The 60,948-nt window shown below is 40.8% G+C and overlaps 1 protein-coding gene across 1 annotated transcript; it reads right to left on the bottom strand.

The window, feature by feature from the left end:
* Window positions 1-40,911: 40,911 nt before the first annotated feature.
* Window positions 40,912-58,788, bottom strand: VPS18 (VPS18 core subunit of CORVET and HOPS complexes). Its single transcript, XM_032229495.1, is given in 6 exon segments — window positions 40,912-42,849; window positions 46,209-48,079; window positions 48,424-48,441; window positions 48,444-48,513; window positions 53,370-53,515; window positions 58,544-58,788. Coding segments are annotated over 6 exon segments (2,916 nt in total). The 5' UTR covers window positions 58,623-58,788; the 3' UTR covers window positions 40,912-42,117.
* Between the last annotated feature and the right edge of the window lie 2,160 nt (window positions 58,789-60,948).

Raw genomic sequence — 60,948 nt, forward strand, 5'->3', positions numbered from 1 at the left:
CAAGCATCTGAATTTTGACCATGTGACTATGGGCATGCTACAGCATGAAAAACGGCCCTAAGTCACTTTTTCCAGTTTTGTGGTAACTTTGAATGGTTACTAAACAAATAGTTTTAAATCAAAGACTACCATATAGGGCAGTGGTCCTCGATCTTTTGGGTACCTGTTCCATGAAAAACAATTTTTCCACAAACTGGGGGTGGTGTTTTTGTCCTCTACTTAGATTCCATGGATGCACAGATGAAGCTTCACTCAGTTTTGCAACCCGATTCCTAAATATCCACGAACCGGTCCCGGTCCATGGACCGGGAGTTGGGGACCCCTGATATAGGGAATCCTGTGGCATGGGTTGGAATTGATGACCTCTTAGGTTACCTCTAGCTCTGTAATTGTATAAAACCCCTCGATTAATTGATTATAAAGGTAAAGAAATGAATTCCAAAACACAAAGCCAGATTTTCAAATCCACATTACTGAGTTCAGTCCTCAATGCATACAATTTTTCTCAGTGCATTTATAAAGAACAAGATGGAAGGCTTATAAATGTAATAAATAAATAAATAAATAAATAAATAAATAAATAAATAAATAAATAAATAAATAAATAAATAAATAAAAAGGTTTGTCTTAGTTTGTCTTCAATGCTTTTAGGATACATGGAAGCAGTTGGAATATAATACACTAGAACTAAAATTGTATCAAGTCTGTACTATTTCTAAACGTTTAAAAGCTGGATAAATTCTCCCCCCTCAAAATTATGTCGCAATCATTTTGCAGTTAATAACTAAAGTATGTTGAAGCGTCATAGGCCAATTTGTTTTCCAGAAACAGCTGCCATCAGATTCCCAGATTTTCTGCCACTTCCAGAAAATTTGCTTCGAGAAACAGCTAACCAAATGTTTCTCTGCTTGCCTTCCCCAGTCTGGCACTCTTCCGATATGTTGACGCTCATTTTGGAAGAATGATTGATTTTCTTTCAAGATGAAAAGATTGCCATGATATTGCCGACTCTAAACTCTGAAACGACTCATGTAGGGTTTCTAGAAAAACACAGTTCCTTTCTGTTTTGCAGTAAGCTATCATGATTTGTAGCGATGGATAAAATGTTTCTGCAAGCAAGTCCTTCTGTGTTTGGAGTTCCATTTCTATTCAAACATCTCCTTAGTTGCCCTTTAAATTAGCGTATCATTAATGTGGTGCAGTAGAACTGCTACAGCAGGGATGTCAAACTCAAGGGTGCTTAAATCTGGCCCATAGGGCCAGCCTGGAAATATCAAAGAACCAGTCTGTGGTGCCTCCGTGCGGCCTGTTTTCAGCCAGGAGAGTGCTGCAGGAGGCCTGGGAGGCCAAAAATGGGCCTTATGGGGGACTTACGGGGCCTCTGTGTGGCCCATTTTTGGCTGAGAAAGTGCTGCAGGAGGCGTCCGTCCTGTCTCCTCCCCCACTCCCTCCCAGCCTGTGGAGGAGAACTACGATGCTGATCCATCGTAGAAAAAAACCAAGTTTGACACCCCTGTGCTACATTATCTGGCAAAACTGCTCTTCAACATTTGCAGGTAAGTATACCGGTATTCTGTACTGGCTCTAGAACTGATGACTCTTTGGGAGCTACAGATAGTCCTCACTTAACAACTGGTCATACAGAAACAGTTCAAAGATCCCACAGACCTCCTGAAAGCTACTTGTACCCTGATTTCAAAGTTCTGATGGCTGCAAATTGTCCCCTGCAATCACGTGATCATATTTTGGTCAATTGGCAAGCGTTTTGCTTTTATGGCTGTTTGCATAGTCCTGTGGTCATGTGACTCTGATTTTCAGCAATTTTTTTTTACTCATTTCCAGTATTTACTTCTGGTTCCAATAAAAATACCCATTGGGGAAAATAGATGGTTTAACAATTGCTGCATTCGGTTAACATCCACTGCAAAAAAAGTTAGGGGAGGTCCTGTGATGACCCACTTAGCAATTACCACTATTTACAACCATAATTCCAGGCTGTCATAAGTTGAGAACTATATGTAACAGTATTTCCTCACCAGCCCATTTGTCACTATTTGCTTGAATGATATCACTGCAGCAGCATGTTGCCAAGGTGGAGGACGGGGACAGATGGACAGACAGATCTCTAGATCATGCTCTTCAAAGAAAACCCCCTTATGTTAAGCTGCCTTGCCTATTTTTGTCTCCTGACAAAGTAGCTAATGAGGACTACATACAAGGCTCCAGAAATCTTTGAATGTTGCATTCTGAAGGCATCCTATTTTCCAAACATGGGACATATTTTAAAAATAAAATTAATTGTAAAGTGTGCAGCTCAGCCGCTGTGGGAGAATGAAACCCTTCATTCTCTGAACTCATGTGCCTAAATAGAAACACAATCAACTAAGTGAGTTGCTCATCTTCATTCTAGAATAGTGTTCCCTAGGGAAATGGCAGGGAATCCCAAACAGTATTTCCGATGGCAGGGTTTAAATATGAAAAGGATTTTGACAGCTAAGTGCTCCCAAGTTTCTACCATTTCCTCAGGAAATGAAGAGTAATGGTATCACAAAGTGCGCTCTGTCCCTCACTTCCTCACCTCCAGGAGGGTCTTTTCCCCGCTTTTTTGCTTTGTCTGAAGCAAAAACAAATGTGAAATCTCAGGATGAATCATGCTGGTGCCCCATAAATATTATTATCTTGGTTGAGATAATCGTTTCAACTGACTTGATAGAAGTTTTGAATCTTTTATGAAATGTATAATAGACATGTTCACTAAGCTATCCAAGTCTTTGCCTTTTCACAAAAACGTTGAACCAAGCAATTTAGTTGCAAGTAAGAGGTTGACTTCTATTTTTGAGTTTAAAAGTTGTAAAAAACAATGTTGGGCTATGCTACAGTTCCATTTCCGAATCCCAGTTAAAACAATGAGGGTTCAAAGGTGGGCTTAAAACTCTACAAAATAGCTGTGAAGTTAGTTTGCATTTTCAAGTTGTAAGGCCAGAAAGTTTGCATGTGTGTGTATGTGCATGAAATACACTTCCTTTGTATTTTGGTACTTTAGGGTTAGTGATAGAGTTAGTACGACAGGAAAAGCTCTATAGGTAATAGCATACTAATATAAATATGCATTCAAAATATATAGCAGATACAATTGTAAAGATGCTTTTATGAAGCTCTGGATGGAGAAAGTTATGAGAAAAAAGCACATTTCCCCTTTAAGGATCATTACTTCCGCTTTTGCCAGTGTATGCTTTTAACAATGGATTGTTCTAACAATTTTAACAACTCATAGGTTGAAGCTCAAACCGGGATAATATTATAATGTTGCTTATTCAGCTTGTGCACTTGCTATGCATGTCATAGCTACCACAGGGGAGTAAAATCCATTAATGGTAGCAGATTTTCTTCCGACATCTCCTCTCCTAATAGAAGCTATGTACAGTATTTGCATGATTAGTGACATTCCTTATAGCTGTGGAAATGCAGTTTGCCACAGAACTACTTGTTGGACAGCTGCTGAGAGGGAAACCTTGCACATCATCAAAACTGCTTTTGTTATCATGATTAATTCTTTATAGATTTATAGCTAGCCATCACTTTTATGATATGCTCTATTAGACGGGATGCATAAAGAGTTCTGATCAGTGGTGGGATTCAATTTTTTTTACTACCAGTTGTATGGGCGTGGCTTGGTGGGAGTGGTGTGGCTTGGTGGGCGTGGCTGGGGACGATACTGCAAAATCCCCAATTCCTTCCCCACTGCTGGGGGGAAGGATACTGTAAAATCCCCATTCCCTCCCCATCCCACTCACCTTCTTTCCAACTCCGTTTCGTGCAGGGCAACAAAAGAAGACCCAGCCGATCAGCTGGGACTCCGATTAGCTGGGACCCAGGAGGTAGTGAATAGGTGGGAGCGGGGCCAATCAGAGGTGGTATTTGCCAGTTCTCCAAACTATTCAAAATTTCAGCTACTGGTTCATCAGAACCGGCTGAAATAGAACTACCTCTTGTTCTGATCAGAGTTTCCAGTTCTGGAATTCCACCCAGATCCCATAACCTTTCTCCTACCTGGCTCAAAACCTTCCACTGTAGTCTCCCCGTGAAGTGACATTGCTGATCCCATATGAAGCATGTGGGTGAGTGGTGATCTGAATGGTTGCAACAGTTCAAGCTGGTTGTGAAATTCAGCCACACATATCCTGGAGGCTGCAACTTGCACAGGCATTAGAATTCCAGAATTCAGTTAGCATGTTTCAGAGAACATTGTAGGCGGGAAACTGTATTAATCTACAGTGGCAAAAAAAAACCATGAGCCTAGAAGCACCTTTTTCAACTCCTAAATGTGATGTAAGTGTTTGTGAGCTCCAATTCACTTTATTAAATGCATTGAGTGGTTAAAATGGTGAAAGGTTTAAGGGTGCAAGAAAAAGGGGGAATTGCTTCAAATCTTTTGATGTATGTGAGTTCATTAATTTCCTTCTCAATGTTGCTGTTACAAAGTTGCTTTTCTAAAGCAATCATTTTTTAGAATGGCATTTTAATGTATTATAATTGTTCTTTATTAGGTTTTTGACTTGTACATTTTAACTCTTTTTAACTTGTACATCCATGACCCACCTGAAACTGTTTATCTGAATGCCAATGATATCAATCAATATTACCAGAGAGGAACGGTCCCATAAACATTTTGTATATAATTATGTAGATTGTGTGTGTATGTTTACTTCTCTTCTGCCATGTTCTCATCATAGGCTAAATAAAATAAATAATCATCCATAAGATATTTATAAGATCTCACAGATAACCTACATTGGCATCATCTTCTGCTCCCTTTCTCCATCCAACGTCCCCACATTTCCCTCCCATTACACCATTGCCAATTTAAATCATACATCAATCTAATGAAGTTAGCTGCAGCTCACAAAAATGTATGCCTTTTAATACAACTGAGGAAAACATGCAGAACATTTTCTCATATGGATCTTATGGAAGTTGTAGGCTCTCTTGCATTACAGGTAGACCTAGAGGTGCTTTTTCAAGAGGCAACTGGACTTTTCTGGTAAAAGAAAGTCCAGTTGTCTCTTGAAAAAGCACCTTTGGGACAACCACGACCTCTATGACTGAGAATCTCCATAGACATTACAAGTAGATTTTTACTTAAGTTATACTTTCAGCAAAGCAACTGATTTTCCCTTTACTACAAAGTTGGCAACCTAGAATTGACTTTACTCTTCCCAGTATATAGTTACAGTAGTTGTTGATTTACAATTGGTTGCTTAGAGACCATTCAAAGTTACGACTGACTTGAAAAAGGGGACTTATGACCCCGATTCAAAGTTATGACGGTCAGATCAGACATGGGTTCCTACCAGTTCGGACTGGTTCAGTGATATGCTGGCCTGGGTTGTTGGAACTGGCAGCAACCCACCCCTGGGTCAGATCCTGTCTATAATCACTTTACCAAACTCTGGTTATTTGACTGCACTGATGGTATTTGGAGCATCCTGCATTTTAAGATAGTTTCGCCAAAAACTAGCACTCGCTTCTGGTTTTCAGCAAAACCATGCCCATGGTTTGCTTACTGACAGTGGTGTTTGTTTAATGACTGCCACGTTTGTGTTACAACCATACGCTAATATAACTGTATTAGCTTAATGACTATGCAAAAATGGTCATAAGATAATTTTACAACCATTACAATATACAACCGGTCCTACGTCAAGAACTACCTGTACAAGAGAAGGTAATAAATATAATCTCAGCCACTCCTGGGACATCATACTGCTATAGTCCCTGGCCAGGCCCAGAAGGAAGTGTGGCTTCCAGAACAGAAAAGGGGGCCACCTCTGCTCTACTACCACATTTGGCTGCCCTTATGTCCACCCAAGTCAGTTTGCAACAATTGGCCAAATGATTTGCACATGTCAGCAAAAAAAAAATGCCACAAGTAGCAATAGCAATAGCTCTTAGACTTATAGAATGCTTTGTAGTGCTTTTACAGCCCTCTCTAAGTGGTTTACAGAGTCAGCAAATTTCCCCCAACAATCCGGGTCCTCATTTTACCGATCTCAGAAGAATGGAAGGCTGAGTCAACCTTGAACCAGTGAGGATTGAACTCCTGGCAGCAGGCACAGTCATCTTGCAATACTGCATTCTAACCACTGCGCCACCATCATGGCTCCTTTCCTCCTCAAAAGTCAAAATACGTGCCACATCAGGAATTAACTGTTCTTTCATGACAGTGCCAAATTTTATTCCCGAGGTGGCCACTGTAGGCCGGGACAGATGAACTGCTTGGGTTAAGGTGAAGAAAACACCTTGCTGTTGTCTCAGTTCCTGAAAATCTGGGCAGAGGATCAATCTCATTTTCACTTCTCCCCTGTGACCAGTTACCCAAACAGTAGGGGATGAAACTGCCTCATTGCAGCTCCTGTGCCAGTTATAACAGGAAAAGTGGGCTGTCCTCCCCATTTGTTCATTGTTAATATGAGAGAAGAGAGATTTGCAATGTCAATATTGCTTCCAGGCATTACAGCCTGCCCAAAGCAAAAATTTCTGGTTTCAGGCTGCAATATACTCAGCTACCAGGGAATAAGGGTCAGAGAAGAGAGCTTCTGCTGCAGAGCACATGTAAATGCCATCCAAAAACCGCATGTGTGCTTTGTGGTTGGAGACATCAAGAACATTTGCACAAAAAAGTTAATTAAATTATTTAAATATTTAAGTATTTAGTATTGAAGGCAGCCTGGAGAATTTTTGCATGCTATGTAAAATCCTCCTCACCATCATAATAATCCCGGAGCATTCAGAGCAAAGGGTGCAGTTCAGTGCTATTCTTGTCACCCCTAGGAAATCCCAAAACAGAGGTAGAGAATTATTGCGTTACAAACATAATGGAACTTCACTCAAAGAGTTGTGATCTTTCATTGTGGGTGACCCCAAGCTTTGGGCAAAAGGGGCATCCTGGGGCAGTGCTTTAACCATTTAATTCTACTGTACTTTTAGGAAACCAGGAGTTAGACCACTAGAACCACCTAGTGGTTAAAGATCTGTCACTGCAGTTGTTGGTTTATACTTGAAGGCAAGCAACAACAGGGTGTGTGGTATGGAAGGGATTCAGTTTTTGCTTCTTTTGCATAAGAGAAAACCCATTGTTTTTCTTACCTTTTCCCTGTTCCGTTTTTCTACTACTCCCATGGATTTCTCTGCTGAATTTCTGTGGAATTTGGGATTCAAAGAAACTGATATAACTTTATTTTTTTGTTAAAGGTTTAACATTGTTTTTTTTTTAAAGAATGTTTCGTTCTGCTTGTACGGTGAAAGGGACTTTTTCCAAGTCCCAGTCAGACTTTGATTCCAGTATATTAACAACATTGGACAAAAGACTATTGCAATGTTTTAAAAAAAGGTTTAGAGATGTTTATAACTTGGCCAAGTAAAGAGTGTGGGAGTCAAATCCAAGATAAGTGGAGGGCACCAGAATGGGAAAAGCAGATTGTGACAGTATCAAGCATGAAGAAAAATACATTTGGCTCAGTTCAGGAATGCAGCTGATCCTTTCCCTTCTTCTGAAAGTACTGCAATTTTCTCAATAGTGCATGTGTGATACTTTCCAGATTTACTGTGACAGCTAGAGAACATTCTTAATTAAATTCATCTTAAGGGTTACGAGATATCTAGTGTTGATCAGAATATGTTCTAAATTATCCCATTTTCCAAGGTTAAGTAAATTCAGACTTACTCAAAGCCATTCCGTTGAAATCAGGATGACCTGGCCCTTTCTAGCTTAAATCCCATTTATTTCTCTGGTCTTATTTACAAAGGACTCTGATTTGTTCATTGACTTAATCGACATTTTGGTATACAATGGGACTTTGCAAAACTCTCCTTATCAATGATTTGGCTATGTTTGCTTTTCATGAGACTTCTCGGTTCCAGGGAACAAAATTCCTTCCAACAGAGCACCAGTACAGTGCTCAGTGTGACTTGAAAAGGAAAACGTAATGAAGTTGGATTTAATTTATAATGCAGAAATGCTCCTTTTGATTACCAGGCCTCAGCAGAGGTGGGATCCTACCGGTTAAACATCAGGTTCGGTGATTGTGCACTTTGCGTGCATAGTTTTGAGAAAAAGTACTTTCCGCATTACCGCTGGAGAGGAAAACAGCTGAGGTGCAGCAATCCGCTCTGCCGCGTAACTCAGCTGAGAAGATATAGGTGAGTTAAGCGCAGGGGTAGGTGGGCGGGGCCACTTCATTGTCAGAGAGAACCGGTTTGCTCCCAGCTGATGGTTCACTCGAACTGGTCCAAACTGGTAGAATGCCACCCCTGGGCCTCAGCCCAGACCATCCACAACCAATCTGGATATAGACTTGAGTGTCGTTTGCCTCCAAAGTCACAGAGCCAGCTCAGTTTTCTGAAGGAGTTGCTCCCACCAACCCCCAGTTTTGTACATTGTTAAGAGTTGCTTTGAGTATTATAGTGGAGGGTAGATTGGGGAATGACTAAAACAAATTGGCCATTGAAAACTATTTACATTTTTAAAGTACACACACATTATATGCAGTGAGTGTTAGCATTTTGTCTAGATTTGGACACAGATTTCCCAACTTGCAAGCATTTTTATTTTTGGAACAAATAGGTAGCAGCAACCTACTTTGGCTGATTTCAAGACCTGAGCAGGATGATAGCAATAGCGCTTAGAGTTATATATTGCTTCACTTGATACTTGGATATGAGAACACCAGGATATATCAAATAGCAGTAAGGCATAAGCATGCCCACCCACCCACCCACCCACCCACCCCATAACTTTAACCTTAAACTGTCTACTATTGACCTCACCCCATTCCTAAGAGGTCTACATAGCAGTCAAAGAAACTGAGCTCCACTTGAAGGCTGTTACATTTTATAATACACATCTGAAAATCATTCTGCCATCTGAGTCAGAAAATAAGTATTCGTCTATCCTTTTCCTGGATATTTAAAAGTTGAAATAATCCTTTCTTCTTGGAGGCAAAGTTCTAATTAGCATGAACTCCCATTAATGTTTTCCCCAATAATTCCTGCAATAATGATTCACCCTTATTAAAATAAATAGGCATGAATAAAGATTCAGTAGAAATGGAACTCCTATGACAAATCCCGTATACCAAGAAACAGTTCTGCTTGTTGATAATTGAAAAAGTAAGTTCCTCCCCCCCCCCCACATACACACACACAAACACACCTTTCCTGCTATAAAGGTGCACAGAATAGAGTGGCTGAATTATTCACCAAAATTTTCAGAGGAATGGAACGAAGTTTTCTAATGTTACAAAATTGAAATATTTTTTAATATCTCATTTGTTCTTCCTTGTGAAAAGAGAAATGATGGAAGAAACAATGAGAAAATGAATGAAGAAAGGTTACAAATAGAAGATGTCAACTTTTGGACTTCCTTTCTATCAAATTACGGTACATTAGATGGAACAATGACACAACAGCATGCTTTCCTGGTAGAATGCCAAACCATGTAATCTAGCTCAACTGCCATTTTAATTCTGATCTCCTTGTTATCCTCTAAATCATGGTAAACTCTCAGGATGAAAATAATCATTTTTTATTAAATAGATGGATGAAGAATTCCCATCCATAAGTGGGAGGTTGTACAGTGAGGAGTGACATAAATTAATTAATAATATAATTATTTATTGCCATCAATTCATTACCACCATACATCAACTAATGCAAAAGACTAAATATATCCCTTTGCAGACTTTATTTTAGATTTCCTTTGCTTGCTAAAAGTCCAGGTAAAAAGCAATTCTCAACAATCATTCGTATGTAAACTTTGCTCATTCAACTGATTCCTTCAACATCCTACTTTTTATGAAGTCTATCCTCATAGGAGAGTTTAGAGGACAGTTTATTGGGTTTTAATACTAATTTTACATTAAAACCATCATACAAAATATTTATCATCAAATGCCTAGCATGTTCTAGAATGTTTATAGCCTCATTTGGACATCACTGAAATTATGTAAAGCCTGACTGTTATATTGGCCCAAGGATTGTATAATTCTACAAAACACTAGAAATCACTAGCATGGGAATGACTAAAGCAAAAAGCAGTGCTGACAAGACTCAAATCATGCGTTTAGGATTCTCTGAAAACCAACGAAGAATTGTTTTCCTGAAAACACACTTCTAAAAGGAGGAGTCCTCTACAGAAAAGGAGGATGTTGATATTTAGCAATAGTTGAGCCTATACATGTTATAAGGAGTCATGGTCTGCTTCTTAGTATATATTAACTATCTCTTAATTCCAGTCAGAACTGAGTTCACTAAACATTGTCAAGCCTTTTCTGTATCACTGCCTTCTCCTGAATGAACAACACAACTAGCTTATGTTAACTTTTGTCAACTATTACTAAATCTGTGCTACATAAATCCAGACAATGACTAGCTATTAGCTAGAGTAGAGAGAAGCTGTTTCTTTGCTGATGCCAAGTAATTAGTTGATTGTTGTAACCCAGCTCTACCCTTGATCATGCCAAAAGGCAGAAAATAAAACTTTGGCCAGTTAATAGAAGGAATGTAGGAACCCTCAGGTATGGTGGTCCCCAGGCTAATGCAACTACAAGTTCTGTCTCTCTGTCTGGGCTACCTGGTGTTTAATTTATCACTTGTGGCCCCAACTAAAGAAATAACTCTAAATTTGATTTGAAAGACTAAGAATAAACACTGTTTATGATTATATGGAAAATTGTCAAATTCCAAATTTACAAGCTAGGATTAAAGTGAGGATATTACTCTGGAATGTTCACCAGCTATGTAACTTCCACGTTGTGTTTTTATGGATCCAAGAAAAATCCCATTGAGATGAATTTAGTATTAATAAATAGAACAAAATGAAGGCCAAAATATATATGTAGTGCAAAGTCCATCTATTCTCAAACAATGTGGCAATATTAGGGCTACAACAGGAAAAGTCAAAATGCAATGGAATGTGTAAACTCATCCTTTCTCAGATGCATTTTTCGTCAGCCTTTCTAAGTGCTTTCTGTACTAAATTTGGGAAACCCACTGTTCCTCAAATCCTGTTGCATCATTAGTCTGTGTAATCAGTACACATAAACAAAGGGAAACGGGACTGGTTCTAATTCTGCTTTTCAAAATTTGCATTCTTTTTTAAAAGAGTTTTAATTTTAAAAGGTTTCTTTTTGGCCAGTTTGGGTATTGCTTCCCAACCAGCTCTTCACCCCACTCCCCTGAAATGTTTTCATTTGATCACTAATTGATTACTGACCAATCTATATTGTCAACTTTTATTCTATTTTATTTGGCACTGGAATAAATCCTTGTGATTTCATAATTGTTTAACTAATGGGGAAGCATTCCAACATTTTTTTGTACCCGATTTCCATTCATCCCTCTGTACCCCAAAGTTATGCTTCCACATTTATTTCCCAGCATTCCCATAATTAATATCAGGGCATTTAATGATGTCTACCTTGCTTTCTAAGATACTTTTCTGTGCACATGCTGTCCCCCCTCCCCGCACCCCAGGATCTCCTTTTGCTCTGCCAGGTGACTCTCAAGTGTAGGAAGTTAAAACCCACCCCTCTCCTAGAAAAATAAAATATCCTGGGAAATATTGAAAAAGGCGGAATATTATATTTCCCTGGATAAGAAATGGAGAAACATGTTTTTACGCAGGAAACAGACTCACTCTTAATAGAACCCCAATTTGTCAATGGGCCATTAAAATGCCTGAGCCAGTCTATTCTATATAACAAAGATCCCCCCTTCAGCTCCAGGTTGATGGGATTAAGGCATGATAGTATTAGCCCTTTACCCATCTCACCACATGACATCTGGGAATTCAACCAAGCTTGGTACTCAAAAGGCACACAACCTACAAATTAGCTAAGATCCTCCACCCCTGAGAGTCTGACAACCAATCAGAATACATTTCTTACACAGGAACAGGAAACAATAGGTGGGGCTGAACAGAGATTATAAGAAACCCAGGAACTCTCAGCAAGCCTCCTTTCCCTCTTCTTCACCCATCATGTGGAAGCATATGATCACCTTTTCTGTTCAGGAGCTCAAGCCATGTGATCCTGTCCACCATTAAACCATCTTTCCAAGCAGCCTCCATGTTTCCAATGTCTTTTTCTCCACTTGGAACTGAACCCAGAAGGACATTTCTTCCAACAGAAGAAAGCAGATTGGGGTCATCAGTTGATCGAAAACGGTTGGTTCTTTTCGGTCCATGCATTCTTGAGCTCACATTGTATTGTTTCTCATCATCTTCACTGAATTTATTAGCAAGCTTCCAATTGCTTTTCAGTCTGTTCATGCTAGACGAATGCATAGCTTGTGGGAGGAAGCAAGTGGTTTTATTTTTGTCCTGTGGAGAGGGTGGAGAAATAATCATCAGATCAGGACCCATGTACATGCAGACACTATGAAGGGACAAACAAATGCTAAGGCCAATCACTGATTGATCAAAATGAATGCAACCATGACAAACACAAACAATGCATTTAGCAAGCATTCCAACATTCCTTTTCTACGCATATGTACTAGGAGACAACACTGGGTTTTTCATATCCCCATAAAGCAGTGGTGGGTTTCAAATTTTTTAAAAACCTATTCTGTAGGTGTGGCCTGTTTTGTGGGAATGGCTTGGCAGTCATGTGACTGGGTGGGAGTGGCCAACTTGATGTCATTCACCAGGAGATGTCATGGATTGGGTAAAATGTGGTGAAACTCATTTAACAACGCTCGTGCTTAGCAACCAAAATTTTGGACTCAATTGTAGTCATAAGTCAACAACTATCTCTACCTTCCATTGCATGGCAGCCTTGTCCTAGTAAACTATTTCTCCTTTCTGGCAATTTTCCTCTCTGTTAGAGGCACCAAAATAAGCCATACAATGTAAAATTTCCTGCTGGAGCAGGGGGTTGGACTGGATGACCTCCTAGTATCCTTTTAGCCATAAATTGCTGTGCTATTTTTCTTTCTTTCTGCTAACAAAGAAACCTGCCTGAGGCTCATTCCACATGCCAGCCAGATAGAGATAATGAGATAATGACCCTAGAGAAAGTTTGGCTCCATTCACAAGCAGGGAATCATCCAAACCCTTTTAGAAACACAATGCTCATATTGCACTTCAAAAACATAAAACCATATAACATATAACCATATAACCAATGTGTTCTTTCCTGCACCTTTTCAATTTAAAGTTATTAAGACTTGTGAACTTCAACTCCCAGAATTCCACAACCAGGCATGCTCAGTTCCGATTTAAAGTGACAGCATTTGTTTTTCTCCTTTGCGAAAAAAGTTTCCTTCTTTCTTTTTCTTCTCCCTTCCCCTCCTTCCTCCCTCTCTCCCTCCCTCCCCCCTCTCTCAAACACACATACAGACACACACACACACACACACACAGAAGTTGGATTGGATTATCTCTCTTACCCCCTTCCCTCTCTCACTCACTCTCTCTCAAACACACACACACACACACACACACACACACACACACACACACAAACAGAGCTTCACTGATTACAAGTTGGATTGGATATAGGCTTGAAAGCAGCTCCTCTGCCATCCCCCCCATTCCCCCGCTGCCTTCCCCAAACACCTCCCCCATTGCACATGCAGCCTGCTGTCTGGGTGGTAAATGCCTGGAACGCAATAAAGCCCACCCACTCACCTCCTGCTGGCAGACTGGGGTGAGAGGAGAGGCAGAGAGGCCGGAGAGGAGCCGATCCGAGCCTTCCGAAAGAAAGGGGCTGGGGGAAAGTGTGTGTGCTACAGCATGGCTCTTTGCCTGGCTTCCTGCCGCCTCCTGTGGTCTCTTCAGTGCTTGCTTGTGCTCTCCCTCCTCAAGTGTAGTTTGATTGCAAGTGGACCCACATTGCCTTTTCAAACTTGTAATCAGTGAAGCTGGGCTGGATTTTTACATAGCTTTATTCAGCTGTGTGTGTGTGTGTGTGTGTGTGTGTGAGAGAGAGAGAGAGAGAGAGAGAGAGAAATGGATGGGGGCTGGGGAGGAAGTCACTACACTTGGGGAGGGAGAGCACAAGCGAGCACTGAGGAGACCATAGGAGGAGGCAGGAAGCCAGGCAAAGAGCCATGCTGTAGCACACACACTTTCCCCGGATCGGCTATGTAAAAATCCAGCCCAGCTTCACTGATTACAAGTTTGAAAAGGCAACGTGGCTCCACTTGCAATCAAACTACACTTGGGGAGGGAGAGCACAAGCGAGCCAGGGTCCTTCCCTTCAGCCTTTGGCCAAAGCCACATACAGGAGGATGAAGTTTGAATTCCTCCCCCTCCCTCCAACCCACACGTACCATTTCCAGCTGCTTCAGAGAGGACTTTAATGCTGCTCTTGCCTCGGGTCCTCTGAAGAAGCCCCTCCCTCCCTCCCTCCCTTCCTTCCTTTCTTCCTTCCACCTGGAACGGGTTTTAACCGGCACGGTAGATTTGTGGAACCTCTTCTACCAAACCAGTTAGAACCGGCAGGAACCCACCCCTGCCATAAAGGCACAAAAGTACAGACATCCCCAATAGAGTCTGCATGCATTTGATCCTGATTTAAATATTTCAATCAAACTATCACAATCTTTTCCTCATAGCTCAGTGAATATGCTTCGTGATATCCAATGCTGGATAAGACAATGTTTATTTAACAATATATACTTATTAAAAATAAATTATTATGAATAATAAGACATGCTTTCCTTGTTGCTTTGTTTTAATAGCATCTGGTCCCTGCCTGCACAAAATTTTCAGCTCTGAGTCTTAAAACCGAGGTAGTTTTACCTCAGTAATATAACTTTGAGTAGTCTCATAGTAGTCTGCATTGGATTCCTAGTGACTTCATGGACACAGTGATTCATTTTTTTTCATTAATGGTAGAGAAGTGGTTTCCCTTTCCTACCTTCTAGGATTTTTCCTTCACTTTCCAGCCTAGACCGTATCTTGCCACTTTCTAGATGAGCTAAGATCAGCACAGTCTTTAAAAAAAGATACCTTGTATCCTAAATACAGGATACATACAGGTCCTTTTTCATCCGAAATGCTACAAGAGAATTACCGTATTTATCGGCGTATAACACGCACCGGCGTATAACACGCACCCCCCATTTTAACACAAAAATTTGAGTAAAATTTTTTTTCATTAAAAATAAATGACTTGGAAGCTCGGAACTTAATGTTGGATTAAAATTTATAACATTAGAACATGAATTATAACATTAACTCCTCTTAAAAGGCAAACTTTCTTCTCTTCCTTCCTTTCTCCTTCCATCCTCTCTTCTTTCCTCACTCACTCCCTTCCTCCTTTTCTCTTCCTTCCTCCTTCCATTCTTTCAACTTCCTTTCTTTTACCTATCTATCTTTTCTGTCTTTCTGCTCTTTCCATTTCTCTCTTCCTCTTCACTTCTGTTCCTTCCTCCTTCCATCCTTTCACCTTCCCTCCTTCCTATTTCTTCCTTCCTTCTGCCTATCTACCTTCACCTTTGTCTTTCTGCTCTTTCCCTGTCTTCCTCTTTCCTCCCTCCCTTCTTTCCTTTCTAGTTCCATCTTTTCTTCTTTCCTCTCTCCCTCCCTTTTTCTTTCTTCCTTCCTTCCTCCTTCCTCTTGCCTATCAACTTCATCCTCCTCGTCTTTCTGCTCTTTCCCTCTCTTCCCCTTTTCTTCCCACTTCCTTCCCTCTTTTCTCCCTCCCTTCTTCTTTTTGTTCCTTTCTTCTTCCATCTTCCTCCTTCTTTCCATCTTTTCTCCTTCCATCTTCTCCCCCCTCCCTTCTTTTCCTTCCCCCTCCCTCCTTCCTTCCTCTCCTTCCCACTCTCTCCTTGGGAGGGGTTGGGGTTGGGGGTGGCAGCAGAGACCAAATAAAGTCAGAAAATCTTATTAAAACTTTCCTATTTGTTGGATTGCCTTGCTGCGAACTTATAAACCAAATCAGGGAAACATTTTGCAACCGAGCCTGCTGCAAGGAGAGGCAGTCCTGCCCCAGTTTTGCAAGGAATGAGAAACGGTGCTTTAAACAGAAGCAACTGCAAGGAACCGCAGACAGGGAAAGAAAGAAAGAAAGATCCTTGTAGCACAAAACCCACCTTTGCATGGTTGTGAGAACATAAACAAAAAAAAAAAAAAGCACAGCGTCCCTCCGCCCTCTGAATAGGACTCAGCATGACTCCGAGCCGGGCAGGGAGATAAGCACCTTCATTTGCATTCTCTGAGACCGTGATGCTTTGCAAGGAACATTTCCCCGGGCTTTTTGGAGATTTTTCCTTTCGTGCTTAAATAAAAAGAACGGGACTTCTTTAAAACGCCACAGCTCTTTCAGCCTAACAAAAATGCAATCTCTTCCTTCGTCCTTCTCCGTCACTAACAGCTGGGGGCTCAGAAATCGGAGTGAAAAGTCAGTCCTCCATCTCTTCCCTCTTCCCGGATTCACTCCGAAGTTTTAAATCTTCCTTCTGTGCATAAACACTCCCTCCCTCTCCCCCTCCCTCTCCCTGTATCTGTTTGTCTCTCACTCTCTGTGTGGCTCTTTACCTCTATCTCCCCCCCTCCCTCTCTCTGTCTCTCTTGTCATTCTCTGTGTGTGTCTGTCTCTCTCTCTGTCTCTCCTCCCTCCTTGTGTGTGTGTGTATGTGTGTGGGGGATCCCTGCCACCGCGGATGGGCTCCGGACTAGTGGAGCCTCCTCTTCCTCCTTTTTAACCAGGCGATCTTTGGCTGCTACACAATCCCAAGGTTTGCAGCGCTTCAGAGAAAGAAGGCATGCGAGAAAGCCCCCCCCCCATCCCCGCTGCCTGAACATTTGAATGAAGGAGGCTGCAGGCTCCTTTGTCCTTGGCTATGCAATTTTCTTTCGTTCTCTGCTGCCCGAACGAGTGAATAAGGCAGAGGGAGAATGAAAGGAGATTGCGTCCCTTCTGTCTCCCAGTTGCTCAGAAAAGCAACTGTGGGAAGGTCAAAGTATCCATGGAGAGCGAGGCTGCTGCCGGCCGTTTCACCTTCAAGGTGAAACGGCTGGCAGCAGCCTCGCTCTCCTGCGGCCAGCGTCCGTTTCAGTAGGGAAGAAAACTTCCTTTCGCCTTCCCGGGCTTCTGCCGCCCGGCAGAAGCCCCGGGACCCAGTCAAATTCGCTGCGCAAGGTGAAACGGCTGGCAGCAGCCTCGCTCTCCTGCGGCCAGCGTCCGTTTCAGTAGGGAAGAAAACTTCCTTTCGCCTTCCCGGGCTTCTGCCGCCCGGCAGAAGCCCCGGGACCCAGTCAAATTCGCTGCGCAAGGTGAAACGGCTGGCAGCAGCCTCGCTCTCCTGCTGCGGCTTCTGTTTCAGTAGGGAAGAAAACTTCCTTTCATGGGCGCCGGTGAATCAGCTGGAGCAGGCAGTTTAATAGTTTTAATAGTTTTTTTAATAGTTTTATTAGAATTTGTAGGCCGCCCTTTTCCCTGAGGGGACTCAGGGCGGCTCACATAAAACCGGGAAGGGGGAATACAAACATTGAGATACAACATATAATAAAACAATAAGCAACATACACTCATCATTCGGGAGGGGTGACTATCCCTATCCCCAGGCCTGACGGGCGAGCCAGTTCTTCAAGGCTATGCGGAAGGCCTGGACGGTGGAGAGGGTACGAATCTCCACGGGGAGCTCGTTCCAAAGGGTCGGGGCTACTGCTGAGAAGGCCCTCCTCCTTGTAGTTGCCAGCCGACACTGGCTGGCTGATGGAATGCGGAGGAGGCCTAACCTATGAGATCTTATTGGTCGCAGGGATGTAATTGGCAGGAGGCGGTCTCTCAAGTATCCAGATCCACTGCCATGTAGGGCTTTATGGGTGACTAATAGCACCTTGAAGCGCATCCGGAGATCGACAGGTAGCCAGCGCAGCTCGCGGAGGATAGGTGTTATGCGGGTGAATCGAGGTGCACCCGCGATCACTCGCGCGGCTGCGTTCTGCACTAACTGAAGTCGCCGGATGCTCTTCAAGGGCAGCCCCATGTAGAGCACATTGCAGTATTCCAGCCTTGAGGTCACAAGGGCCCGAGTGACTGTTGTGAGAGCCTCCCGATTCAGGTAGGGTCGCAACTGGCGCACCAGGCGAACCTGGGCGAATGCCCCCCTGGTCACAGCCGTTAAGTGGTGGTCGAATGTCAGCTGTGGATCCAGGAGGACTCCCAAGTTGCGAACCCTCTCTGAGGGGTATAAAATTTGGCCCCCCAGCCTGAGTGTTGGAATATCAGTCAAATCTTTGGGAGGGAAACACAACAGCCACTCGGTCTTTTCCGGGTTGAGTACAAGCTTGTTAACCCTCATCCAGTCCATAACGGCCTCAAGGCCCCGGCTCATCACGTCTACCGCTTCATTGAGTTGGCACGGGGCGGACAGATACAATTGAGTATCGTCCGCATATTGATGGTATCTAATCCCGTGCCTGCGGATGATCTCTCCCAGCGGTTTCATGTAGATGTTGAATAGTAGGGGGGATAAGACCGAGCCCTGAGGCACCCCAAAATTTAGGGGCCTAGGGGACGACCTCTGCCCCCCCACTAACACCGACTGCGACCTGTCCGAGAGGTAGGAGGAGAACCACCGTAACACGGTGCCTCCCACCCCCACCTCCCGCAGTCGTCGCAGAAGGATACCATGGTCGATGGTATCGAAAGCCGCTGAGAGGTCAAGGAGGACCAGGATGGAGGAATGTCCTTCATCCCTGGCTCTCCAGAGATCATCAATCAATGCGACCAAAGCGGTTTCTGTGCTGTAACCGGGTCTGAAGCCTGACTGGAAGGGGTCTAGGTAGTTTGCTTCCTCCAAGGACCGTTGGAGCTGGAAGGCCACCACCTTCTCAACAACCTTCCCCAGGAAGGGAAGGTTGGAGACTGGACGGTAGCTATTAAGAACAGCTGGATCCAAGGATGGTTTCTTCAGGAGGGGTCTCACCACCGCCGCTTTCAGTGCGGCGGGGAAGTTCCCCTCCCGAAGGGAGGCGGTTACTACCGCCTGGATCCAGCCTCGTGTCACCTCACTGCAGTTAGTAACCAGCCATGAGGGACACGGATCCAGAACACAGGTGGAGGTACTTACAGCTCTCATGGCCTTGTCCACATCCCCGGGGGTAACCTCCTGAAACTCAACCCAGAGCTGTTCTACTTGATCCCCCTGTGCCTCGGCTGGAACTGCGGGTGTGGAGTCCAAGTCCGACCGAAACCGAGCAATTTTATCCGCTAAGAATTGGGCATATTCTTCAGCTCTGCCCTGCAAGGGTTCCCCCGCCTCCCTTTTGTTCAACAGGGAGCGGGTTATCCTAAACAGGGCGGCTGGACGGGACTCAGCGGATGCAACCAGGGTGGCTATGTGTGATCTTTTTGCTGCCCTAAGTGCCCTGGTGTATTCCCTGGTGCAGGTGGTTACCATTGCTCGGTTCGATTCGGACTTATCGGACCTCCAACGGTGCTCTAGGCATCTCCTCCGGCGCTTCATCTCCCGGAGCTCCTCGGTGAACCAAGGAGGTCTCCGGGATCCGCCGCCTCGGAGGAGCCGCAGTGGCGCAATCCGGTCGAGGGCCTCCGACACTGCCGAGTGCCACGCAGCAGCCAGAGTCTCAACCGGACTGTGGGCGAAAGTGTCAGGAATAACCCCAAGCTCTGTCTGGAACCTTGACGGCTCCATAAGGCGCCTGGGGCGGAACCACCTGGTCGGCTCCTCCTCCCTACAGTGGGGGTTTGGCCTCCGGAAGTCGAGCCTCAGTAGGCAGTGGTCTGACCACGACAGGGGTATGATGTCATTCCCCCTCAGACCAAGATCATAAATCCACTGCTCCGAGAGAAATACGAGGTCAAGCATGTGTCCCGCTGAATGGGTTGGGCCCCGAATTACTTGGGTCAAGCCCATGGCTGTCATGGAAGCCATGAACTCCTGCGCCCCATCAGAGTTTTCACCGAGCGACGGCAAATTAAAGTCCCCTAGGACCATCAACCTAGGGAACTCAATTGCCAGCTCGGCTACCGACTCGAGGAGCGAGGGGAGGGCCGCTGCAACGCTGTTGGGAGGCAGGTACGTTAGCAGCAAACCCACTTGACCCTTGAGGTCCAACTTTAACAGCAAAGACTCACACCCGACAATCTCCGGAGCAGGGACCCTACGAGGAGCTAACGACTCCCGGATAACAGCGGCCACACCCCCACCCCTTCCCTGGGCTCTCGGCTGATGCAGCACCTGAAATCCTTCTGGGCACAGTTCTACAAGGGGGACTCCTCCCTCTGGGCCCAGCCAGGTCTCAGTAATACATGCCAGGTCTGCCCTCTCGTCTAAAATTAAGTCCTGGACGAGAGGAGCTTTATGAACTACAGACCTGGCATTTAGCAGCAACAGCCTGAGACCAGGGTCCTGACTACTTGCGCCATCTGGTCTTGGAGTGGGACTCCTAGGGCCGGAAGGAGGGATCTCTGTAATGTAGCGAACCCTCCTTCCCCGGTAATGGCCTGCCCTAAAGTCCCCGCCATATCTGCCCCTCCCTGTTACGACCGCAATACCCCGACCCTCTCCCGTGTCTCTGGTCCCCTCAACCACCCCCGTGGCCCCCGCAGCTCCCGGCAGGTCCTCCGAATCACACATACTCATACACTCCCTCAAGCAGTCCCCACGTAAGGATTAAAACACAAAAAATCTACAACAATATGGTTATAAAAAGTGGGACATTCATTCATCTCATACGAATCTCATACATATCCCATACAAAGAAAGAAGAGAAAGATGAAAGAAAAGCAAGAAATTACAATAATTGCGCAGTTGTTTAAAATTTCAAGTGCGGGTTCAGCTGGCGAATTAGCTGTTAATGATCAAAATTAAGATGGCTAGGGGCCGATTATAGTTCGAATAAAATATACGGGGGAGAGTCTTGTTACCCCTCTTTTCTTTTGTAAAGTTGCTGGTCAGAAGGTCCTGTGGGGGTTCGGTATAATCACACCATATTGTCACCGTCTGTCCACCCGCGACCCAGGTCCGAAATTTCTTTTTGGGAGTAAAGCCAATATAATGGTGGTGGTAACAGTCTAGGTCAAGAAAAACCGGGTCACAAACTCTGAATGTATGGGCAGGGGAAGTCAAGCAGTCAAAGTCTAGAGTGGCAGGCAACCAGTATCGGTTAAAAGAATAACGTTGAAACCAATGATGGTAGAAAAGGCAGCGTTGGAAAAGGGGGCAGTGTCGGTGAAAGCAGCAGTACTGGTGGGGGGGGCTATATTGCTGACAAAGAGCAGCGATGGTCGCAAAGGCAGTGTTGGTAAAAAGAGCAGCATTGGTGAGAAAAACAGCTCTGTTAGAGAAAGTGACATCGATGGAAGAGCCAAGCCAAGTGTAAGGGGGGGGGCCTCCGGAAAAGGCTCCGGCCACGGCGCACACAGCCAGCCGCCCGGTTCGCCTAATCCGAAAAGGAGCCCTGTTTGAATCCCCCAGGTCTAAATAATGTTTGGGACCCGGCGTATCGGCGTATAACACGCAGCGTATAACTGCGTATAACACGCAGGCAGGGTTTAAGCTTGCAATTTTAGTTTTAAAACTGCGTGTTATACGCCGATAAATACGGTAATTTCCAGTCCCACTTCAATTTTTTTTTAAAAGGTGGTGGAAGTTGGATTGGGGGAATGAAATAAAGCCCTCATGCGATGGTTTCGAAGTGTTCCAGCTGCCAGCATACTGATTCCAGCTTTGGTCTTGGCGATTCCCGGAATATCGTTTGTTCTTAAGAAGCAATGACACTCCCCCTCATTTATCTTTCTCTCCATTAAATTGTTTGTAATTTTGGAATCTCAGCAAACATGCTTTGCATCAATATTTACACTGGCTTGGAATTCATTTACGTTTGCACTCAGCCTTGCAATGCAGGGCTTTCCGGATACATTTGGGGAATACGGTAAGCTTTATAAGAAGCATAATTTCCTGCCATCTTAACTTTGGGGGCATCAATCCTGACTGGACAGCCAGAGGTACCCTTTCCCCAACTTTGAAAGTGAAGGAATAACATTGGAACCATTAATGTGCATCAGACAGACAGCAAATTGCAGTTGACTCCCATTTCTACCTTGAGTCATACCCTAACTATATGTAAATATTTAACCCACATGTCCTGGCTCATCTCTGGATTCCTCTGTCCAAATTATACATTCTATAATTTGTTTTGCATTTTGCAGATTGCAATTTTGCCGCCCTTTGAATTGATCCTCCTGGTTCCAAGACTCTGTCCCCTTCCAACAGGGAAGAAAACAAGGAAGCACTTAGAGCCACAGTTATCTGTCTTCTAAATGGGTCCTCCTTTGAGGACTCTTCAGAAGATTCCATGATGGTAGTCCTTGAGTTACAAATGTAATGGAGCCTGCACATTCCATTTGTGACCCGAGGATTCGTAGGAGTGAATTGCATAATTTGAACGTGATCACTACCTCCTTTCGCCTATGTATTTGCTGATCAAATGTGCGGCTCGTTAAGTCCACATGAGGTACCTTGGAGCAGGGAAGACAATTGGGGGTGGGGGGCTAGTGATGGAACGGGCTACTTGCTTCAGATCACCCATAATAGCATAATGGCATAATGCTGCAGTTTGGGGAATCATCCATCCAATTAGAATGGATTCAATGGAAGAATAAAAAGGTTCGCTGAACCCTTAGAAATTTTTAAAAAACAAAATCCAATAAACAATAAAAAGTAGTACTGTAACATCTGCATTGTCAGTAGAAAAGTGCAACCCTAAAGTTTTGCGGCAAACTATGGAGGATCTCTAAGAAGCCGATGTTACCAAGGGGCCACACCCAAATTTAGAACATGAGATGATCTTATTTTACAAAGCAGCCCTTTCTTGTAATAGATGCAAGGCTATGGAATATTCTCTACAAGTGTATGTATGTTTTCGATTATGGAGGGTTGAGCAACCTGCATTTCTTGGATGAAGGCAATGCACCCTTGGGTTTAATTTCAAAATCCCATTAAAAAACATCAATTCATACTTCCAATAAGAGCAATCTGTCCTTTCCTCTCCTTGGGAGAGAGGAAGAATGGGATGCCAAAGAGAGAAAGAAGGATCAGAAACAGAATGTTACAGTCTCCCCTTGCGCTCTTCCCAAGGCAACTAGGTGTTTTGGCCCCAAAGTTCCCTTCATAATGGTGTGCTTTCCCTTCAAGATGTCATTAATTTTTAAGTTCCCTTTGTCACCCTGATAGGTTTTGGTTTTTTGCATGAATTCATGTGGCGGAAAAATCAGTGTTTTTCATTTTGTGTAGAGATTGTTTTGTGTTAATTGGCTTCTCTTGTTTTACTGATTGCAGTTCTCCTGGGATCGTAATTACAGGGCAAATCAGAAGATGTAAGATGCAAGCACGCGCATGCACACACACACAGGGAAAACATATACATGGTCACTAGGACTTGAAAATGACTTGATGGAGGGAGAGGGGGGGAGGAGAGACTCCAAACCAATGATGACTGCTTTTGCAGTACTTTTCCTTTTTTCTTTCTGAGGTTTTTAAAATTTTTATATAAATTGCAAATACTTTTTTAATAATCCTACAGATACTGTAAAATATAAGCTTGCATAATATATACAAACTGCATAATATATACAAAAGCTGTAAATAGTTTTTCGCTCCAAATATATAAAGAGGATAAAAGGACATACAATTCATGTTTTACTCTATAATATAAAAATGTACAATAAGTAATGAAGGCGCAGTGAGTATGGAAAAGGTCACAAACGCTAGAACTTGATATTACAGGAGGAGATAGGATGCCATCTCTTCTGTAAATTTGTTCTCCAGAAATGTCTAGACCAGCTTTCCTTCTTTTCCCTCCATTTAGCACCGACCAGATATACTTGGTTGAAGACTGGCCAAAGCAAGTAACATGTTGGCTTAGAATTGCATTCTAGAATTCTCTGGAGGTGAGAGAAAGCTAGCCAAGCGTTATTACTCATGATATATTATGCTAATATGTCATGTGTTTTCTTCTTTTGCACTTTATATTACTGGATATTATAGATAGGAAAGACCAAACCCATTGAACAATCATGACATAAAATACATTATTATGATATAATAGCAATAGTACTTAACTTATATATTGCTTCATAGTGCTTTACAGCCCTCTATAAGAGATTTACAGAATCAGCCTATTGCCCCCAACAATCTGGGCCCTCAGTTTACCAATCTCAAAAGGATGGAGGCTAAGTCAACCATGAAGCAGTCAGGATCGAACTCTTGGCAGTGGGCAGTCAGCCTGAAATACTGCATTCTAACCATTGTGCCACCACAGCACCGGAATCTTAAATACTGTATTTTTCGGACTCTAAGGCACACTAGAGTATAAGATGCACCAAGATTTTGAAGAGGTAATTTTTTTTAAAAAAGGTTTTGCATTCTTCAGGCCTCCCAAACCCTCTGCATGCCTTGTTTTTTGTGAAAAATAGGGCATACAGAAAGTTTGAGAGGCCTGCAAAGTGCTCCTGGGAGCTGGGGGGGCGGCGCAAAAACGAGCGAAAAACGACCTGTTTTTTCACGAAAAGAGGACCGCTTTTTTGCAAAAAACAAAGCTTTGGGAGGCTTGTAGAGTGTTCCTATAGGCTGGGGGGGCAAAAACAGGCAAAATATGGCCCATTTTTCATTCTCCCCCCCACAGCAGCAATTGCAGGCCTCCCAAACCCTCTGCACGTCCATTTTTGCGAAGTGGGTGGGGTTTCAGGAGGCCAAAAATGCTGTAGTCAGTGTATAATGCACCCAGATTTTTACCATCTTTTTTGTGGGGGGGGGAGTGTGGTATGGTATGGTAAATATGGTAAATCAAGAGAGCAGAATACTGAGATTTACTGATGGATTGCAAGTGATTTGCAACAGATTCTCCCTCCCTCCCTCCCTCATCTATCTCTCATCTCTATGTTCCCTTCCCTTCTCCCCTCCCCTTCACTCCTTGATATACAATGGTCCATTCAAGAAACAAATACAAACCACTAAGAAAAACAGGTAAAACCACCAGTCATCCCAGTTTCAACAACTTTCTTATAACTAAAAGTAAAAGTCAAAACCTTTACCGAAGGTGTGACTTCACTAACTTTCTAAAACTATCCGAGATCTTCCAAAGGCATAGAAGAAGGTGGTCTCTGCTTAACCCAAACTTCACATCTCAATCACATTTCACATCTTCACATTTCTATCAAACATCTGATAGAAATTTTGCATTGTCAGTATATATAAGCAAATTGTAGGAGACAGTCCTGGAGACATCCAGTGTATTCCCATCAGTAACAAGACCTTCTCTCTCCACCTCTGGCCCTGGTTGTTGAAATCAAGTATATTTTTGGCAATAGATATGTGTATGACAGGATTGTTCCGATTCCGACTTGTAAACAAATATCTAGGTAATCTTAATTCATAATTGCTGCCTGCATCTTGAGCCCCTATTTGTTATTTCTCTTTTATCTGAAGGATCCTGGTGAAAAACAAGAGCCTAAAGATATGCAGACCTCTGCTCAGAAAAAAGAGTTATTCAAAATTGGAAACCAGGTGCTTTCTGTGCCTAGATATGTTCTCTTTTTAGCTAAGAGCAGGTAAATTCAGTTATTATTGCTCTTTTTTGTGATCTGCCCAATTGTTCTCAATGAACAAAACACATCTGTAGGAGAATAATGATTGTCCTAAAGATATCTGTAGGGTTCTTCTGATATCCCATAGGCTGAAACGCATGGGTGTTTTCTTTATTTGATAAAACTCTATAAAATCAGTTATTCTACGCTCCTTGCTTTCCAATCTATTTGGGGAAGGCACAGGCTGGCTAGCTGGTTGGCTAGCCAACTAACTGTGGTCATCTGTCCTCCAAAGGCAATTTCACAGGCACTTAACTTGGCTGTCAACTTAACCCCATCTCCTAATTGGCCTAGACACACTCCCTTGTTAAATTAGGAAACAGAAAAAAGCAGGCAGCAAGAAGAGGGGCTGCATTCTTGGAGCCTCACAAAGTTTGCCCATTTGAGGTGCCAAACAAATGCCAGCCATGATCATTTACTGCCGTGAATATTCAAGCCCAGCTGCCAGCAAGAATGAGCAGCTGCTCTGGCAAGAAGTAGGGTAGCCCCTTCAGGCTGCCCTTGTAATACCCACCCCAGCACCTGGGTCAGCTTATAAAGAAAAGCCCTGTGCTGTATGTACCCAGCTTTCTGGACTGATACAATGGAGGCATCCGGCCAAGGCTATTTTAACAAAGAAAAAGAAGTTTGGGGTTGGGTTTTATTTTTAAACAAGCAAAGAAATCCATCATTGTACATCTCTGTCATCTACTGAGGAAGGAAGCCTCTGTGAAACTCAGGTGTGTCCCCCACTTTGGTGATAATGGGTTAGCAGGTGTGACTGTGGCATTTCAGTTGCAATAATGCTAGAAATTAAAAGCTCGAATGTAAACCACGCTGATTTCAGGAGGGCATTTCAGTTTTGCAAAGGCCATTCAACACTTCCAAACAAATCTACTTGTAGACCTCAAGGAGCCCGGGGATGACTCGTTACTGGCCATTTGAAATACATATTACTGTTGAGGGTTTCAGCAGCTGCAGTGGGTATCATTGGCAAGAGGAGGTAATTGCTCTCCTAAGAAAAGGGCCATATGTCTGAGGCTTTGGACTAACAAAAAGCATCTGGAGGAACTGTACCACGTACTGCTCCAGATGGCTTAGAGGCCTGCAGAGAGCAATGGGTAAAAGTGGGTAGCCACAAAAAGATGATGTGTGTCATATTTCACTCTTGTACACCGGCAAATCTTGCGATCTGATAGGTTATGTTTTTATGTTCAGCAGCTGATGACTAAAGCCCAAGTCATGATGTTAATGGAACCATTGCATAATTTCAAGCAAAACGCTCTTTGATGGAGTCAGTTTACACATTCATTTCTCACTACTCAGTTCATAATTCCTTGCACTTTTCTTCTTTCTTGTCAGAGACAATTTTACATATAAATGGCTTAAAGCATATATTTATCTTGTATTGGACTTGTGCGGAATGTTGGCTTTGAACCCAGAAATAAATTAAAAGCATGCATTATTTTGCCATGTTGTTTACAAGGAGGGTTTTAAAATAACGATTTCTGCATTAATATTAGTTCATAGTGTTATCATTTATAAGTAGAAGAATATTCATTTCTTTATGTCAGAATATAATGGAAAAATAACTAGAAAATAAATTTATTAAAATGGGCACCTATTTGTTCCATTGGAATACCTTGTCCGTGCATTCTTTCTTCACTAAATTTTAATTTATTTTAAGGTATATGGATATAGGGGATGCGGTGGCTCAGTGACTTAAGACGCTGAGCTTGTCAATCAGAAATGTCGGCAGTTCGGCGGTTCGAATCCCTAGCACTGCATAACAGAGTGAGCTCCCATCACTTCTCCCAGCTGCTGCCAACCTAGCAGTTCGAAGGCATGTAAAAATGCAAGTAGAAAAATAGAGACCACCTTTGGTGGGAAGGTAACAGCGTTCCGTGCACCTTCAGCGTTTACTCATGCCAGCCACATGACCACGGAGACATATTCGGGCAGCGCTGGCTCTTCGGTTTTGAAATAGAGATGAGCACCACCCCCTAGAGTCAGGAACGAGTAGCACATATGTGCGAGGGGAACCTTTACTTTTACCTTATATGGATATATTGTCTTTATGTGTATACACAACAGATCTGAAAATATTTGTAATGACATGTATATCTGTAGCAATTTTTACCTAATGATTGTTATATAGTCTATTATTAATTATAGTAGAAATGTATCAGTTATGCTAAGATTCAAATGTTACTCTTCCCACCTCCAGTTACAGAAAGGTGATGTATAAACTCATCGTTGAAAATTCCCATTTGAAAAGCTGGTGCTCTATTGAGGAAAGACAACATCTTTAATAATTCCATGGGACACAAAATACTTGATCACCTTCCTGTAAACACAAGTCCACTACCTGCATGTGTGAAACTAGTATTTTAGCTACTACTGATGAAATTCACTGAGCACATGAATTCCTTTTGCTGGAAGAAACACTCATTTATTCAAATGCAGTTCTACACAAAAGGTCAAAGGCAACACAAGGTACTCTTTATAGAAATGGCACCAAACATAAGTGCCTTGTCTTTTATGTATCCGTGACGCAATAGGTATCCAGTGTCTGATATGAGCAGAAAAGAATATATTTAAAAAGAAAACTGCTTTTTTTTGGCTTGTTCTTTGTTTTTGTTTTTGTTTTGGTCATGCCCTGTCATTTCTGTACTCTCCACTTTTCTGGCTGTTTTGAATACTTTCCCCAGCTGATTTCCACATTCCCAGGAGATTCTGCTGCACTAATTAAGGCAATCTTGTTATAGTCAGTTAGTTAGAGTCTGTTCATGTCCAGATCTGGACTTGATTATGAGTTCTATTTCAGAAGAGGGGAAGTGCAGAGCAACACTGATGTGTTTGCCAAAAGCCCAGTGGGCCTTTAATGTACTTTTCCAGTGTCCCACAGATGCTATGAAAGAACAAGACAAGCCTTGAGCAGAGGCAAAGTTCAGTGCCCAAGACCTGGATTCCCATTGTACTCAACATGTTATTTCCCATGTCATTTGACAAAACCTGTGGCCTCCGCTGACCAAGCCACCTGGGACTGAAGGATCAGCTTGCAACTGTTCATCCAAGGGCCCAACAATGGAAAACGAGGGGGGGAAAAGTTTATGAAACGGGGTTCTTTTTAGTTTTTGAAACCTTATTCGGTTACAAAAACATAGACAGTAGAGCTAATGGATTCTGTAACCATGTCTGTGCCGGAGGTTTCATTTCTCATGGACTCACATTTATGTGGCAAGAGTATAAACCACGCTAGAAACCCATGGCATCAGTATTGCAAAAAGCCCACTCTTGTTTTGGAGGCACTCAAATGTATGAGTGAATATTAAAACCTACATTGGTCTACTATTTGGCACTGCCTCAAGAGAACAGAAATAGTATAAGATTTCCCTGATCTTACAATTTCATTACACCTTTAAAGGAGGATCGCTGGCTGGCTGCTCATTACTGAGCAATTTGCACTTTGGGTAATGATGCCACAGACTGTGTTAAACCGAGGACCCAATGCGTTTTTGTTCTCAGCCCGGGAGACCAGAACACTGCTTCTGTCCTGATCCTTACAAATGAAATTAGGAAAATGGGCTGCCTTGGTTACATCTGCTTTTGCACTGCATGAAATGGTATTACCCAGAGGGGTCACTAGCTGGGGAGAATCATGAATGTAATTTCCTCCTTAAATGAACGATATCTCGTATGTATGTATGTATGTATGTATGTATGTATGTATGTATGTATGTATCAGACGTGGGTTGCTACCGGTTCACACCGGTTCACACCAGTTCGAATGAACCAGTAGTGGAAATTGTGACTGGGTCACCAAACCAGTAGGGACAGCAGGCTGGCCACGCCCCCGAATCAGTTCCCTGTGCCGTTGCTGTCATGTTTTTTTACTCCTTTTTAAATTTAATAATTTATAGGCAGCTGCATCCGGCATGCGCACAAAACATATGCACAGTGAACCCGCAGTAACATTGACAGCAACCCACCCTTGGGATGTATGTATCTTTGTATCTTTGTATGTAGAAGATTATAACTCTTTTTAAAAAGTCTGAAAAAAATGAACATCATTGTTTACTGGATCTAAAAATGTGATTCTCTCTCTCTCTCTCTCTCTCTGTGTCTCTCTCACTCTCTCCCTCCCTCTCTTTCTCTAGATTTGCTTCATACATGGCCTTATAGGAAAAATGTGCTTGATCATTATAGTGAGAAACAAATCAATATCCAAATTCCTGTCAGATTGATTACTGGAGGAATTTAATAAAAATAGAGTTTTATAATTGAAATAAGAGTCCAATAAGGCATTAGTGTCAGTAAATCAAATCTTTTGTAAAATTTAAGTGACATAGCTGAACATTACTACCTTCCAAAATGAAAGGAATTTTTCATCTACTTGATCATATTCAACTCAGAGTTCATTCATCAATAAAATATTGCAACTCAAGTGTAATGGAAGTGATTCCATTATGTAATAATCAGTAATGGGGAATACGTTTATTGACTGATCTGAATGTAAAGTTAACTCTTTTTTCCATTTTCAGTCTTTAAAATGCATGCATCTATGAATTTTGCCATACAGTTTGCCAATTTTCTTGGAAAAAGTAGGAAACTGTTCATAAAAATGCGTTTATTTACTTGATTTCTATAGCTGCCCATCTCAGCAAATGACTCTGGGTGGCTCAAATAAAAACCATACCTGAAGCAAAATGCAAATATTTAGATATTAAATATATAAGGTAAAGGTTCCCTTCGCACATTGTGCTTGTCATTCCCGACTCTAGGGGTTGGTGCTCATCTCTGTTTCAAAGCCCAAGAGCCAGCGCTGTCCGAAGACATCTCCGTGGTCATGTGACCGGCATGACTAAAAGCTGAATTCGCACAGAACGCTGTTACCTTCCTACCAAAGGTGGTTCCTATTTTTCTACTTGCATTTGCACATGCTTTCAAACTGCTAGGTTGGCAGAAGCTGAGACAAGTAACGGGAGCTCACTCCTTTACGTGGCACTAAGGATTCGAACCGCCAAACTGCCAACCTTTCTGATTGACTAGCTTAGCATCTTAGCCACCGAGCTACCGCATTTCTGCAGTGTATATCTATATACAGATATTAGTTACCCTTAAAAAATAACATCTGCAATTGCTTTGAGAATGGGATAAACCAACATTTAAAATGAGAAAGAAAATGGGAGGGGAATAACATTTGCAGACAAGACAAACTGAAAGAAATCCAAACCAATATATTCACACATAATTATAAGCAGTTACAGACGCTACTCAGTTAATCCATCTAGGGCCTCAAATGTGAACCTGAGTTCCACTTGATCAAGTCAAACATGTTCTCACTTTAGACTGCACTAGGTCTCTTCAATGTATTGTAGAAGAAAAAGCAGAATAAAGTTAGTTTTTTAAACCATCTTCCTTCCCCATGCCATTCTACTTCATTTTCTATTAGAATGGGACATCATTTTCTTCTCTTAAATTACAGAATATGTTGCTTTAAACATGTCTCCAGAATTAGGAATGGGCTGAGTAAATCCATCAATAATTGCTCCCAACTGGTAACATTTGCCATCCTAGCAGTCAGAACATTTCTCAAGTCAGCACATACCCAAGACAGTAAAATTGGTCAGCCACCAGGCTAAAGTTTGTTCTTTAGATTATATCTGTAACTGAAATTAAGGGGGCAGTTTCTGGATACAGAAGAAAGCACATCTTTTAAATTTGGAGATGGGCTATTGATCAAGACTGGAAGCATATGAAAAAAAGTTAGTGATGATTTAGGCACAAATTCTTCAAGAAAGAAACGTCTTCTTAAAAGCATAGTTTAAAACAAAGATATGAATGCCAAGGATTCATCAACTTGGATACTTTCCAAGTTATATATTAACTTCAGTCTTACCTGACTCTAATGCAGTGGTCAAAATGAGCCAGAATAGCAGACATTTCAGGCATGAAACAAAAATTAACTTTGCTCTGCCTTGCTTTTCCACAGATACTGTACATATTTACAATCATGGACAGCTCGTTTTTTTGCCTAAGCTGACTGCCAGAAAGAACAGATTAATGTTGCCTTGAAATATCTTGTGTAAATAAATAAATGGTATTATCTTGTGGGACTTCTCCAACAAAATATGATCATAAAACCTGTCTGAAACGGATAAGAAATGGCTATACTTTCCTTTGAAGTGATATTCTCTGCTATTAGTACACTACTCATTTCTAAAGAACACAATTGAAATGAAGACTCTGTCTGGGATTTCTCCAGTATTATTCCTGTAGTGCTTTCAGTGTTTATAGTATTGGTAGTTCTTGGCATTAGGTACTTAAGAATTAATTGATAATTAAAGTGCAATTAAAAGGAAATCATCAACTGGGAAAGTTTTAAAAAAAGGAAGACATATATAGTCTTCTGTGTTGTCTGGAAAAGATTTAAAAACAGGAGAATAAATATATACATATGATTGTCTTGGGTTGATGTCTTACTAATGACCATTTACTAAAGTAGAATATAAACTGAAATTCCCCATCTCCAAGTGTGGAACATCAAGATGTGTCTCATCTGAGATTAAAGAGGTAATGATAGGAAATCACAATGACTCATGAGGGGAAAGTGATAAGTAATGAACTAAGTCCTTGATGGCAAACCTACGGCACGCGGAGCCATATTTGCCAGCACAGCAGCCTTCAGTTCCGGAGTACATGTGCGTGCCAGCCAACTGATTTTTGGCCCTCCAGAGGGCCGGGGAGGCCATTTTTGCCCTCTCCAGGCTTCAGGAAAGCCTCCAGAACCTGGGGAGGGCAAAAACTCCCCCCTGCGTGCATGCATGGGGGGAGGGCCGCGTGCACATGTACAGGTTGGGGGAGGGTGTCTCGCATGCATGCACAGGTGGGGGCACACTTGCATGCACGATAGCACACGCATGCACAGTTTTGGCATACCTTTAGAAAAAGGTTAGCCATCACTGTACTAAGTCTATGCAAAACCTCTAATAAGTATGTCGCTCACCCTTGAAACTGTCTGATGAAGCAGGTGATACATGATCAGCCTTGAACCTCCTCCATTGGTGGACAATTGCTTCCAGGTTGGCTGAATCTACCTTCTATTAACTTAAAAAAAAAAGATTTTGAGGTCTGCAGATGATGTAACACTGGAGGAAGTAAAGTCAATTTTTCTCTCTTTGGAGAGTATTCAAAATGGATGTTTGATGCTTTATCTACCAGACCTTTAACATCCCTATTTTAGGATTTATTTTATCTTTCAAATATCAAAGTGCACATGTCTCCAAACAGAAATTTACTGTCGAATTTTAGCAATGAGATTCTAATGGAAATCAGGGGTGGGTTCTTGCCAGTTCTAACCTCTTCTATAGAAGAGGTTCCACAAATCTACAGTGCCGTTTAGAACCGGTTCCAGCTCTCTCCGCTCGCCCATCTCCACTTCATAAAGATGAAGAGCGAGAGGAGGAATTCTGGGAGTTGAAGTCCACAAGTCTTAAAGCTGTCAAGTTTGAACACCCCTGGTTTTTTTTCTAAAGGGTTAGGGGTACAAGGGTCTTGTAACTTGATAGCATTAAGACTTGCACACTTCAATGCCAGAGTTCCTGAGCCAACATTTTGGTTACTAAGCAAGAGCATTGTTAAGTGAGTTTCACCACATTTTACAAGTTGGCCATGCCCACCCGGTCACATGGCTGGCAAGCCACTCCCACCCGGTCACATGGCTGGCAAGCCACTCCCACAAAGCAGGCCACACCTACAGAAGAGGGTCTAAAAAATTTTGAAACCCACCATTGGTGGAAATGATGGAAATCACACAAACGCAAGTTGCCAACTTCTTTTATACTGTGTCCTGGGACACAGGTAGCAACAGTTAAGGGCAGATGCACTTAGACCATTTAGTGCGCCTGAAGTTTCCAATTGTGTACAAATATGTAATTGTCACAGTAGTCCAGTTAAGAAGCTCCTGCTGCTTATCTCTATGCAAGATGGCTCTTACCAAAAATGAGAACTCCGCACATTACTACTTAGCACCAAAAAGATGAGAACTCAAACAAGTGAAACATTTATTAAGTGAGTTTTGTCCCATTTTTCTTGCCACAGTTGTTAAGCGAATCATTGCATTTGTTAAGTTAATAAGATGGTTGTTAAGTGAATCTGGCTTCCCCATTTCCTTTGCTTGTCAGAAGGTTGCAAAAGGGGATCATGTGACCCTGGGACACTGCAACCGTCATAAATATGAACCAGTTGCCAAGCATCTGAATTTTGATCATGTGATCATGGGGATGCTGCAACGGTCGTAAGTATGAAAACAATCCTAAGTCACATTTTTCAGTTGTAACTTTGTAAGACCGCTGTAACTTTGAATGGTCACTAAATGAACTGTTGTAAGTCGAGGACTACCTGTATGTGGTAATCCATTATACTCTTCTCCAAGATACACAGATTTGCATAGAAGTCACTGTGATTTTCTGACACTTTGCAAGTTTAAAAGGTAAGACTACTTCTACGCTGCACATCATTTTATATTGGTCATTCATAACCATCTTCCAATTGGAAATTGGAAATTGGGAAGATAAACATATGAAGCTGTTTGGGGGGGGGAATCCCCTGAGAATATACTGATTTTAAATGCAAAAGACTTGATCACTTTAGCATATTTTGCCTGCAAATTTCAGTAGCTCTTTTTAAAATATTAAATACAAACCCATGTGTGTCTATTTAAAATTTGTCAAGATTCATTACTGATTAATGACCCTGTTTATTTCATCCAATGGTGCAAAGGAGAAGAGCATGTAGATTTTCAATTATAGTCAAGAGAAGGAATGAAAATTTGATTTTTGAAATGAAGATTGATGCCTCAAATTCAGTAAGTAGAGTTCTGAGCTGATTCTAGATGAACTGGGTGAATCTCTGAATCCAGGAAACAGGACCCACACTGAATGTTGCGAAAGTGCACAATTTTATGTCCAGAATTTATCCAGTTAGAATTTATTCCATTAGATTCCATTTGTCTCTTTAAGAACTTCTTTTTTGGCTGAACAACAGGGAGAAATGATTCAAGTCAGTATTAGAGATCATCTAATATCTAAATTTAGATTTTGTGTGTTTATTTTGTTAAGACAACTGTTAGATGCTGTATCCCAAAAGTCTTGAAAAAGGACTCCCCAAACTTTCAAAAAGTAGTCATCACATTATATTAGTTTTAAATTGGAGAAGAGAAGATTTATTTTAGTATGTTTTAAATCATTTTAGACTCCATCTCAGAGCTAAATAACAAATCTAACATAAATTTGATGTTTTGCTGGTAGATTGTCGTCCCCTCTTAGATGTGAAGGTCTGAGGTTAGCTAGACAAACATGCCCCCCCCTCCTTTTATTCAATATTTTGTCTGTATCTGGCCTTAGGGCTGTAATAACATTGAATAGAATGAAATAAGAGGAGGAAGCAGTTACATATATGGGGAATAATAATCCTAACAGCATCTAACAGGGCAGAAAGACTGTAGCTCATGTCTGGACTTTGAGGAAATGATGCTTCTAAAGAGAAGAAAAAAGAGTTTCCAGTAGATAGTTCATTATACCTGTCAATAGAATGTTATGCCTTCTCATTCTAAACCCAAGAAAGACAAGCTGAGCACTTAACAGCTGATCATTCAAAACATAGACATAGATGCAACTTTCCCATCAGGAACCAGAAAGAGCTCCAAAAGCAGAACGTTGGCTCAATTATTCAACCCAAGGATGCCTATAGCTCCGGCTACCCAAACTTCCAACTCTTAATGGATAGTTGTAACCGGAGATGTTTTTAAATTCACCGTGACATGTTTGAACAAGTTTTTTTCTTTCTTGAATGATCTGTGCTTGGTGAAATATGTCTAGTTAGTATCACATTATTAAGAGAGCTGAATGCAACAAAATTTCATTTTAATGTATGCTGATTTACATACCTAAACATTTAAAGTGACAGTAAAGATTCTATTCTATTCTAATTCTAATTTCAATTTCTATTGTTTATATTCTAAAGTAATGCCTAGAAAAGTAGGGGAGAAAAATCCTTAATCCGAGGTGGAAATGAATGCAAATCAGCTCACATTATTATCTTGAGAGCATTATTTTGAATGCTTTCTGCCATGTGTTTTTAACAGCCTGGCACCTGCAGATGTGCTAAGTCAGGATAGTATAGTACTGGATTTGACTAGGGAGATCCAGGTTTAAATACCTACTTGACCACAAAACTACTTTTAGATGCTGGCTGGGGAATTTTGGGAGTTGGAAGTCCACCTATCTTAAAATTGCCAAGTGTGTGATAAACACTGCTTTAGATGTGGACCATTTACAGGTAGTCCTCAACTTACAACAATTCATTTTATGACTGTTCAAAATCACAATGGCACTGAAAAAAGTAAATTATAACGATTTTTCATATGATCATTGCAGCATCTCCATGGTCACATGATCAAAATTCAGAACTGGTTCATATTTATGACGGTTGCAGCATCCCGGGGACATGTGACCACCTTCTGTGACCTTCTGACAAGCAAAGTCAATGAATGGAGAAGCCATGTTACTAGCCTAATAACTTCAATGACTGATTAACAACTGTGGCAAGAAAGGTCGTAAAATGGGAGAAAACTCACTTAACAAATTCAGTGGAATCTCGGATCATGAATGCTTCTGATCACGACCAAATCGGGTGCCGACCAAAAGATCTGCTAAATGTTTCACTCTGTTCACGAACACATCCTCAGGTGGTGATCAATCAGAGCCGCAGTGATTTCCCCTCCCGTGCCCTTTTTTGTGTGCACGCATGTGCAGTCAATCTTGCTTCCAGTCACGACCAAATTGGGTGCCGACTGAAATGGATTACGGTTGTGACCAGAGGTTCCATTCTATCTACTTAGCAACATAAATTTTGGGCTCAATTGTGGTCAATTGTAAGTTGAGAACTACCTATACTTTCTCACTTTTGAAAGTATCTGAGAACTATAGTAGTTAACCTCTTAACTGGTAGCCGATGCAGTGTTTTTTTTAATGATACATGACTTCATATTGTTGTTTTAAGCAAGTTTTAAATATTTTGTTCCATACGTAAACCACTACAGGCAGCCCTGCATTAAGAACATCTAACTTATGGATAACTCATGTTTACAAATGGGCTGCCTATTATTAAAAATAGTGGACAGCGTTTTCTTCCCTTGAGCCTACAAACCTTCTCATGAAATGCTGAAGCCACAGGTTCATTGGCTCAAAGGAGAACGGCATCCACCATTTTTAGTTATCAGCAGTCTGTGAATATGAATTCCAACTTAGCACATAAAATTCAAGTTAAAGTCAAATTTAGAAACAGAACTTGTTCTTAACCTGGGGACTGGAAGTCTTTTCAAATTAGCCGGAATATCATTATCACAGAAAAACATTAAATTGTTGATATTATGAATAACCTATTAATGTTTAATCCTAAGCCTTTTTGGTTAAGGAGCAGTACTTATTACCAAGAAAGTGCTTAGGCTGAACAAATGTGATTAACTCTAATTATACAAATATCACATCTCAGACCAATGCACCAAAGTGTGGAAGTGAAATGGGCAGAACTCCTGCATACACATACTGAAAGGTAAAGGTTCCCCTCACACATATGTGCTAGTTTTCCCGACTCTAGGGGGCAGTGCTCATCTCTGTTTCAAAGCCAAAGAACCAGCGCTGTATAAAGACATCTCCGTGGTCATGTGACCAGCATGATTAAACCCCAAAGAGACACGGAACGCTGTTACCTTCCCACCCTATTTTTCTACTTGCATTTTTACATGCTTTCCAACTGCTAGATTGGCAGAAGCTGGGACAAGTAACAGGAGCTCACTCTGTTACTCAGTGCTAGGGATTCGAACTGCCAAACTGCCAACCTTTCTGAACGGCAAGCTCAGCATCTCAGCAACTGAGCCACCGAGTCCCTTTTACGCATATTTACTAGATGTTAATTATATGCAAATCAATCATTCATCCAGGTTTCCAAACTCATATAGAGTTTGTGCAATAAAGACAATGTGATCAACATGCTAAAATATAAAGATGCTTATTTTGAGTAAAACTCCACTGATTGATCAGTCCAGCTTGTTTGAATTATCATGTTGGCGTTGGTCACACAAATAGTTTTAGATTTTTATGCAATGCAATACTAACAATCTGTTTTCCCAAGCCTGAGCCTAGCAACCATCAAACTAGAATTCCCAGATAGCTGGGGGGGGGGGGGGAGAGTTGTAATCTAATCTAAAAGATTCCATATTCAAACTTTAAAAAGCAGCTGCATTAAGATAATCAAAATCATGTGCGTGAATGAGGACAATTATCTTTATGAGTGATGGTCAATTTGGAAGTTCTGATATTAATTTATAAAACACAATTTGATGTCCCCATGACAAGTTGCTCTGTTCTTTTTGGAAGAAAAGTAAGCTACTTTAGAAGTCAAGAATAAATGTTTAATTTTTATTTTTCCCATGTTGATAACTTCCCATTTCAAAGAGATCAGTCAGCAAATAGACAGTCCATTGTAACTTGTACAAAATGATTGCCAGATGAAAACCAAAGGTATCTAGGAGCCAGCTTAGGAAGGAATAAAACTGTCTTCCTGCTCAGCTCTAATTTTCATGACGATCAATAAAGGGCACCTGCAGGCTGAAACACACAATTCTTGGTGCGTCAGTGCATAAAGCCCTTGATTCACCTCTGTATTATTGAAAAACAATGCAGCCACAAAGAAGCCAGCAGGCCTCCACTATCAGACACACCTCATTCAGAATTATTTCCTTCTTTTCTTCGTGGCTTCCTAAGTTCAATTTGAGAGTTTCACCCATTGCCCCCACCTGCTCTTCCCATATTAAAAATTGATGTCCTAGTGGAATTCAATAGGGGTAGCATTTCTTTACCAGGGCAGCAAGTGGATCAAGAGCGAAGCATCAGAACGGCGGGTGGGAAGGGCAAAGAAAAAGGTGGAAATGGTCGACTGGTTCGCCTGCTTCCAACAAAGCAACAGAGAGGAAGCGGGGAGAACATCTGGCAGGCAGAAACACAGCTGAAAGCAAGGTCAGAAACAGGACTGGTGCTCAAACAGGTCATTTTATATGTTCTTTGGGACTGAACAGTGGAATGAAGAGGGTGTAATGCTATCCTTTTTTTCTCTTTTTAAGGCTGTTAAAGTGGTTAAGTTCTGCTATACAGTCCTGTGTTCAGCACCAAGCCTGTTAAGACGACGGTGGTAAAAAATAATAATATCTGCACTGGGCACCGTCTTCAGACTTAGGTTGACAGTCGAGTTCAGTGCTTTTAGAGAAAGTAACTAAAGATGGACAGAGATCCTATATAAGCTGATAAGCTACACCAACACCTTTGCTCAGGTGTCACAGTATCTTTCGAGTGTTTGAAATGAGAAACGGCAGCAGGGCTGAATGAACAGGAAAGGAATGAACAAAGCACTGAGTGTTAAGTTACTTGTAATTAACATTATCATGAAACTTCCGAATACATAAGCAGCCTATGGAGGTTTTTTTTCGCTTTAAATGAACTGAAATCAGCAGTCAGCATAAACACTCCCAAGATGTACAGAGTTTACTTTATCAGTATTGCCATCAAGTACGTATGAACAAACACATCAAGTCACCACGATCTGAGCTTGAGGGAAAGTTCATCTTATTCTACTCAAACGTCACACATAAACATCACTTTGCAATAAGCTGTAGGTCAATGTAGGTAAAGATTGCTGTTTTATCAAGGTTCATACTTCTTCTTGCCTATTGTTGGAAATGTTACTGAACAAGTTCATATGATTCCAAATGTGAATATTTTGCATGCAAATAAAGCATAGAAAACGGGATGTGTTGTATCAGGAATAAACGGTCTTAAAGAAAACAGTCTTAAAGAAAACAGTGACCCCTAATGGCTGAGGCTGATTTTATTCTTTTTATTCCTTGTTCAATCCGGTACAGGTAGTCTTCATTTAGTAACCACAATCGGGATCAGCAAATTGGTCATTAAGTGAAGCAATTGCTATGTGAAACTTTGATTGGGCTTATGATCTTACTTCATCTTTCCTTTGCTTTGCAGACCTGCTAAGATTATAAAGGTCATGATTAATGTTATCAAAACCATTCTAACTGCAAAGTTACTAAATGAGGCAGTCACTAAATGAGTACTATCTGTGTTTTCAATACAAATAAGAAGTTTGTTTCCTGCTTAAGCAGGGGGTTGGGCTAGAAGGCCTCCAAGGTCCCTTCCAACACTGTTATTCTATATTCTAATTGAAGGATTTCAGGATAAATGGATGAGCAGCCGCCACATGAACCTTATTTTTGTTCAAAAATAGTTTTAATTATTATATCATATATGACATAATAAAATGTTATGTATTTCTAATTGTCGTATAAAAATATTTTAATAAGTTATTGCCAATTTATCCTTTAAAACTATATGAAACAGTTTATGTTACTTTAAATAGTAGATATGGTCAACTACTTTGTTCTCACTGACTCAAATATGACAAGGAATTTAGTTGTCCCAAACAACAGAAGTACAAGTCATAAAAAGTTTCTGTCTTGCAGCCTTCCTAAATATCCCTTTTGTTCTTAATTTGGCTTCATGAGTGTTGGGCTGCTATTAAACAAAGGTGTCTCACTTGACTATCAATCATGTTCTATTTTAATATACCACAAATTTAGTAATCAATGGTCTAGTAATTTGTGTTATCTGTACAAATAGCATTCATGTAAAATACAAGAGAGTAAACAATAAAAACTCAAGGTAAAACATTGAGCAGAAATTGTTTATCAGACGTGATCACATAGCACCAACAAGAAGCTAGCTTATATTCTAGTATTATACACTAACATTGCGGCAATAAGTCATTTCTTCTGTGATTCATCTAAAAATAATACAGTACAGCCACTGCCACTCATATTTTATCCCCTGACACAGCAATTTGACAAAAATTTTATTTTATAAACCTACAAATCTTATCAGCCAGAACTGATGTAGAAGTACGAACTTTCAGTTTATGCCTTCCCAGAAAACAACTTCTGAGGAAGCCAGATATTCAGGCAAAAAAGGTGGGGTAGTCTTAGCTGGACTATGAGCTATGTAAGAACATGTTTGTTCATACATCATGCTATGCAGTAGTTTTCACCATGGATGGTTGAAATCCACCACTTGGTTGACACATTAACACCAAGAATTCACACAATTTACAATATTAGACTCTGTTAGCAATCTCACAGCAGAAATGGCGAAAAAGCAAGGACAAAGTACACAACAGAAAGTCATTAGACAATAATTTCAGGACTCTTTAATAGGCAACTAAGCACAGAAAGTATAATTAATTACAAATCCATAGCCATTAAAGGTGGTTTAGCAGACAAATCTTTTGATACAAATATAATGTGACTTGTTATTCACAGTAATTTGAAACCAGTGCCCACAGAAAATGTAGTTTTCAGATACAAAGTCCCTTTTAACTACTCTTTATCTTGCATTCCCTGTTACCTAAATCTCTTGTACACTGCACATCACACTCCTTAAAAGAGAAGGGAATCAACTTTTAGCTTCAAACTTGCAGTCAACCATTCTTCTAACTAAATGTTCCGGTTTAATAATAAATTATCTGAACCATTTGCAAAGTTTACAGCTCATGGCATGCAGGATCCTAATTTTTGTTTGTCTAAATGCCACAAATTCAGATAAATATGCAGATGGAAGTAACAATGAGAATAATGACAATGCAATAGAAAATATCATTTGAAAACACGGAATGCTTTCAATCATAGTGCCCGCAGGTTATGCAAGCGTTTGCAGCTACTCAAGGAAACCTTCAAGGAAACCCAGAAAAAGTACAAGATAATTTAATGGACAATAATCAAAATATAGCATTTGTGCGTGCTGACTGAAAATTACGTTGGGAAACTTCCTTGCTATATCAATATACAATTGGGATGTTGTTAGAAATGGGACCTTGTGCATAATTTCGATAATTTATTAATTTTATCTAATATCATATGAGTAAACTTCCTTTTGGACATTGAAGTGCTATCTTCCTCATTTCTATTATTCTCCAATGTTCCTATTTACCAATAAGGTCCATTCCCCTGACAGATGAATACATTTGGACGTGACCTTGTGTATCTATTAATAAGAACCAAGGGAGCTCTTTGCATAAAAACAGGGTAAGCTTATGCAGCTGGGGATCCTCGCCTCTAATTATTCATAGAATTATGGGCATAGTTCAGATGTAATATATGCTATTATTTTAATTTGGTTTCTCAACACAAAAATCCATACGGTATTTAAGGTACGAATGTCTCTAAATTTATATTAGACAAATAGATTAGTAAAACAATCATGGTCACTGACCATCTATTCTTCACAATCAGTTTACAAAGAGCAGGATATAGTGCTTTTTAAACCTATTTTAGAATACGGGAGAATATCGGCCACATTTCATGTTTCATAGACAACTTCATTCTCATATCCTACAACCAGCTCTGCATCTCTTCGTGATATCTCTCTGGATCAATGAAAGGCTTATCAATGGATCGGATCATTATGTCACCACAATACACACATTCAGCTGCCACAATATCATCTATGTCAGCTTTTGTCTGTTCTCGACTTGGCTGACCTTTTCCTTGACCAAGAGTATCTGCTGTATCCTTATGGCGGTGATGGGATTTGGAAGGCTGGCTTGCAGCCAGCATCTTCTTTTGAAGGTCCTCCAGCTTAGCTTGCTTATAGGCAGGCAAGTTTGGGTAAACTGCCTGCAGAAGGCAATCATAGTGAAACATGTGGCCACAAAGAAAAAGGTAAAAAGGACGGTTTAGAAGTGGGAAATCACATGCTGCACACTTTTCTTGTGGTTCAACAGAGCCATATTTGTTTCTCATCTCCTGAATGTCATCCCTGATCCTTTCAGCACTTTGAGTGGCTTCCTCCATCTCTGTCTTCAGCTCCTCTATATGCTTGTTATAGGCCTCTAGAGAGTTGCAGATAGCTTCCTTGAAGTGATCGATGGTGACAAAGTCTGGGAAGAAAGGCAACACATCTTCAATCTTCAGCAGATTGCAACTAGAAAGACAAGCCATTGCCTTCTTAACATCCTTCTCTTCTTGTACAACATGACGAGCAATCTTCAGCCACAGTTTTTTTCTCAACTCCTCATCTTCTTCAGGAAGATCTGCACAGGATTTTGCCATATCTACATCCACCTTAAAGAGGGGGAACAAACAGTTATCCTTCTATCTCCTATCATAAAAAATACAGTTGAAAAAGTGTGAGGGAGATAATGTTGAAAGCAACAACACAAGGATACAAGAAGAGATATTTGTAGATATACTGTATGTCATTATCTTCAGCCAATACTGGATGCTGTTTTAGTAGTGGCAGATCATTTTAGAGATGACATTCTAAGATGCATCAAACCTAAAATTGTGGGAGAATAACATTTCCCCCCTTAACCCAGCCTATCCCTTTTTGCTGAGGAATTCCTAACCTGAACTGTGCCTTCAATCTCTGTTTATGAGTTTCCCATGAACAATGTTAATTGTTGTGGAGATGAAGTTGGCTACAGGTCCTTTTCATTTCATTTCATTCATTTATTTGTCTTGTATGCCGCCCACTCCCAAAGGACTCTGGGCGGCTCACAATAGACAAGGGAAGGGGAATAAATAGACAGAGACAACATTTTAAAAACACAACATTCACAATTTCCGTGGGACTGGATGTTTCACAAGCCCCCCGGCCTGCTGGAGCAGCCAGGACTTGGTGGCTTTGCGGAAGGCCGGGAGGGTAGTAAGGGCCCGGATCTCCACGGGGAGGTCATTCCAGAGGGCCGGAGCAGCCACAGAGAAGGCCCTCCCCCGGGGGGTCGACAGTCAATACTGGCTAGCTGATGGAATCCGGAGGAGGCCTAATCTGTGGGATTTAATTGGTCGCAGGGAGGTAATTGGCAGGAGGCGGTCTCTCAAGTACCCAGGTCCGATACCATGTAGGGCTTTAAAAGTAACGACTAGGACCTTGAAATGTATCCGGAGTCTAATAGGCAGCCAGTGCAGTTCGCGGAGGATAGGTGTAACGTGGGTGTACTGAGGTGCACCCACAATCGCTTGCGCGGCCGCATTCTGGACAAGCTGAAGTCTCCGAATGCTCTTCAAGGGCTGCCCCATGTAGAGCGCATTACAATAGTCCAGTCTTGAGGTCACAAGGGCGTGAGTGACTGTTCTGAGTGCCTCCTGGTTCAGGTAGGAACGCAATTGATGCACCAGGCGGACCTGGGCAAATGTCCCCCTGGTCACAGCTGACAAATGGTGTTCTAAGGTCAGTTGTGGGTCCAGGAGGACTCCCAAATTGCAGACCCCCTCTGAGGGGCGTATAATTTCACCCCCCAGCCTGAGAGATGGAATAGTTGGCCAATCTTTGGGAGGGAACATCAGAAGCCACTCGGTCTTGTCTAGATTGAGTGCCAACTTGTTTGCTCCCATCCAGACCCTAACAGCCTCCAGGCACTGGCACATCACTTCTACTGCTTCACTGAGTTGGCACGGGGCGGACAGATACAGCTGCGTATCGTCCGCGTATTGGTGGTACTTAATCCCGTGCCGGCGCATGATCTCACCCAGCGGCTTCATGTAGATGTTAAATAGGAGGGGGGACAGGACTGAGCCCTGCGGCACCCCATAATTGAGGGGCCTTGGGGTCAACCTCTGCCCTCCGACTAACACCGACTGTGACCTGTCCAAGAGGTAGGAGGAGAACCACCGCAGAACGGTGCCTCCCACTCCCACCTCTCGTAACCGTCGCAGAAGGATACCATGGTCGATGGTATTGAAGGCCGCTGAGAGGTCAAGGAGCACAAGGATAGAGGGGTGACCCCTATCCCTGGCTCGCCAGAGATCATCGATCAGCGCGACCAAAGCAGTTTCCGTGCTGTAACCAGGCCTTGATTTACAAACTGTAAATGACTATCTGAAGTTACTGCAACCTCAGAAAGGTTATTTATGACCCATCCTCAAACTTACAACTGTCCCATTACTTCATCAGTCACATGTTCACATTTTGGGTAGTTGGCAACAAATTTGTATTTACGATTGCATCATCCTGCAGTCATGTGATCACATTTGGTGATGATTTTGCCGTTTTCTGCCATTGGATGAGCTAGATTCAGATTTACAGTGGATATAGAAAGTCTACACCCCCTATTAAAATACCAGTTTTTTGAGGGGTAAAAAAATCAGATCAAGATAAATCACTTCAGAATTTTTTCTACCTTTAATATAACTTATAAGGTCTATAATTCAATTGAAAAACAAACTGAAATCTTTTAGGGGAAAATAATTAAAAAATATACAATAATATGGTTGCACAAATATGCACACCTCTTATAAGAAGGGATATGGCTGTGTTCAGATTTAACCAATGACATTCAAGCTGATGGTAGACAGAAGTCAATACACACCTGCCATCAATTAATATCCAAGCCCAGCTACATTTTGCAAAATCCTACATCATGTGTGTCAAAAGCGTGTGGGAAAATATGTTATGGTCTGATGAGACCAAGGATGAACTGGTTGGCCAGAGTTCCAAAAAGTATGTTTGGCGGAAAACAACACCACCACACAACACCAAAAGTATACCATATCCACCAAAGTGAAACATGGCGATGGCAGCATTATGCTTTGTGGCTGCTTTTCTTCAGCTGGAAATGGGGCTTTAGTCGAGGTGAAGGGAATTATGGACTGTTCCAAATAGCAGTCAATTTTGGCACAAAACCTCTGTTAAAAGGCTGATCATGAAGAGAAATTTTACCTTTCAACATGACAATAAAACACACCTCCAAATCAACAAAAATGCTTCACCAGAAGATCAAAGTTTTGGAATGGCCAAGTCAGAGACCTGAATCAAATTGAAAATCTGCAAGGAAGGTTCCAAGGCAAGATACTGCCATGCTGATAGGCTCCTATCTTAGAAGACTGAATGCTGTCATAAATCAACGGTGCTTCAACAAAGTATTAAAGGGAATACATATTTATGAATTATTAAATTTTCCCCTAAAGGTTTTCAGTTTTTAAATTGAATTGTACAGCTTATATTAAAAGAAGAAAATATTCTGAAGTTGGTTTATCCTGATCTAATTTTTTTACATCTCAAAAACCTGGTTTAACAGGGGTGTGTAGACTTTCTACATCCACTGTATGACATGATTTGCTTAATGACTATTGTAAAAACAGTCATAAAATCAAGTTCAATCTTTTGAGGACATGACTTCACTGCAATGACTTACTATCAGAATTCCGGGCTAAACTGTGGTTGTCGGTCAACAACTATCTATAAACAAGTCTTCATCTAAGACAGCAAGATAATTTTCATATTAAGAGAATCTGTTCCAATAGTATTTACTTTAGAACAGATTCTCTTAATATGAAAATTATCTTTCCTAATTCATTCTTGGTCTTCAGTCAACATTTGATCCTGCCTACCGTTTCAGCTTTTTAGATGATTATTTAAGAGATCCTGAAATTTCAAGGAGAAAAATGAAGGCAACCTGTTATTTATACAGAAGCATATTTACCTGTAAAGCTAGATCAACAGCTTCTTCATACATCTCCATAACTTTATAAACATGAACACAAGCCCGGTGGTGGCTATGTTCTGCACAAAGCCTAAGGGCGTACTTCAGGTCATAATGGATACTGTCAGCAAAGGTTCCAGCATGTTCCAGATAGGACAGTAATGAGTCAGGCCGACACAAAGCATAGAGTGACAACAAATAATTGTGAATGGCCTCCTGAGTTTCTTCTAGCTCATTCACACAGAATTCCATGTATCGAATGGCTTCATTGATCTGCTGGGTACTCCCACTCTGACTATAGGTGACAAGAGCAGGAATTAGCCTCTTAGCATCCAAGTCTTTGCCCATTTCAATCCAAGCATCTACTACTTTCTTGGGCATATGCTGGATCAAAATGGGAGAAAACTTGTAAAAGAGTTCCTCGTTCTTGATTCTGGATAGGACTTTTAATGCTTCGTCATAATTTTCATGTTGACAATAATGGGCTATCACTCGCTCATAATCATTCATTATGACAGCAAAGTATACCATGTGGTCTGTGTCCCCATGACTTGCCAACAGCTCATGTATAGTTGATCGATTGTTGCGGAGGGAGTCTTTGATTTTGGGGCTACTCAAGAAACTCCGGAACTTCTCCTTGGTCTTTTCATAGAGGTCTTGTTTTGACCCATCCCCAGCCAGCACCCCTAAGCGATTTAAATATAGTTCAGTTAACCAAGTGGTCAGCAGAGTTATTTGTGTTGTTTCAGACTGCTTCAAGCTAGCCAGTTTCTTTATCAAAAATTCCATCAGTGCCTCTTCCTGTTTAGCTTCAATAAATTTAAGAGCAATCTCCTCAAAGTAATTTTGGGTCAGTGCATAACACTTAGCACTATCCAGATATCTCTTGTTTTGGAAACAGTATTCTGCTTCTTTTGCCAGCACAATATCTAGGCACTCGGGACGGTCTTTACAGTACTCTTTAGCCAAATCAAATTTGTTGATATTCATGTACATCTTCCACACATCACGGGATTCTCGCTGAATGTTATATCGAAACACAACTTTCTCAGTGTGAATCCAGATTTGTCCAAATGCAGGGTCTTTGATCATACGCTTTAGCGAGCCAAACTTTTCTAGGAATACGTCCTGGAAAACAACTTGCCCATTCAAAGTGCATACAGCCTTCACTCTATCAGGAAAAAGCAGCAGAAAATGAAACTGGGTGAGCACTATGGAGATGGGCTTATTGGCTAGTGTGTCTACATCAGAAGGATATTCCCACACTTGCTCATCACTCAGAACAGAATCAGGACGTCCATAATCCAGAGAACCATACAAAACCCCATTACCCATCATCCAAGCAAAAGCACTGGGCGAAGAACGAAGCTTGGGAGTGTAGAATGCAATTTCACTGTAGCCAAGACTAGCCGGAAACTCTCGAAATCCAGGCAAATGATCTTCAGGCATGCTAAATATGGTGCCGAAGGCTTGAGGCTCTGACCCTTCCGGAATCTTGCCAACAAACTGGAAAAGCCTCTTATGAGTGGTGGCAATGATAAACCATTTTCCATCAACTCCTCGTTCTATTTCAATGCAACAGACTGGGGCAGGACCAGCTTCCTCCTCCACAGTATAAATCAGGCGGAAATATTGATCAGGATTAGTACTAAAGAGACTGCCTTCAGTGACAGAAATCTCAGCCTCGTATATTTGGCCTTGTGATGTTCCAACCAAAATGGGGCCAGTGTTTATCTCTGTACCAAAAATTTTGTTCCAACCCACACTTTCAATCAAATGACCTTTCCAACGCGAAAGAAGCCGTATCTTTTGAGTACTTCTGTTCAAGTACAGACACTCACTGCTACTCAGCGCAATGATAAGATGGGAACCTGTAGAGAAACAGGATAAAAAGGAAGTAATTTATAATTACAGGAAGGACTAAACAAGAAGCTTGGATGTTTGAGGAAGGCTATGAATTAGATTTCACAGCCCCCAAATATTCAAAAATACTCAGGATTACATTTTCAGAGTCCCATTGGATAGTTCTAAAGGCTCATCTATGCTAGTCAGCATCCATTTTTCAATAGTTTGATATCTATAAAAGCTATAAGGAAAACAAAACAGTAGATTTTCTGAGAGAAAATATACTGAGATAAAACACAGTCAGAACACAATATTTATACTATTTACCAAAATATCAAATAGCCTTCTGCAATCCCTATTATCCTCTTACCTGTGTGGTCCAGAAAAGTTTATAAACGCTGGCTTCATCTTTTCGTCCAAGTTCAACCTGATTGGGCTCATCCGCCTTGGCTACGTCAGTCTACATAAAAAGGGAGGAAAGCAACTCTTGAAAGATTGGAAGAAAAGAGGTAGAAACACTGTCATAAAACAGTTTATGAAGACAGTTTCATGCAATTTTTTTTTTCAAAATAGATTTTACTTTTCGTAAATCTACACTCATTTCAACAAAGATCATGAGACTAAAAGTGCCACAATCAAGAGTCTATGATTTTATTGAGGCACAAATACTATTAATAGCAATAATAAACCACACAGAACCTGGCTGTCTGAGGGATAAGTCTTGCTATGAATTTTCCTAGTTATCTGAATGAGCCGGTGAGGCCCTTTGGAAAGTGCCCCATTATCAGAAAGTTCACCATCTGGTACTCATATAGCTCCATAGGAAATGCTTTCCCCAGGGAGGAGTGATTGGATCCACTTTCCCAGTATAATTTCTGTGATTTGAGGGCAAATTATTATTTAAAAATATGTATTTACTTTTGTACATGCAGTTAGTGGGCCATTAATATTATTTCACTATGGGTAACCAGTGGCTGATTTTTCTTTGCAGCAATAAGCTTAACCTTAAACACAGATTAACACAACTGCTGTATTTGTATAACATGCTATCCTCAAATAAGTAATGTCATGGTCAAATGTGTCTGTCTGGTTTACACAGTAAGCAAGAAAATTACAGAATTCCCCAGAGGCAGAGAATGACAATCTATCCATTTTCTTTTTCGCTGTTGTACAAGCCAAAATGTAAAATAATAAAAATGCAAGATATAAAAAACCGAATTTATTCAAAACAGGAACTCAAAACCGAATTTATTCAAAACAGGAACTCAGAAATCAGTCATCAAAACTGACAATTTCCACAACAGTTCCATAAACTAGGAAAAAAACTTCCTGTTGTCTTTCACATTTGAAAATTATGTTAATGTTAGGTTTATTTTTTTCAAATCTAGCCCAGTATAATCTACTCTGTCTGACAGAAGCTTTCCTCTGAGGCAGAGATGATATATCCATCGTTATCTGGGTAAAAGTTGATTTGTTCTTTCTTTGCTGAAAATATCAGCTTTAGATTCTAAGAGTTTAACTCCCAGAATACAGGTTTTTGTTTCAAGTGTGGGTGGGATGCAAGCTACATTTTGCAACAGCAAGGTACAAGAAATGAACAAAGTATCAGCCATTTTAACATACACATAGTCTGAAGGAAAAGGCAGAGATGCATAAAGCACTGTCCTGGGTCAGCATATATTCTATTTAAGCATTCTATTTAACTCATGAGATATACCTGAATGTACAGCACTCTTGTCACTAATGCTTCAGAGAGACTTTTGATAATCTTCCAAATGAGCTCAAATAACTAGTGTATTATGACTGACTATGCACAAAACTGCAGGGACTTCTCCAATCACCAAGAGTCGACCATTGGGAAGGAGGAGGGAGGGAGGGCATCAAAATGGATCTGCTATAATGGTTTTTTTTTTTGAAAACTATTTTTTATTTCATTTCCTTTTCCTTTTTATACAATCACTTATATACTGTGCAATTAAAAAAGCAATAAACACAACTCATCTTCTATTCCACCATGGAAAACCAACATAACACTTCAATCCTCCATACACCCTTTCTTCTCCCCCTCCAACTTCATTTCTCCCCTCCAGCATTCCCCTCTTCTATTTCCCCTCCCCCTCAAACATTCCTTTCTCCCTTCCCTCCATCTCACCTCCTTACATTCCCCTCTCACTCCCTCTTGACTCCTCCCTCTTCTTTCCCTCTACTCCTCACTTCGGTGTATTTCTACTATTCATTAATCTATTCAATTTGTATTTTACACTAAAATTATAGAAAAAAAAGGGGGAAATAAAAGAAAAAGAAAAAAAAAGAAAAAAGAGCACAGTATACAATGCATTTTATTGTTTTGAAAATTGAAACTATATCTCCCCCCCTCCCCCCCATGAACCCCCCTCCCTAGCCCCTTCCGACTTCCAGATCCATTCCCCGGCATAACTCTTTATCAAGCACAGTCTGGAGTATATTAAAACCGAATATATTAAGAATTAAAAGATAAAAAAGAAAAGAAAAAAAGAAAGGAATAATAAAAGAAAAAAAAAAGAAAAAAAAGAAAAAAAAGGAAAAAATCAATAAACTCTCTACATTAAGCTCAGCTTCCCATCATTATTAAAACTAAGCAATGTGCATCATTCCTAATCTCAGTTAATTATTACTTGCAGGATTTCAAACTATGTGGAAACCAAGTGAGTTAATCAAATAAAATTCTACTGTAGCTAGGAGCCTTATCTCTTTATCTAAATATGTGTCCATTTCAAACCTTTAATTTTTCTCTTTACCTCCTTTCTATAAAGCAATTTAAACACCTCAAATATTCTCACGGTTTCCGTTCTAACTCCTCTCATCCTGCCTCTACCCGTGTCCATATATATTTTATTATCATCCGTACTCCTCTCATGTTTGCTTCCGCCTTCCTTCGAACTCCCTGAATATATCCTTACAAACATTATATTCAAATAGCAATGGCAATTTCTATAAAATCAACTTACTTCTGGCTCAAAATAAGCTCTAATTGAACCTTCACTACCCCGCCCGTCTGCACCACACTTCCCAACTCCATTCAACCTAAGCCACAATCCAGAAACATCACAATCTCCGCCCTCCTCACCCTAGAGAATAAATCATAAACAATTTATATAAAAGTTCAAAGTTATCCTTCAAGTCTTTTTTTTTTAAGTCCCATACAGTATATTTTCCGAGAAAATCAACAGGATTTCTTTCAGCCTTAATGTCTCTTCATCGGTATAACCACTATACCATTTTATATAAGACAGAAGTCACAAAGTATTATTCAACTTAAAATTAAGCAAATGTTTTGGAAGCATAACTAAATCCTTGTTCGCTGCTCTTCTGCCCTTCCGGGGGGGAAAAAACGATAACTCCCCGCCTTGTAGTTGTGTGTTTTGGTTGTTTCTCTTCTACTTCTCCTTGTCTTTCTCCGTTCCGGGTGATTCAGGAAGTCCCGCCTTCAGGATCTTGTAGTAAAAATCTTGGCTTCCCAACAGAGTTGAGGCGATGTTTCTGGTCGTCAAATGTAACCGTAATACCAAATGGCACCTTCCATCTGTACTCTATTTGATTATTTCTGAGTTCTTTAGTTAGAAAAGCATAGTCTCTCCTGGATCTTAACATTTGGGGTGGTATTTCTTTGAAGACGATCAGTCCTGTCCCATCAATTTGCAGCCTGTTATTGTAAAACTCTTGTAGTATCACGTTTCTGGATTCTTTTGTAGCAAAATATATAACTATATCTCTCGGAAGCTATCTCTGTTTTGCTGTCCACGAATTATGGGCGGTAAATTTTTGGATCTGCCAATCAAAGTTGAGTCCCGGACTTCCCACCAAACGACTGACAGCCTCAAAAGGTCTGTTTCAAATTCTCCTGTTCATTTTCAACCGCAATCCCCTAACTCTTATTGCAAACGCAGTCTTTTTATAATTTGTCATAACAAGTTGTCTTCTGCATTTTCAACTTCCTGTTGCAACATTTCAATTTTAGATGTCAGATTAGAATTAGCTTTTCCCCAAAAGTTCCAGTTTAATCTTCCATGCCTGCAATATAATCTGTCATTACAGTTATAACCTCGATCGTATTCTCCTTTGTTTGAGCAATCTTGGCATCAAGCTTATCACATAATTCCGAAACAAGTTGCTTCATTTCCGCGCTAAATTCTTTTAGAGTTTCAAAAAAGAAATTCTTTCGTTAACAAATCTCCAGTAGAGGGCGTAGAAGGCAAAGGCTTGCGGCTTTATGGCGATTGCTTGGGAGGTATTAATTGAAAAGACGTTTAGGTTGCTTTGATTTGGGAGCCATTGTAAAAGAAAAAAAAAGAAAACAAACAAAGTCTCTGTTCACCTTGATTTAAGATAAAATATTTGAATAAACTTTTGGCAATTAGTAAAAAGAAGTCTTCAGGAAAACGGGGCTACTTAAATATATCATATATCAAATGCGGAAGCTGTAAAATCGCCATTTTGAAAAGCAGTTAGACACGGAGTTTTTTATAAAATTGAAGCTGGTATTTTGAGTAATAATAAAAAAAAAAGGTTCTCAGGAATGGTCGCTGCTCAGATTGATTTTCAATAGCTTAGATTTGTCCTGAGGGGGGGGGGGACAACCTGCCTTGAGCTGAAAAAAAACAGGTGAGAAGATCTGGCTGGAGTAAAAAAAAAAAAAAACCCAGCTTTTGTTGAACCTCTTTTCCGTTCACAAGCGAAAAACAAAAGGCTGTGAACTACAAAGAGATTCTAACGACTGAGTTCCTCCCTGCCCCTTTCTTGCCTGAAAGGGGAGATATCTATAGATTTTTTAGATATACAAACCAGAACTCTGAGGGCAGCTCCTTTGAGCCACTGGCGACGGCAGGCTCCTCCCCCGGAAGTTGTCCTGCTATAATGTTATGGGTGCAGCGAAATGGAATGATATTAAGACTGATGGCACAGACTCTGCATTGGTTTCCAACTTTTCCCAAATTAATTCAGAGCCTCCATGGCTAATTTTGAAGTCCTTTAGATTCAAAAACTGAAAGAATGCTTCTCTAGCTATATCAGCCTGCCCTATTTTTAAGGTTTGCAAGGAAGGCTCTCCTTAAATATATCGTATTCATGATGTGATAATCAGAGAAAGGATATTCTTACAAAACAATATTATGCAAAGATGCAACTGGCTCTCATCTTGCAATTATCACAATCCAATTCAAACTTTGTTTCCCCCACCCTTTTAATGCTTTCACTTTTTTATGTTTACAAAGCAGACAATTTTGTTCTAATTTCTTTGAGAGATTGTCTCTAAATATGTAAAGAAAGTCTAAGTAGCACTTACCTAAATATTATGTCATTTCCAAGACTCATACACAGTTGGTTAGTTGAGACAATCATACTATTAATCTTCTTGGGAGGTGTGAAGTCAATTCTCTGTTTGTTAAAAATTGGTGTTTCTTTTTCTAGGCGAGCATTTACATATCCTTAAAAGCAGGAAAGAAATCAATAGTTCTTAAAAAATGAAATCAAACAGCAATACAACCCAAGATTTTATAAGATTTTCCCTCCCTAATTCCAGGTTCTAGAAAAATGAAACGTCCATTTATGCTAATTAGTTGCTATTACTTTTATTATCATATCTGATTGATTTGATCCAATTTCTCCTCAATTCTGGAATAATAGGGAGTGGAGTGAGGAAAATAGATGTCTTAATCTTAAGATATAATGTTAAGGCATCTACCTTGTAACAACCCTAGATAGCTCTAAAAGTTGATCCTGGTACAACTACTTTTGACACCACAGGGCACACAACTCATAAGCTGACATTGCACTTTCCTAGTAACAGGTACCACTGAGGAGATTTTATTAAGCAGAACGAACAGATACAGGTAGTCCTTGACTTATGACCACAATTAAGCGCAACATTTCTATTGCTAAGTGGGACATTTGTTAAGTGAATTTTGTGCCATTTTATCATCTTTCTTGCCACATTTGTTAAGTAAATCACTGCAGTTGTTAAATGATTAATCCAGGTGGTTAAGTGAATCTGGCTTCCCTATTGACTTGCTTGTCAGAAGGCTGCAAAAGGTGATCACCTGACCCCAGACACTTCAACTGTCATAAACGAGTCTGAATTTTGATCATGTGACCATGGGGATGCTGCACGGTCCTAAGTGTGAAAAATGGTCGTAAGTTCAACCTTTGTTCCGTTCCATTGTAACTTTGAACAGGTCACTAATGAACTGTTGTAGGTCTGGAGCTGTATTATAAAGTCTGAGAAATTTAAGTAGGTTTAAGTCTAGCCTTTTCCAAAATTCTGCCAAAGCAAATATATCTCTTCTCAAGATCAGAGAGAAATTCACTGCATTCAAGCAAACTGGAACATAACATAATCCTATGAATCAAATAGATGTTTGGTCAAATACAAATAGATAGCATCAGAGTTTGAGACCACATATGGCTTTACATATGCCCACTTTTTCTAGTTTTACGTTTCTTACAAATATACAAGTACCAGGAAACTCTATAAATAATGTCTGCTAAAAGGATATGCCAAGGTTACCACAGCGTACAAGTAAATAAGAAATGGACAACCTCTTGTGGGTAAATAATAGCAGTTTCACTGGGACCGGAAAGGGACTTTTATGCAGAATTGTGAGCCTGGAAAAGTTTACTGGTAATATTTATTCAGAAGAACAAGAAAAACCACAGCAATCTTTTTTTTTACAATTTAAGTTTGTGTACTATAAATTTGTTTTTCATTTTACCAGAAAGAAATCCCTGTTTCAGCATTTGCAAACTGTTTTCATTTGTCAAAGCAATTGGTCTCATGCCACTTCTTTTTTGAGAAGTTCCCTAAGACTGGTCCTCCTGGAATATCATAGAGCCACCTAGTGGCTGCCCTCAATAATGACTCTTTATGTGAAAGAGGCACACTGCCTTAAATAGAAGAGTTTCAACTTCCCCTTGATTGTATTTGTTTGGTTAAAGGGGTGAAAGTAACACTAGAGAATTGGAACAAACTGTGTAGCTGTAAAGTATCATAAGCCTTAGGTTGTTGGCTCCATTTCTTCTTTTTTTCCCAACTGTTATGATTTTTTGGTCTTTTTTGTGTCATGATTTATGACCCAATTGAGCCCAAAATTTCCTTGCTAGACAAGACTGTTGTTAAGTGAGTTTTGCCCATTATACAGCCTTTCTGGCCACATTTGTTGAGTGGATCGATGCAGTTAAGTTAGTAACAAGAGCCAAGGTGGTGCAGTGGTTAAATGCAGCATTGCAGGCTTACTGCTAGATCAGCAGGTCAGCGGTTTCAAATCTCACCGGCTCAGGGTTGACTCAGCCTTCCATCCTTCCGAGGTGGGTAAAATGAGGACCCAGATTGTTGGGGCAATATGCTGACTCTCTGTAAACCGCTTAGAGAGGCCTGAAAGGCCTATGAAGCGGTATATAAGTCTACTGCTATTGCTATTGCTATTTTTAAGTGAATCTGGCTTCCCCATTGACTTCCGCTTTGCAAAAGGTTCACATGATCTTGGGACACTGCAACCATCATAAACACATTTGGGTGGCCAAGCATCTGAATTTTGATCATGGAGATGCTGCAATGATTCTAAGTGTGAAAAATGCTCCTGTCATGTTTTCAGTGCTGTTGTATCTTCAAATGGTCACTAAATGAATAGTTGTAAATTCTCTCTCTATTTACTCTCCTTTAAAACTACCTAATCGCACACTACAGGAAGCAAGGGAAGCCTCTATTATTGAAATGACCTGAATAGGACCGAGAAACAGAATGAACCTTTTCAAAACAGGAGCCAGACTATGGAATTCAGTGGCCTTGTACATCTGCCTCAGGATCTCTTTGAGTGCTTTCAACTACATTTTAGTGCCAGCTGTTATTCTTCAGATCCTGCACTGCAGACCACTGTGAGAAAATGGTAAAGGGCAAGGATATAATTTTTTCTTAAAAAAATAAGCAAACGTATAGTGTTCTAAGCTGAGGAAGGAAAGGATGAGAAATTCATCTGAGAGTGAGAAATAGAAGAGAAGACAGGAAGAAGTTGTACCAATCTTGTCTGGGACATTTAAAGATCAAAGCTGAGATTCTATTCCCACCCCCACTGCTTAAACCAGTGGTCACCGACTGGTAGAAAATGTTGTTGGCCTGCAGAAAAATTATTTGCATTTTTATATTGCATTAAATAACTATTTATCTTTTAAAAAAAAAATCATGTTAGTGGTCCACAGGATTTAAAATTATGAATTTAGTGGTCCCTGAAGTCTGAAAGATTGGTGACCCCTGGTTGAAACTGTTTGCTCAGAAGAAAGTAACACTAGGCTACAGGGACATTAAAATAACATGCACAACTGGACTGCAGTCCATTCACAACCAAAAAGAAGCTCTGTCTTCTGGCACTTCATTTTCTGACCAAAAATATACTTCTGATTTGAATTTAACTATATGTAGAGAGTTATATATAGCCTAAGTTAACAAGAAAAAAAAAGATCAAGAATACAGATTATAACAAATGTTGCTAATGCCAAAGCTTTAACTAAATAATGATGTTAATATACTAAATATCTAAAAATAAATTAATTGAAAAAAAATTTGTACATTTTGCAAAAAAATGTGCAATTTTTCCTCTCTGAAGTTTCTCTCTCTTTCCTCGCTCAAGTTTGTAATTAAGAAAGCAATATGCCATACGCCATAATCTTTACCCCTTCATTGCTTTTCAAAGGCAAGCTTCTTCAAAAGTAAAGAGTAAATGGAATGGATGCAACAGACACTCCACTGAAAGCAAGCACTCAAGAAATATAATATATATATTATGCCATTGTACACAGCTAAAGAAGCCAGCAGATAGGCAGCCAAAAATATGCAAATCCAAACAACTGTGGCAATTTTTTTAATGATCATTGCTTAGCCATAACATTTTTAAAGAAATTAATTCCAATTCTTAATTAAGTCTAACTATAGGAACAATAATTTAACAAATACATCCCAAAGAAAAATAATCTTTTCTGCCAAGATGAATCATATTAACAAAACAGTTAAGTAACCCTACTTGTGGTTTTATTAAATTTTGCGTCCTGTGTCACACTTCTGCATTAACTTGGCACTGCTTTTCACTGGCTAGTGATTTGGAATGTGCCATTAACTCCACGCAGCTAAGATACTGAATTCTTGGTCCCATGAAATGTTCAAGTTACACACTGCAGTCTTTTGTTTGGGTATCAGTTTTCACTAATAGAATTGAAAGCAAATGTATTCTTACTTAAGGGCTTTAATAAGTTTGTTGTTTTGTGAAAATAAATGTATAAGCCTTGCGGAGAGATGGGCAGCAAACAAAATTTAAAAATAAATAAAAATAAAAGAAATAAGTGATTTCTACTTAAATTCCTGGTTAAATACTTAGTGGTTAAATACTGTGTTTTATAGTTCATCAAATTGACTTTCCCTGTATCAGGAAACCACCAGAGTGTTAGAGTGATAGAACCCATTAAAGCCAGAGCAGATACATTAACGAGTCTTTAGGTCCTAAGTAGAGTAACAATGGTATACAATAGTATAAATATTAAATAATATCTTCCAAATTTTTAATCTAAGTGAGTGGATAATTATTTGGGATGCAATTAAGCCTGCCTGCAGTCAGCTTTTATCAGGACAAGCTGATTTTTTTATTTTATTTTTTAAAAACACAGATAATACAAATAGTACATATAAAACTGAATGCAAAAAAAGAAAGAAAAAAAACATATTACAGTTCACCCCCACCCCCTGGAGACCTCCACCCCTTATATTTCTTAGATATACAATATATTCCAAATGTGCCCTTAATCCTCCAAAATAACATATATTATTGAGTAGGTTTATTCCCTTTGCCTTCCACCAAACTCTGATTTTATAAAATCCCCTCCATATTTCATTATAATTATTTACTTTAATCATCCCTTTTTTAAAGTTTAATTTCTGTTGTCAATTTATCATTTGTTGCCATACTCCAAATTTCATTATACCACTCATTTCTTGAATATCAGGACCAGCTGATTTAAGGCCAGCATCTTGTAAAACCTTTCATCAAGTTTTGCGTAATTGCAGAGCAATTCGAAGCAGATCCCGACGCTCAGCAGCAGCTCAACAGAGCTAATTCCGAGAGAAATAAGTGTAAAAATGCCGCTTCGTGATAAGTTTTTTTTTAAAATAAATATATAAATAATAAAAATAAATGAATAAATAATAGCGGAAGGGAGCAAAATTTACCTTAAAATTGGCGTCAAACGAATTGCGCGTCTACCTCTTTAGTGAAATGCGTCCCTTTCCGAAACGCTGCGAGTGGGCGTGTCAGGAAAAGGGCCGACATAGCACACAATTCGACTGAGACAACCGCGGCTGCACACCAAGATAACACGGAGCCCATTTCGCGGAGAAGCCCCGTTAAGCTCACCAGCGAAAAAAACAAAAAAGGGCGATATAAAGACGGCCGGAGGCCCCCCCCCCCCTCCTCTCCTACCCGTGTGTGGGATGCCCAGGTTCACACGACTCTGCTGCGAGGAGGTGGAGTGGGAAAGCGAGGCCACGTACTCGTCCATGAATTGTAGCCATGGCTGCGGCTGCTGCTACCGCAGTGGCTTCGGTACGGCAACCGCAACGTTGTCCCCTCCGCCTAGCGGAATCTTCCCGATGACACCCGCCAGGCCTCAGCCGATTCCGCATCATTGAAGGGCCCGCGGCGCTTCCTGTTTCCTGTGGGGAACCTAACCATAGAGATGTTCGCGTGAGAACGGAAGAGGCCCCCTGTGGAGCCGGTCCCTGCTCGGTCGGGGAAAAAGCGTCGTTGTGGACGCACAGCGAGGGGTCAGCGAGACTTTGCCTACTCCCGATATGGAGAGGATAGACAGAACAACAGAGGAGCGGTTTTTCCTCTTCTAGCCCAGGAAGGTCCTCCAACACATAGAGTAAAGAGGCGCGTGTGTGGTGTACAGAACAACAAGGAGCGTTTTTCCTCTTCTAGCCCAGAAAGTTCCTCCAGCCATAAAGAGGCGTGTGTGTATGTGTATGTCTCGCCTTGGTTGTGGTGGGGAGCAGGGGAGGAGAACAATTTTTTTAGAAGTGCAAAGGAAAAGGTCTAGGATTACTTGGCTTTCTTCTTCAGCGCCCCAGTGTGTTCTGAAGGTGTGTGTGTCTGTGTATGCCATACACACATACTCAAATGTACACCAGCTGCCGTACATCAGACCATGTTCTGTGGTATATTTAGTGTGCTGCATGAATCCAGCTGTATTTTGGGCGGCTTTTTAAACATCTGGCTTGTGAGTGTTTAAATGGAATTTGTGGTGAGGGCATTAAGGTAAACTGGGCTATGAATGTACGTACTGAATGTTAACATGTGGATCCTAAAGAAGGTAGTTCTGAGTTAATTCCTGGCCTAAAGAAGATGAGCTGCCACCCATCACCTTCATAGGTTATTATCATAGCCCACCCCAGACAGTTTATGGACATCTTATAAATGTAACAAATTTCAGCAGGCACTTGTGAAATTTCCCAGCAACCTAGTGGGTAGTTCCATCAATTGCCTACATAGCCTCTGGTTCTTAAGACAGTTGCTCCCTTAGATGCCTTTGTTTGCTGATCAAAGTTGGCTTCTTGGTTTGCTGACAGTCGGTGGGAGATGAAGCAGTGGAAGCAATACCTGAGGTGGCCCCAGTGGATGAAGAAAAGAAATGAAGAGCATGGGTACAAACTCAGGTTTGAGCATTAAGGGAGTAATGATAATAAGGGAGATGAAGTGTCTCTACTTTTCCTCCTTTAGTATACAAGATGGGTTGCCAGCAACAGCCTTCTTTAGGGTGGCAAACTCTTCAAGTAGGGGAGACACCATTAGATCTATAGTCTGGTATCTGTGATTGTTTACACATATTCTGCTGGTAGTCAGACAGATTTGCCAAAGTCTTGACTCTAGGAGGTTTGTGAGGAAGATTGGAGAATGTCAACTGGAGCCAGGAAGTAATCAGAGAACTATTTCGTGCAGGCTTGAAAGAGATTGTGCCCCCTTTCTTGATCCAAACCAGTCTCCAACATTCCCTAAAAAGAGAAGGTTGTTGGGAGGCAACTTCAGAGCATCCTAAACAAAGAGCATTACTTGGATCCTTTTCAGTTGGGATCAGGCCTGGACATAGGATGGAAATTGTGTAGTTCATGTTGCCTGAACGTAGATGGAGGTGTGTAGCCTGCTTAGTCCTCATTTCCTTTGATATCATGACCACGGCATCCTTCTGGATTTTGTGCAAGAGTGAGGATTAGGGACACTGCTTCAGTATTAATAGTCTTTCCTAAATAAATTGTTCCTTCTACTTTTAACATTCACATGAATTATTGTGGACATTTGTTGCTTGCTTGTATGTATCAGTTGGCTGATGATACCCTGTGACATCTCTCCCAAGCACTCAAATGATACAGTTGAAGTTTTGTGTTTGTGCCTGGAAGCTGATGGGATAATTATATCAAAAGAGGAGAATTAATAATACAAGCATTTTTCTTCTCTCCCTTTTGTTCTGTTGTAGATATTTTTTTTATTTTTATTTTTAGTTCTGCCTAATTGTATTCATTGAACAAAAGAGGAACATCTCATTTTTTTTAAAAAAAAAAAAGCTATCTTACTCATTTACTTTTCCCATGAAGTGAAAATAGCTCAGAGGAAATCAGTAGTTGAAAATCTATTTGTGTTCAGCTTTCCAAAGGATGCATGAAACAAGGAAACCAGCAAGCCAGTGCTATGTGCCACAGGGAAGCAAAAAAAAGGAGGGGGGAGCTTCCTTCCTGAAATAAATTCAAATGCTTACTTTTTTCATCAATATAAAAATTAATTATTCTGGACAAAACAAGTGGTAAATAAACCTAACAAATAATTTTAAAGAA

Source organism: Thamnophis elegans, chromosome 1, assembly GCF_009769535.1.
Source record: "Thamnophis elegans isolate rThaEle1 chromosome 1, rThaEle1.pri, whole genome shotgun sequence".
Classification (NCBI taxonomy): domain Eukaryota; kingdom Metazoa; phylum Chordata; class Lepidosauria; order Squamata; family Colubridae; genus Thamnophis; species Thamnophis elegans.